The sequence below is a fragment of the Symphodus melops genome (genome assembly GCF_947650265.1).
Source record: "Symphodus melops genome assembly, chromosome: 11".
NCBI lineage: Eukaryota > Metazoa > Chordata > Actinopteri > Labriformes > Labridae > Symphodus > Symphodus melops.
The window spans coordinates 3,843,107-3,914,328 of NC_136701.1; the positions used below are offsets into that span (position 1 = coordinate 3,843,107).

The window sequence follows — 71,222 nt, forward strand, 5'->3', positions numbered from 1 at the left end:
GTTGTGAGATGTGAATACAGTGTTTTGTTTTTGATATTGAGTTATGAAGATGTACTTTAATCACTTGAGAGGAAATTCTATTTGACGCCGAGTTGTTGAACATGCTACACTCACATGCACTAACAGGATCCTGTGGACATGCACTGATGGAGAGATGGGAGCTCCACACAGCTAGCGCTGCTGAGCTGGTGGGGGTTTCAGGCCCTGCTCAAGGGCACCTCAGCAATGCTCAGGACCTCTCCAGCTACCTGACCAACTTCCAGACTTGAACCAGCGACCCTCCGGTTCCCAACTGAAGTCCCGACTGAGCTGCTGCCGCCTCAGTTTATGGAGTAAATGTATTATATATTAAAATAGACAAAAGGGATTTTCCTTTTAACATGATGATGATTTTTTAAAAATAAAATAAAAGACAGAACAAATATTTACAAGAAAAGTAAGAAATTTAATACTCAAGTGCTTGTTCTTGGAGGAAAAAGTTCAGACATAACTGGCTCTCAGATCACACAGCTGAGAGATTTCTCCCCCTCTCTTCTTCTTCCTTTCCAGTTGTTGAACATCGTCTTCTCTGCGCCTCTCTTCTTTCAGTGTGAATGGACAGCTGAGCCCGAGGAGCCAATAACCTTCAGCTGTCAGAGTCTGCATTAATGCTCAGCTCTGCATACGTTACTGTGTCATTAAGGAGGCAGACACATGTTCCAGAGGAAGCATGAGATGTCCTCCTCTTTACTGTCTGCCCATGTGGAATGAATAAGAGATGTGCTTTCATGGTGGGCTGAGCAATGTCAATGAAGGAGCCAACACGAACGACGCAACGAGACATGAATGGCGAGAAATGGTCGAGGCCGCTGTCAGTGGAGCCACATTAGCAGAAGACGTCATTACCCTGTAGCCCGTGCTAATGATCACTCCTCGTTTCCCATCAGGCCTTGAGGCGATGGCTTCGTTTCAAACTGCACCAGCGTGCTCCCCAATGCGGTGAGAGATTAATCTGATTTGCATGCTCGCTAACGAGGATGTAATGTAAATTGACAGTGGAATAGTTTAACCAGGCCTGCGCTTGTTGTGTGCCGCAGAGGGCTCAGCGTGCAGAAATTGTGAGTTATGAATAGCCAAGTTTTCTGAATTAAACATGAGATTATGCTCGACTAAGCAAACACTGAACGATGTTCGTTAGCTTTGGTTGCTGTTTTTAGCTCTTGTGTTTCCATATTTAGAACTCCAATTTCCACTGCAGCATAAACTGATTCAGAAAAACTTCCAGAGGCTATTTGTGGATGTCCCCGTCTGTGTGCACAGCAGCATCTGCATTCACGGGCCTGGCACGTGAAGCCGAAGCACTGAGGCGTCTTTGTGAATGACTGAAGCCATGAATGGAAACACCTCTATGTGAATGGAGACAGAGGAGCATACATACAGTATGCACACGCACATTGACAATTATCAGCCTCTTTCAGGTTACACAGATGCCTTCAGCCTACAGGCCTTAAAAAAATCACAAACGAGAACTGATTTTTAGATGCACGCCACTTTTCTAGAGAGGAAAATGAGTTGAGGCCTTGTGAGTTAGTTTCAGTGTTTTTCCTTATAAAAGAAGCAATATGTAAATGTGACACCTTGCATTTAAAATGGGTACTGCAGTCCAAATTTAAAACCTTGTAGAGAGCTGTCTCCCCCGACCCCCTCCTCTCTAGAGTGGATGCTCATGCAGGTCACCATGTGGTGGACGCTGAAGCTTCAGTGTTTAGCCAGCTCTGCATCGGTCTGTAAACCTTTCTGTGTTCTAACCTCTCTCCATTTTTCAAAAGCATCTCCAATATTGATCCTAGTTTGAGCAGCTTTCTGCTGGTGGAGCTTATTAGAAACATGCAGAGGCTTTTTAAGTCGGGCACAATCACTTCTATCTGAACCAGTTCTCTTGCCTTGGTAATAGCTTCTCTCCGACTGTAACAGTTCTGCTCTGTTACCTTCCTGAACAGGAGATCTTGGTCATTACGATGCACAAGTTCCCGTACCTCAAAGCTGTGAATCATTGAACTATAACTTCACAGTGACTAATCAGGACACGTCGGAAAAGGTTGTACAGAAACAGCCTCAATATGTTCAGATTAAAGCAACCACACATCGGTTTTTCACCTTAAAATAGAAGTTTTAAAGCTCCATCTAATAGCACGATCACTTTCATCAGCTAGAATGGCGCCTCTCTCGTGTCCACAGCACGACCCCGTCGCCTGTTGTTTATGCAGTATGTAACTTTGACAGCAGGAACAGGAAAGCAGATAGATAGAGTCAGTTACCTTTGACCTCGTGCTCTAGTTTCACCAGGCGAGTCACACTGTCCAGTCTTCTAAATGTCACTGTCAGAGAACCAGGGTTGAGATTTATTTGTCTTTGGGAACTGAAAAGAGAAAAGTATCATCCATTCATGAACGATGAACACTAAAATCCTCTTTAAGGACCCTGACATCAAAGAGAAAGTGTGTGACGAGAGGAGCAGTAATAAAACAAAGGCATTGGCATAATGGCAATATGTGGAAGGGGTTTCTTCCAGGTGAACACATACAGCTCCAAGAAATAATATACTGTATTTTATTGTGTGCATCGCTCTTTTTGCACTGAGAGCTAACTTGAGCTTTACATAACAGACACTGTAGACACTGCTTTTAGAAGTCCAGGTAGATCATAAAATAAGGAAAGACAAAGTGACTCAGCATGAGTTGGAGTGGTTTTCTAAAAAGACACAGATTGAAACATGTGCTCGAGCATCCTGGTTATAAACATGTTTTTTAAGTATCCTGATGTGTGCATGTAAACAAATCCAAACCTGGATATAAGGGGCCTGTATCAAGATGTGTTTTTGGATTATTGGTTGGCCTAAATAATTGGACTGCTGATGAGAAACAGGAAAATGGAAGGGCGGGGTGGAGGTGACATGCATCAAATGGACAAGGTTCAGGACTCCAGCTTTCAGCCAAAGCATGAAGGACTGCTGCGTCTGTATGTGCGACACCTGCTCTCCTGACTGAGCTAAACCCCAGAAGGTTATAATGTTCAGTTTACGTCCCTCAGCCCGTCGTCTCAGGACACCTGCGAGGACCACTCGTAGACTCTCCGTCTTATTGTCTTCATCACAGTAGGGTTGCTCTTCTTGCACATTGCATCGCTTGAGAAAATATATTTCACTCAAAGGTGTCACTCCGCAGGTCACACCTACACATTCCCACACTGATGGTAGAGGCTGCTGTGTAAAGAGTCCATCAGAAGTAACTCATCCATTCACACACATTCATACGCTGCTGACAAAGCAGAGGGAGCAAGTTGGGGTTCAGTGTCTTTTCCAAGGACACATCGGACATGTGGCTGCAGCAGCTGGGGATCGAACCCCCGACATTCCGGTTTAGAGTAAAGGTCAACTGACTCTACAACCCAAGACATTTTGGGGAAAGACTGATTATTGATTGTTGTTCTAAATGTTGTTATCTCTACATGTCGGACTTCACAGCCAGAATTTCCCCTTGTCGGAGGATAAATAGAATCTGAAGATGACTCCAGGCTGACAGGTGAAAGTATGTGTTCATCTCCGCTTCAGCTGACAGGTTGTCAAATCAATGACATTGATCCATGTGTTGATAGATTTCATGAGTGATGTCATTGATTTTGATATGGTTACATTAAGCTAATGACATTCAAACTGAAAGCCTCATTAGACTGTAAGAATGTCAGACGACCTCTGACACAATCAATAGATCTTTGCTGCCTGTCACTGTGACCCAGCTGAAAACCATGAAAGAACATCCGTCCTGACTCTGTTTAAAAGCACACTGGTTATAAAAAGTCTATAAATATTAGGAGGAAGGAGAGTGCGGTGTGATGGGGGACATTTTCAGAAGGCTGCTGTGACCTGACCGTGGTGCAGAAAGGGCACCCAAATGTGTGCAGCAGGCAAAATGCCACAACATGTTAGCATGCCGAGCAGCCTCGTAGCCTGCGGACGGTGACGTGGAGACAAAGGGCAGGAACCAGTCCAAGAAATCTGCTCTCACACAGAGAGACCCGAGCGGAGTGTGAGCTGAGATTTGTACTCAGAGAGACACTGCAGCAAAAAAAAAGACTCCAGGATAGACAAACAAAAGATCTGTTTGTCCAATACGAAAACACATTTTCAAACTCTGAACACACAACAAGCACAAACTCCTCCCGTTGTGGACGATCCAGGTCTCACAATTCATCCATCTAATGTGTTTAAAATGCTGAAATGGTCATAACACAAGCCAACCCAAAACCAAAACGACAATCTCTTTTGTCTAATTTCCAAAACTGTGCACACAGAAATGAAAATATATTGGAAATATTAAACATGAATATGTAAACAAGCCTTTTCTGAAACAGCTGGCAGATTTGAATGAACAGATAATTGAAAAATAGTGACGTCATTTTATAATTTCATTCACAACATGTATCACATATTGCTGATTGAGATTCTGAGCCCTCGCTGATCCCGGGTACACTTCCACCCTGTTTAGCTTTCAAACAGCTGAACCTTCGTGAAGTTTATCCCAGCTTTAATCCGACCAGTGAATCCATCAGATGTGCTGGTAGGCAGCATCCTCCTGGGACAGACTGATGGTGGGTGGAGGAGGATGGATGTGGGGGATGGAGGGGTTACGGGCTGCAGGCAGCAGCAGGGTAATCCACGCAGGACTCTCTCCCAGCGGCACCCAACATTAAATATTCATCTCCACGTATGCAGGAGACAGTCTGAGCTGCTCTCTCGCCGTGCTCAGGTAACGTTGATCAATCTGCTGATTGCTTATGAATGGAATGGAGCTTCTTGATGGAGGATTGTGGGTAATATCTGCAGACTGGGAGTAAGGCTGAGGTTTTTTAGGGAATGATTGAATCTAATTTAAATTAATGAAATGTCAACTATGTCTGCACAATAAATCGCAGTATGAGTCTTAGTCGGCAACACAGATTTATTAGAATGTGAAATGTCACTGTGATGGCTTGATGTCCTACTTCACCCAAACGCCTCCTTTAAAGCAATAAACACATCACAGAGGTTTCACGAGCACTTCTTTCCCCCTCAGCTTGTGAACGTTTTACTCGTGCTCTTACACCATTTTAATGACGTAAGATGAAACTCAATTTTATATCTTTGAAGGTTTATTTTTGGGCTTGCTCTGCCTTCACCGTTAAAACAGGACAGTTGACAGAGTCAGAAAGGAACCAGAGGGGAGTTTGAACCCCAGGCCGTCCACTTCCAGGAGGGGCACGCACACTGACCACTAGGCGCACCTGTTTGGTGGCATTCAAAAATGAAAGTTATGACAACATTTGGAGTCGTTTTTATGTTGGAAGAAGATGAATTCAAAGTGAACTGATGAACAAATAATGCCAAAGAAAATGTTGGCTTGAAGATTTTTCACTTCTTGGTGATTAATTATCTCAACACAATGTGTGTGTGTGTGTGTGTGTGTGTGTGTGTGTGTGTGTGTGTGTGTGTGTGTGTGTGTGTGTGTGTGAAAGAGTAAGCGTGAACTGTAAATGACTGCAGCTTGTCCACACCCCAATCTCACACCCAGATATACAGTAAAGGTGTTACCCTGCTCTATCTCTCACACACACACACACACACAATGCAGGCAGAGGGAGATATTTTTAGGGTGTTAGTATCATTTGACTTGAAACAGGTTCGCACAGAAAAGAACAAGCTTACAGCTCCACCTGGTGGTGGCACTTATACAGCATGAGACTCTGTTTTTCATCTTTTGTTATTTGACTTGTTTTAGATTTGTTTAAAAACTGAGTCATTGGGCGACATAATGCAGAAAATAATGATTAGACGATCTCTGATCGACCAGTATCTACACTGCTTAACTCATTATGCATATTAATAAATGTTTTCTTTAAGTCGCCGTGCTTCGTACATTATTTTAGTCCTACCTGACAATTATTGCTTATTTTATCTCTATTCTATTTTATTTGTACATTATTAAATTACCTATATTTCTTACTGCTGTATCGTGTTAGAGTAACGGTGGGATCAGATGAAAGCAGTTTGAGAATGAACCCGTCATTAAGGGAGAAGTTAGAAATAACTCAAGCGGTCATTTGAGCTGTGAAGCAATGATCGTAAAAGGTTTAAACCATCGACTGGAGAAACAAGAATACAAGAAGAATAACATCACATTTATGATCATTTAATTTTAGATTCCAAATCAAATCTGTTTTGTTCATTCAATAAACCAACAGACACAGTGTGCTTAGAAAAGCTTGTTCATTTATTTATTTTTTAAAAATAAACCATGAAAAAAAAAAAGAAAAGAAAACAAGATCAATCAACGATGAACTGTATACGGGGAAGTTTCTAATCCAAAAGGAAGAATCTCAATTCAATCATGTAGAACTGATGTCAACGGGGGGGAATTCAAAATAGTCTCCGATCCAGCCGTGAACTGTCTCGTGCCTCAGACAGAGCTCAACACAGGAACTTTCAACAGTATCAAAACAGAGCAGTCGTCTTCATTACGAGGTGTCCATCTGAGCTGAAATGTAAGAACCGAAACATCCTCATTAATCACCACGGAGATAGAACAATCTTACATCCTTTGTTTTTACCTGACAGGGCAGCTGATCTCACGCCTCCCTGCGTGCTGCTACGTTGTATTTGTTTCTCTTTTTATTTCAAGATTAACGAGCATCTCCACCCTGAAAACTTCAGGGGCTGATAAGAGCAGTCGGCGAGTGTATTGCTCGACTTTCAGGCAGCATTAAAGTTAACCGTAGCTGTGTGTGATTCCAAGCTGTGAGTGAATCTAAGTCGACCAGAGAGAGAGAGAGAGAGGAGGAGCAGAGACTCACGTGTTTCATTGAAGAGGAAAGAGTCCTGATATTCCTTCATGTACTGAGAGGATCTGCTCTCATCCAGGAACAGAGAGTAGACTCTCTTTATGTCCTCCACCTGCACCTCTGTTCCCTGAACAAGACAAAAACAAAGATCCCATGAATACAGAGGCTTAAAGGCTAACGCTGAGAACTAGTGTTTAAAACGGGTACTGCAGTCAAGTCTAAACCTTGGGAGAGAGAGCGGTCATCGAGCTCGTCAGTGACAGCGCGTGGAGACGTGGTATGATACGATAATAACTAATCACGATGAAATCTTTTGTTGTGGTTTCATTCTGAACTGATCACTTATATTTAATCAGTCTTCACTAACCTTGCGTTTGCGACACACCAGTCCTGCGGTGCTGATCAGCTGGATGGCGTAGCGGAGCGATGTCTCCATGCCGATGCGAGTCAGGACGGCGTGGGCCTCCTCGCTCAGCTCCACATCCTCCTCCTCACATCTGAAACCAAACCACGCCGGTTTAATATCTGCTGATAGCACGAGGAGGACGCAGAAAATTCATGTTCTGAGAGATGATGAAAGTGGCTCACCTGATCTTGAGGATCTGCCTCGTCTCTTTCTCCGTGTACGGCGAGGTGGCGATGATGAGCAGGCGGTCCAGCAGGTCAATGGGGATGCCGTGAGGGCTCTTATAGTTTGTGCCGCGAATACTGTGAGAGGAGAGCGATCAGTATTCAGTGTTGGTTGTGACAGGTCAAGCTCATTATCACGGTGGTGGGAGACTGAAGGTGTTCATTTTACCGAGTGATGCCTCTGTTGGTGGCGATGATGAGGACGGGTGACAAGTCGCTCTCCAGGGCGCGGTTCAGGAAGGAAAAGCACTCCATGTCCAGCATGTGGACCTCGTCGATGAATAACACCTGTGACCACAAACAGAGAAAATCAGTTATCCCAACGAAGAGATGCCCTTAAACACACAGAGACAGATGAACGCACCCCAGGGATGATCTCTGCCTTGCCCTCTTCTCTCCACTCGCACACTTTGGCGTTGATCTGCTCTCGGACCTCAGACTTGATCTCTCCCGTGTCTCCGGAGAAGAGGGCCAGGAAGCCTTGTGTGCGACTGTTGATGACGTCGATCTCGTGCAGGGACACAGTGTGGACCACCTCCTTCCTCTTCTGCAGCTCTCCCTCTGGACACTGGACAAACTGGGTCTACAGAGACCACGCACACACACAACAACAATCATTTGCAAAATGCTACAAGATTACAGAATGGTTATCGGACTCAAATATTTTTAAGCAACCTCAGTTTTTTGGGGGGGATGTGATGAGTCAAAGCACAAGAACACAAGTGACATGAATAATTAAGAGGGCTCAGAGTGTAAGAAGCGGGAGGCGTTCTTTGAATTACAGAAAGGTTTGTCTCACATATAACATTAAATGGAAATGGATTCAGTATTAGTTAGGTCAACTTAATAGATGGCAGCAGCAATAACAGGAAAACTTACAGTCTCTTTATTTGCTGGTGCAGGAATTCATATAATTATTTTCTTAATCTTTTTTTTGAACAATCGAAATAGAGTGTTTCTTTCTATAACATGTATACTCTGTATACTGGAGGAGAAGACTGGGTGAAGAGAGAAACATTCAGCTATTTGTGTTCATACATGCATCCACCAAACATGATGGCTTTTATTGATTGATGTGACGGAGACTCGATACCTGAGCTCCCATGGCGTCATAGTCTCTGGCTCTGGTGAAGGAACGGCCCAGCTTGCTGATCTTTCCGGTGGCTTTGTCAATCGTGATGACATCCCTGAGAGGAGAGTCGAGATTGTTCGTATTCTAAAAACCAAACAATCCAAACCCACCGGAGGTTTAATGTACAGAGAGAACACGAGATGAACTCACCCTGCTTGAACCTTCTCTTTACTGAGGCAGTCAATCATCTTGTTACCCAGGTCATATATCGTCTCCATCTCAGTGGTTTTGAGAGTCAGTTTCCCCACTTTGGCACCCTGAGAGACAAATTAAATACAATCATAAAACTCCCTTTTACCCTGTATTATCAGCATTATTGCATTCTAACAAATACTGCTCTGTGTGGTCAAAGCAGGCATAAAGAAAAACAGTAATAAACAGTATGTTACATGTGCCCTCCTAGCTAATGCTGCAGCAGCTTACCGTTCCAGTGGCTGGTCTGTCAATCTGGATTTCCACCACCTCTCCTTCAATAATCTCTGTCTCTTCTCTGGAAAACAAAGCCACAGTCTGATCAGTTCTTTTCAAACAACGACGATGTGAACTGTGTTTGCCTTAAATCACATCACAAATGGTGATGGTGTCAGCTCCCTTACTTGATCCTCACTCCGATGGCCTTTCTAAAAGCTTGACTGAGAGCCTCCGTCTTGCTCATCTCCAGAGAGAAGATCTCACTGCCCGCCAGCGCTGTGAAGGGTGTATCAGGGCCGAGCGACTGAGCGATGCCTGAGTGGGGAAAAAAAAGGAACAACTTCAGTTGAACCTGGGAGCAGGAACTCTAACTTTAACATACATATAACTTAAGTCAGTTACATTAACGCAGGGCAACATTTCAACTGCCAAGTGAGGATGAAGAGAAGCTATTGTATTCTGGAAAGGCTCCAGCGAGCCTCTTACCCATAGCGATGGCAGTCTTTCCTGTGCCAGGTTGGCCGGCGATCAGCACTGCTCTGCCAGCGATGTGGCCATCTTTGATCATCTCCAGGATGACCCCCGCTGCCCGACGAGAGGCCAGCTGGCCGACCATCCCCTGAGACACCTGCAGGGGAACAGGTATCATTGAGGTCATATTCATAAACATACATCATTTTAGATGCTGGGTGTAAACTATAAAGGGTCCACCCCTTCATTGTTTTTATTTAAATAGGAAAAGTCCAATTAAGCAGTGATGAACATAAATTAAAAAAATCACTAAATCTCAGAAACATTCATCAAAAAGTGTCATAAAACATTACCTGTCTTGGCTCCAAAGCATCGTCCAAACCGAGGCCACGAATGTGAGAATGTGCTCCTACAAACAAAGAAACACGAGAACAGAACATTAAAAAGAATTAAATGCAGCATTCACATCCAGATACAATCAGGCTGACCGATCCTGAAACATATTTCGCGAGTCCCAAAGAAAAAGGGCTGCTTACCGATTCTCTCAATGCGTGTAATGTCACGAACCTCTGGGACCTTTGTAGTCGCCATCTGTAAGACAAGAACAGACAACAGAACCATCTTTAATGTTAATATAAAAACAAGAGCAAAGAGATTACAACCATTCATTCATGTCACCACAACCTATTGTAAAGACATGGCTGTCAAAATCCTAGCGACATTCAAGCTGTATGTGTAATTAATTAGTAAGCTTTCAGATGGTAAACAGACCAACACAAACACCCTGAAAGCCATGATGTTAGTGCAGCTACTATGTGACCAGATTAGTGATGCTGCTGTACAGGGATTGTTGTTTAGCAGTTTTCTTCTTTCATACAGTGATGATGAAGTGACTGTCCTGTCCTCTATTGGAGGAGTCTCAGTTCAGAGAAATGGTTGTTTGAAACATGCTGAGTGCCTTTCATCTAGAACCAACACATTGTAAAAACAGGGCCTAGATGTGACTATACAGTAACTTCTGTTTAAGAGACTACATTCACATGCACACCATGTTCATATTAAGGTCCATATTCTGGTGAAATATCCTGAAAAAGTTATTTACATGCTCAACAGACTGCTGAGCTCATGGAATATTCCCGTTAACATGTTGATCAGCATGTTTCTAATAAACTCGAGTAGTAGCGTGAAGACAAGACGTTATCGAGAAGCGTAAACAAATCATATTCAGACCCAACTCATCTGATACAGTCACATTCCAGGGGTCTGAATCGGGTTTTTAATAATCGGAAAATGAGTTTAATCGGGTTATGACAATTGGAATAAGGTGTTTACATGACTGCTGCAGAATCAGAATATTGTCATTAATAATACAGGAATGTGGTGTGCATGTAAACGTAGTCATTGTTAGAGAGTGTGTCAGAAGGAGACGTTTATTTTATTACATTAACTACACTAAGTACACTAAATACACTAAGTGCCTGACTCTCTCAGTGAATGTGTACTCTTAACACTTAACCCTTAAAAGTTAAGATAAAAGTAAGAACACAGTTTGTTTTACCTGAATGGTTGTCATAGCGACAGTTTAACGGATGTCACAACACAAGCTGAGGTGACCGTTTGTCGTATTTAGATTAGCATAGTTGATGTTTTCATAGTTAGAAGCTTCTAATTCAACTGTTAATGCATTTTAGATTAAAAAATCCCCACATGGTTCATTTTCTGCCAGCTTCTCGACAGCTCTGCGAACACAGCAGAGAACATGTCACGCCAGCGTTAGCTTATGTTATGTTAGCCTCTTAGCTAGCTCCATTCATCGGTCCCTAACTACAGTTACACACCTCACACACTCTGTAGTTACACATACGGTCAATATAATGTGGAATCGGGACATGTAGACATGTGTCTAATGGATTGCTTGTACAGATTCTGTGTAAATCTACACTCACCTGTGCAGCCACACTGAAGAAACGTGAGAATGCGGCGCCTCTTTCTCGTGGTGTGTAGGAAAACTGTGTCCGGAAGGAAACAAGAACTCAACTTTCAGATAGGCCGCCCCCATAGATATATATAATATAACTTATGTTTATGTATATCCCTTCCTCTTTTTTTCCTTATTCGTCGTCTTCTTTTGTGTATTTTGTCCAGAGACTGTAAATGTTGGATTTGGCGGATTACTATCCCATCATTGAAGGTGGACACCTACTGTACCGCAGTATTAAAGGGGGTCTAGTTTTAAAAAATGACTTGACAAAAAAAAAAAAAAATACAATAACTTAAAAAAAAACAACAAGAAAAGTAAATTACTTTATTAACTCATTAGTTAAATTAATCTGCATATTTTCACATCACTCAATCTTCATTTTGTAGCGCCTATCATTAATGGTATCTTAATGTGGACCTATTTAATAAAAATAGCAGCCTTACTCCTTGTTAGGTTATATTATGTTTCAAAAGAGCAGGTAAAGACCTGAGTAGGAGCTGAGTGTGCTAAATGTGTATATTCTAGAATTCAGTTCTATTGTTGATTGATCCGAAAGCACGTAAATCAGAGAGTTAGTATAACATACGGAAGTATCTAGAAAGAAAGAAACAACGTCAGTAAGTGAAAACAAAAAACTTAAAGTGAAATTGGACACATGTTATCATATCATATAGAATCACAATTCTCCACCCAACCTTCTTCATCATACCTGACCATGCCACACAGTCAAACTAAGCCTGAATCTGTCACACGGAACAAAGAAAACCTAAATGTGAGTGCAGTCGGCATGCACCTTCCTTTATCTTGTTTTATTGACATTATATGAATGATTTTTGATACAACACTTTCTTAGTTTCCTGTCCTATTTACATTTTAAGAGAGTCAATAAGGCTATACGTCTGGAGTGGATGCATACATAATGTAAGTTTAGACCCCTAACATAGACACTTATTTCACATCATTTTTATTTGTTTAACATTATTATCACACAGATCAAATCAACCACACAATTTAAATAAAAATTAAAAAAAACCCTGTAAAACTCTACATTGGATCCTGCGTGAAATGTGGACTCAACATATGAACTGGCAGTAATTACACCGTAGTACTTTCATATAAGCTTGAACAGTTTAGTGTAGGGAACAATGTTTTCTACTAAGACAGGAGGAGCATCCCCAGAGAGTTAGGTGAAGGCGCTTGATGACAGTTTGTGTCAGTGCATCGCCTACATTTGTCCACTAGAGGTAGCTACAACGTTACATTCAGTTTTAAGAAACGCATATCGTCAACAGCGATGTGTTAGTGTACAGCCTATAATGAAGGTGCATTCTGATATAAATTCTTTAAAGCAACAACTTCAGTAACAAACCTTTCCATTAATCATCAAAGGACTGTAAAGCCTGCCTTTGAGCTGGTCGCTTGTTTAGACAAAATCACATTTCCACATATTACTAGGGAGTTACTACATCACAGAGCATGACCATATCCTGAAGGATTTTTGAGGAGGTCTTCATGTGATTCTCCTTGAGGGTGCAGTTTAAGGATCTTCACTCATTGCTGTAACCATCTTAAAGACTGATACTGTCAGAGAGGACAGAAACAAAACCTTTTGTTTCTGAAAGTCACAATGTGTCACTGTGACAAATCTTCTGTCTCTTTAATCATTTGAAGTGTGAAGGCAAGCACATGAGAATGTGCTGCAACAGAACAGCAGCAACAACAAAACACATCAGTGAATGTCGTATTGCACCATTTGTATTAATTTACATGTGAATGATGGAGATGGGAGAGTACTTGTGTGAGAGTTGAGTGGTAATCCAGACTTAAATATGTAACTAAAAGTAAAAAATGTAAAGAGTGAAACAAACGTCATGTCCAACATTGCTGCTGTTTGGCGAGAGAGAGTCCTCCACCTGTAAACTGAGGAGCCTCTCAGTCAACGGCCACCTGCTCACATGGAACTCCTCCAAACCCTCTCAGACCACCACAAAACCAACACTGTTCAATCACCACACATCAGTCCTACCAACTCATGCATTTCACTTTTCTCTTTTTTGCTGTTTACTTTGCAAATCGAGGGGCGTCCAAAACGGCCTTGTGGGGGTGGGCCATCAAACCGCCTACCTTCTCTGTTCCAAACAAATCCAGACCATTCAGGACCAGAAACTAAAGTTAGAAGGAGGACATACTGGCTGCTGCATTGTTGTCAAAGAAGTCAGCACTTCAACACAGCGTCTTTCCATAATGTTTGATTGTATAGTAAGGTTATCATTTCACTCACTACACATAGTCTCACTGATTGGACCTTTAACTTGGAAGTTTCCGGTGACTACAGTATCTTTCTTGTTTTACAACTCATGTCATTAAGATGATGCTACGCTAAAAGAATTAACAGTTCCCTATAATCTTCACGGTTCTTTATATTCTTATGCTCAGCATCCAGACTGAGGCTGCTGAGTGAAACTTATATAGAAGCATGAATTAACACATGTACAAAGTATTACACATTATATTTAAGTTATAAAATGTTTATTGGAAAACAAATAAGTGTATCCTAACCTTTACAAATGATCACATCACGTTACAATCAGTTATAGCCGTCATTTTTAAATATGTAAATGCTCTTTAATCACCCGACAGGTTACATGTTTATTAACAGATTCTTCACAGTCACAAAGAAAAGCTCCCTGATACTCAACACATCTTTTATGAAGTTTAAAATAACAACATAAGAATTGTAAAATATATCATCATAGCAGATGAAAGAGATTTACGTTCTTTAAACTGAAACCAAAAACAGAATCACAGTTGTACATAATATCATTATAAGTGTATAATTTTTATCACAGCTGCTGGAGAGTGACGGCAGACTCATACCAGACCCAGAAGCCTGCATACACGGGCTCAGTAAAAGAGGTTTTAAAGCGTTGGATCAGAGACATGCTCTCCCCTACGGCGTAGAAAGAGAGGGTGCCCCCAGCGTGGTCCAGGAACACGCCGATTCGAGACGAGTAGGGGGCAGTGACCTCCAGCTGGTCTTTGTTGTGACGGGCGGAGTAGCTGGAGTCAGAGCAGAACAGGCTCCAGGACTTGCGGTTGTATCCGATGCGGCAGCTGTCAGAGTATCCCGTCCTCTTGATGCCTTTGTAGGTGACTCCGATGGCGGCCCCCTCCCCGCTCCAGTCCACCTCCCAGTAGTAAGCGCCTCCAGAGAGAGGCTCCAAGCACAGGACCTGAGGCAGGGAGTCGAACCTGGCAGGGTGGTCACCGTAGGACTGGGGGTCTCTCTTAAGGGCAGCTTTCCTGTTTCCTCGAGATAAGTAGAGCTGTCTGTAGGCTGTGTTTGGGTCCAGAGTGAGCTCGCAGGCGTCTGAGAAAATATAATTGAGCGTTTAATTGACAAGAGAAGGAACACAACTTAAATTGGTTTGGTTAGATGTGATTTAGGAAGCACAGGTCTGAGCAGCTCAAAGCACCCCTCACCTCTGCACACCACATGTTTATCTAACTAAAGACTGGGTGAAAGGAGAAGCATTAGACCGTTTGGCTGGCCACAGAAATCAGAAAAAATCCCCGGGGGTTAGATGTCACCTGCCTGCTGTGTGCCTCCACCTCTGAAGGTCACAGTTGGTGGGACACTCGGTGGCCTCGGTTAGATCGGCCCGGTCTATGATCTGGAATGCCAGAGGTATAATCACTGTTTGTGGAACTTATCACAAACAAAAGGTTTCTCTATCAAGGAGTACGTTTAGCTGGAAATATAAGGTGAGACCTTTGGCATATACGACTTTTGGGATCCCCACTTGAAATCTTGGGTTGACTATTTGGCCATCACCTTCCTTTTTTTTTTATCTACCCATGAAGGATGCCCAACCTTTCTTTATTTTTTATTTGTCTGTGAGGGACACGTGACATCGACATGCATGGCGCTGTTTCTAAAGTTAGAATGTTTGTAACCAAGAGCTCTGTGAGCACAGCATTACGCACAAGGCAAAGTATGCAAAGAGATAAGATGTCCCACTTTGTCCACAGGGGGGCACCAAAACTCACACGCAAAAAAGTTCCTCACAGGAGCTTTAAGTTTTGAAACAAGAGGCCACTTTTAGGATTCTATCCTTGTATCAGACTCATGACCTTTCAACCCCTCTTATGAAGATGATTAAAATGTATTAATACTATTATATTTATTCCAAGACCGATTGAATAATCATATTTAACCTCCTCCTCAGAGTGGTCATTAAAATGTATCTCCTTCATGCATGTGTAAGTAAGGTGAGAGAAAAAAATTACTGCACCATGAAATTAAACCACAAAGCTTTGCCAACTATTTTAGTTTTAGTTTTGCAACCCCAGTCTCTGTCAGCGCCGTAGGACATATAGTATAGTCACTATGATCAGATTTTGTGGTCACCCACAGTGTCTGACAGAGAACCTCATCAGCATCTAATTTGCACTGAAACCAGCAAAGAGCGGTGATTTGTGTCAGTCAGGAAAACACAATTAGAGAAAATAACAGCTCACTCACATTTCAGGAAATCATCTCTGCGTTTAGGCTCATGGACTGGGACAGACTTGTGCAGGACCGGTGCTGCCTGTTCATCATCTGAGACAAATAAACAGAAAGCAGTCAGATAGTAACTCCTTAAATTCAAGGGATGGTTAGAAGGAATGTAGAAGTCCCATTGATGGTGGTCTCCATGCTGGAAATGGCTGAGAGATGGAGCTGAGGTGGGTTTTAATCCTCTTGATAAACTGCTGCACCACGCCCACTTGTTCACTCTTATCCTTCTTAACCCTTTTGCACTGAGTGTTTCGTCAGTGACACGTTTGCACGTGCAATCCGAAAAATTTCAACCGTTTCTCAGAGCTTTTGACACTCCGCTTTACAGCCAACCAGGTACCATATTGACATTTTTCGGATTGCACAAACAAAAAAAACAGCTTTTTTGAACGGGTGTGTATGTGACTTTATGTGCTTCTGCAATCAGCCTCTAGTGGACACCTGATGAACTGCATGATTTTGCACTTCAGCATTGGTTTCCTACTTTAACTTTTTGCTGCTTGATCTCAAGCCCCAAGCAACTCAAAGTAAATTATAAATCTGCAAAAAACCTAATCATATCATGTTTGACTTTTAATCAGCTCATGACACAGTTTTATTGAGTTTCCCAAAAACAATACTCACTTTTTATTGACCGTCTCTTCTTGGTATCATCCAGCTGACAGAACGTCATTTTGTTAACTGCAAAAACAACATTAATGAGTAAAGGTAATGGCGGTAAGATTTTGTTTTTTCACAGTAAACAAGGACTTGTTTCTAGCATCACACTCACCCGTCTTGGCCACTTTAACCTGCTCATCATTGCTGAATTCATTCAGGTGCTGTTTCATCTCAGATACAGCTTTGGTGACCGGGCCGAAGGTGAAGTAGGGGTTGACACTCACAGTTGGCAGCTCCTCTGCCTCGGTCTGGGCAATCAGCATTTGGAAGCTCTGAGAAAAAACAAACGGCAACAAAAGTATGTTGTTACGCCTCCACTACAACGTCAATGCAGCCTCAGCTATATCGACGTAAAAACCAAAAACCAAAATGGCTTATACTTCTCCAAAACACAAGTCTTAAAGAACAATCATTTTATATGGCTGTAAGCTGAAACTGCAAAAAAGTGAAGCTTAGAAACAATGACAGTGAGATGCTATCAGAACGCTTCAGAAGCCAATATTCAAGTCTTGGTTTCAGTAACACATTTGAACTTGCTCTGGTGGGAGGTGGTCTGTTACCTGGATGAAGTAGATGTGGTCCTCAGTGCGAGACAGCTGGGTGATCTCGTTGTCTCTCCTCTTCAAATCGGCGATTTCATGGCTCAAGCGCTCCATGTGGCCCTCGGCATTGTTTAGTGCTGCTCTCTTGTTGGACGTGATCAGCTTGGCCATCTCTTGCTGCATCCTCTCAATGGAGTGCATCATGTCGCTAAACATCTTCTCACATTCCTGCAGCGCTCTGTGGGCCGAGTTCTGCGCAGGAAACACAAGTTTACACCATTAATCAATACAACTGGGCATCACGTTGGCTTCACGAGCACAATGAGAGATGCTGTCATCACTCTGACATGGAGGAATGCCGTCTGAGCTGGTTGTAAAATTCAATTTGCTGTCAGTTTGAAGTGGTTTGTCTGGTGTTCTCAGTCTGATGGATGATGGGGCACTTACCTTGAGGGAGTCTACAGCTTGTTTCAGTTCCTCCATCTGCTTGAGTCGGTCATGAATCTTCTCCTGGATCTCTGCCTGGGTTGCGCCCAACCGTTGCTATGAGGGAAAACAATAGAAACATTGTCAATACAGAGGATCGTAACACAACACACAATGTATCATTCTACCCTTCCGTCTATTATTCCTGGCATGCTTGGGTCTGTGTTGCACTCGCAGTAGGTGAGCAAAGATATTCTACACACAACTCTGCATCCTTTTTTAGCTAACACTGGAGAATTCAAGGTGTGTCCAGGCCAGAGTGCATTTATAATCCAGCCGTGAGTTTTGGGTCCACCTTCAGATCCAGTTGGACAATACCTGCGAAAGTATAAAAGGCTGGCACCTAAGAGGCATCAGAATCAGATGCCAGGACCACCTTAGCTAGCTCCTAATGATGCACAGAAGCAGCAGCTCTACTCTGACCTGTCTAAGATCTTAACTCTTTCTCTCTGAGGCTGAGCTCTACTCAACTTGCAGAGGAAACTCATTTCCACCTCTTGAATCCGCCATCTCGCTCTCTATTCACAATCACTGGCAATATCTTTGCGAAAAGAGTGTGAGTAGTTAAAGATTGACCCTGGAAGCTGTATGTGCAGGAAGCCGCCTTGTTATCATGAGGGCGTGTCTCAAGGAATGCTTCAGGGCTTTGGTTTGTGGGCTTGTTACGTCTATTGTTAACTACTCTTTCATGCATTACCTGCCACTGTGTCTCTACGAGTGCAGTGAACCAGTGGCAAAAAAATGGACACTTAAGAGAATTGAAGGAGTGGCATATGCTCAGTTATTAAAGCTGTCCAGTTTAGTTAATATTGTAGCTGGGGATTTAGCTGATAAAACATCTTGTTTGCGAAAGAAAGAGAGGCGATAGCAGACCAGATATTTAAGACTTAGGAAGCTAAAGCATAACCAAAAGGGAACAAGCTGAAGTGGCACCTTTCAGAAATCTAGCATCTCCCACCTTTCACCTTAAAGCTGATTTTTTTCAGCTTAATTACTTTTGGTCCATAGTGCCCATTAAGTATTTTTCTCAGTACCATTATTTTAAAACAGTTTGAAAACCAGTGTTGTTCCTGTAAAAAAAAATAGTTTCCTACCTGCTCGTCCGCCCGCTCCTGCTCAGCAGACACCATGTCGTGACCTTTGTGTTCCTTCACTGTACACAGCACACAGATACACATCTGGTCAGTGCGACAGAACAGCTCCAGACCTTTCTGATGCTGTGGACAGATGTGTCGGTCCAGAAGTTCCACCACGTCCACCAGCTTGTGCCTTTTAAAAGTGGGCGCCTCAAAGTGAGCCTTGAGATGCCTCTCACAGTAGGAGGCCAGACACATCAGACACGTCTTGACTGCTTTTTGCTTCTTGCCGATGCAGATGTCACAGGCTACATCCTGTGGTCCTGCAGCGTTGTAGTCAGGGGATGGAGGCGGAGGTGGGTAGGGTTCAGAATTGCGTTGCAGGCTGGAGTGCCGGGAGCTTGCAATACGTCTCGGGGTGGGTCTCTTGCTGTAGCTGACCTTGCACTGCGGGCAGAGGTAGGAACCTGTATGATCAGCGTGGTCCCAGTAAGTCTTCAGACAGACGGAGCAGAAGATGTGTCCACACGGGATGGACACAGGGTCTCTGAGGGACTCCTTACACAGGTAGCAGTCGTCATGGTCATACGACATGGTGAAAAAGTAGCCGTGCTCCCTGTCTTACTGTGATGATGCTATGAAGGCTGTCTGTGACTTGAGTCAGCACAGTGGCAAAGTGATCTCACAGGTACTACAGGTGCAGTTTATATAGAGTAAACAGAAGGGGAGGCAGAACTGGTTAAGCCGAAACCAGTCAAACAAGGGCGGGGCATGTAAAGGACACAGTGAACGTCTCCATGAGTTACAGGGCAGGATGAATACATTGTTTGGTCATAAGACTTAAGGTTTGGCCTCCAGTGATGACAGCTGCACCATTGTTTCTCAGTGTATTTTTTTATTATTTCATTTTGACACCATAAAAAAACAAGAGATGATGAAAGCCTTGAGGACATGATACAATATGATGAAGCAACGTTTTAAAGGGGCTGGTTAGAAAGATTTTAGTAGAGTTTACATCCTCTAAAAACAACAGTTCTTAAATTGTTCACCCTCCGGACTGACAGTCATCTCCTCAATTACAAACTGTGACCTTTAATTCTGATCTCCAACCAATGAGATTTATTTAAAAAAAACACATGTGCAGTGTGGACATGGATACCATGGGCTTCCCAAGTTCAAATCCTACATGTGGCTCCTTTACTGCCACTCTCTCTTCCTCCTAAATTTCCAAGTTTGTCCCCCGTCTTGTCCCCGTCATTAAGGGACAAAAATACACTGTTTTTTTTCTCTCCAAATGCACACATTTGGACCCACTTAAAACAGCTCCTTGGACCACTTTTGGGTCCCGACCCACCAGTTGAGAACTACTTCTTTAAATAGATGAGTAAAGTTCACTCTGAAGGTGTGTCAAACTGTTCTCTAACTGATGAGTGTGCAAGACAAAGTGTTCACAGTACAAACTGATCTCGGGCTAAATAGATTCTTTTTTTGCACGTCTGCTTAGAATAACTGACAACATCAGACGAGGAGCATCATGAGCAGAGACTCCTCTCATCACGATAATTAGTCATTAGATAACGTGAAGTGATCCAAACACTCAAAGTCAGAATCTCCTCCTCCTTCATCAGCAGTCGTATAACTCGTTTATTATTATTATTCATTTCGTTCCCCTCAAAAAGTAAACACATCCAAAAACAAACTCCGTCTGAATACATGACATTATATGGCATCAAAAGTGAAGGCTGAACATTAACCTCATTGTACCCATAAAACAGGACTTAGAGGTGGTCGAACTGTCGTGTCCTGACGTATTTCAAACTGAAACTGGACAGAACCAATCACAAGATAGAATGTGGGACATAAGGTAAAGCTTGGTTTTAAAATTATGTATTTTAAAGGCAGACGTGGATAGCGGAGGATCGACTTGCTTGTTTAAGAAATGGCATTTTCCTACTCGTGACAGTAGTGATGTGGAAAAGTAGTGACACAAAGTCAGTGGTGTTCTGAACAGTCTTGATTTAAAATCCGCCCAGTAAGAGACCAAGAAAAGACAGAGTAAAAATGCTTTTGATTCCAAGACGAGACCGAGTCGTTCAAAAAGTGGTCTCCAGAACCAGTCTTGAAAAAAAGCCCAAACTCGAATGCTACACAATAGTTGATCTGGTAGCTGGAGAAGTACCAGGTCACTTCTGCCAGAACCCAACACAGGTGCCGGATCCCGTTGAGCAAGGCACCGAACCCCTACAGCTTTGGCGTGCTCCCTGTGTAGCACCCCTACTCTGACATGTCTCCATGAACGTATGTCCACAGGTCGTGTTTAGGGGGCAGGAAGACTTTTGGAAGCAGGGCGATTTAAGAAAACATTATAATAAGATTTTAAAGGTACAAAAAGAGTTCAATGTTCTTCGGTGATCAGCTCTTCTCTGCAGGTTGAAATCAGAGTGTTGGTTTGTGTAAGCTCACTGTGACCTTCAGCTGACCTGTGACCTGCTACCTGTTAATTATAAACCGACTTTTACTCTGCATCTCGTTAAAAGTGATTGCTAATCTTCAAACAGGGTTTCTGTTATTGTTTCTGCACCTCAACTGAATCTCTTCAGCCTAAGATCAACTTAAAAAAAAATGTTTTGAAAACTGTGTAAGCAAATAATCACGAGAACGCTTCCTCTCCTGAGCCAAATACGTTCCATCGCGCAGTCAACACACCTCCCGGCCGAGATTGGAGTTTCGGGGCTGTAGAAATGGAGATAGGAATGCAACTACACTTGATAGTCCAGATAACAGAGGGGCCGAGAAAGCCTGACTAAAAGATTCCTTTGTTTGGAGCCAGCAGGGCCCGAGCTGAGTGCCAGGCATTAAAGGGTCTGTTGTCCGTCAAAAACACACACAATCACATGCCGACATGCAAGACTCAAAGTAGCATCAAGATGTAGCAGGTGCAGGGGTCAGAATCTGTTGGGTGCAAGTGAACCGAGACGTAATGAAACAAGGTTAAAATGACTTTTTAATGAGGCAAAAATGTATGTTTCACTTGTTTCTTTCAAACCATAACACCTACCTATACAGTTTGCATTCATTTTCAACAAAGAATGCATGTGGTTTGATGTAAATGAATGACTTCTAATCCTGTTACACTGATATCAACAGTAAACACAGCAACGGGTTTCGGTTACTTGTTTAAGCTGTTTTCACACATGCACTCCTAAAGATATCTAGATCCTTTCAGGAGGACTGCTGCAGATAATCTCCTGTCCTTACTGTTCACATATGCCTGTTACATATAAGGAAACTATCCTAGTCAGACAGGAGGGGGTGATGGGCTGTCGGGCCCGGAAGTAATAGACGAAGCAACAGAGTCCATTACACAGCACTATAATGAGAATATTTGCCTTTCTATAAATGCTACGTGTAGTTCAACAGAGTGGAGAAGAACATACTGGAGAACAAGAAACAGAATGCAGCAGGTTCATCAGAGCACAGAGATCGTAACGGTTTTCTCCAAGTGTGAAAGCCCTATTGAAACCGACACTTATCTCATCCCATTCACTTCTGCATGCATACTAATGATATCTCGATATAATGAAAACAATCATTTAGATTAATAGACATCATATAGGTGTCCTTTAGATCCTGTATAGACTAATCACGCTCATGTTTACATGAAAACAGAGTCTTTTATGACCTGCTGGAGTTCATGCAGGATTGCATCAGAGTTTGTTTTTGGTATTTTGCATATTCACAAAGAGAGCGCCTTTGGAGTTTTCTTGTCGTTAGGTGTCGATGTGTTTCCACATTAAACGAGTGCTTGTGTGTTGTTTTTAAAATTGTTTTATGGATGTGATGCATCGTGGTCTGATGCCAATGACACTTTTACCCTGCTTCAAGCCAAGACACGGACTTTGATTCCATCAAACCAAATGTAAAAAATGCAGAAGAAGAACTTGTTTGCCTACCCTTACACTTTGTTTTATTCTCTGAGCTACCAGATAAACATCAGTTCAGGTCAATGCGTGGGCAACATCAAGAATCATCTTTTAAAGAATCAGAGCAGACGGGCAAATAAGGGCGAACGATGAGAACCATGTTTGTGTAGCGTGCATTACCTCCATGTGACCTTCTCTGTATGTGTGAGTTAGTGCTGTGTCACTCCTGTTTTAACATCTCTGCACCGGCTCCCAGTGTGTTGTAGAACTTATTTTAAGACTTCACTGATTACTTTTAAAGCTGTCCATCGCCCAAGCCACAAATCACATCTTCCAGTAATGGATGAGCCGACTCGTACTGAGCTCCTCACACAGACTCCTTCTGGTCGTTCCAGATTTGAAACCAAAAGGGGACTAAAGAGCGTTTGTTGAGAGAACTCCTGAACTGTGAAATGACCTGCACGAGGAGATCAGTGACCTCTTTTAAATCCCTTCTTCAGAAACACTTTTATCCACGACCATTCTAGATTTGAGTGGATTTTTTACTTGAATTTGACTTTTCGTTTGTTCCAACATCTCTGGGAAGTATGTCAGTCTGTTTTTGCTCTTCTGAAATGTAAACACAATGCATACACTGAAGGTGTGCAGCCTTTTCATTCACAGTCCATCCCTCTGTTTCAGAACTCTTGATGTTTGTGTTTCTACCGGCATCAACAGATGTGCTCAGTGTTTTCTCAGAACTCGTTCTTATATCACGTCTTCCTGTTTTTAATACACACTCCGAGAGGTGACGTCCTACTTCCTTTGATCCTGTTGGCGTGCAGAAAGCTCGCTCTCTGCACCGCAAGAAGGCTGACCTTTCTCCCATACTGCACAGTTTCTGTGAGCTTCATCAAAGAACGCAGAGACTCTCACACGGCTTAAATCTCATGAAATGGTTTGAAATCATCAACATTATCTTACTTCATAACAACTTTGCCTTTTAGAAATTCACTTTCCTTTTTCTTATGTTTTCTTTGAATGCACATGTTGATGCCGATAAATAATCTGAACATAAAAAGAAACAATGCCCTATGTTTCACATTGTGTCTCTGCAGTCAATCAGGGGTTTGATATTTCTGAAAAAGACTAGATCTGGGTTTAGATTGGTATTGGATCTCAGATACAGTTTCAAATATCTTCGTCTCGTTACTAAAAATTTGTTTCAAAACACGAGCCGTTTGCAGCTGCTGTCCTTAACAGGTAGTTAATCTGTAAGCACAGAGCGCTCCCTTTACTCTGCAGGAAGGAAGGAAAACTGGCTTATCAGAAACTCGACCTAATATGGAGAGGTGAAACTACCAAGTGCATGAAGTAATGCAAGATATGAATCCAGGGCCGAGCCTACAAACTCAGATTAACCTGCATTTCAGTGCATGATTACTCATACGGCAGGACATGCTAAACACATTTCAAAACTTTTAATTCAAGGCATAATTCTTGAACAAAAAGTTGAGCTGTCATGAACACAAAGTGGTGCAGTGGTATTGGTTGAAACCTCTGGAATGGCCTCATTTAAATGCTAATTAGCTGCTGTGATGTCACTGTGTGTTGCAGAATGAGTCAGGGTCACAGGTGATCTTTCCAGGAATGAAAACATGCAACATAACTTGTGATGAGGCAAGGCACAAAAAGTATCTGAAACATGCATTGTAGCAGCACACCTGGAGCTGGCAGGAATTCTTTGTGCAGGTGCGCGCGCATACACACACACACACACGCACGCATGTTTGTTTCTCAACCATGAATATTTCCTTCCTGCTGTACAAACATCTACAGTTACACACGAGTGACCCAACTGGTCTGACTGGACTCAGTGCAAACACGGCAGATCTGAACTCTATGCTGCTCTTGGACAAACAACCTGCAGCAAGTGAAACTTTTTTCCACGTCTTTTCTGTGATGAAAGATGTTTGAAATGACTTGAAACTGCGCTTCATCTAACAGACTGTGTGTGTTTGTTTATTGGGTGGTCCCGTAAATTCCTACAGTACCTCAGGCAGCATTTATGTTTGTCCGACTATAACCGGTTTGAGACAATGGCGATTCTGTGGGACAACAATAGGTGGAAATCCAGCTGCCGAGAAGTGTGTGCGCAATCCGTCCACATGATGAGCCACAGGAGAAATGTGAAAATAAAGGAAACTGAGAGGAAGCCTTTTTCGTTTCCACATTAGCTGACACTTCTTGTGCTTTTTACATTTCATTCATTCTCTCTTCACCCTCCTGCCTGCCTTCCCTCCCTCTCTCTCCACCTCTCTCTCCCTCCTTGCTCAACCTGCTTATCTGAACTGGGCAGGGCTCGATACACTCACAGCACAGGGGGAGGGCCTTGTCTGCTTTCAATCAATAACCTCTGGAATTCAGAAATACAAGTAGGTCCTGTCTCTGGCAGGCTGTACCACACTGTGGAGGGCGGGCTCCCAGGCACACTCGACGAAGGCTCTTTCTTCTCCTGGCTTTCTCTGTGAGTGTTTCCTCAGGTCTTGACTGTCTTGTGAGACCATCACAATGGCTGACCACACTTCTCAAGACTACTTCAGCTGCACCCTGTGTCAGAACCTCCTGAGGGACCCTGTGGCAATCCCCTGCGGCCACAGCTTCTGTATGGACTGCATCAGCGGCTATTGGAATGAAGCTGACTACACAGGGATTTACATCTGCCCCCAGTGTAAGATCACCTTTACCCAGAGGCCTGTCCTGAGGCCCAATGCTACTCTGAGCATGGTGGCAGAGAAGATCAAAAAGAGTGGTCTGACCCTTAACCTCAACACATCCCAGGGGAACATCTATGCCGGGCCCGGCGACGTCTCCTGTGATTTCTGCTCTGGGAAGAAACTGAAAGCCGTGAAATCCTGTCTCAACTGTCTGGCGTCCTACTGTGAGAAACATTCAAAGCCTCACTACGAGTCAGCCACATTCAAGAGGCACAAGCTGGTGGATGTTCTGGCGAACCTGGACAGGAAGATCTGCCCGCAGCACCAGAAGTCCCTGGAGCTGTTCTGTCGGACAGACCAGATGTGTATCTGTGCTATCTGCACCGTCAGTGAACACAAGGGCCATGATATCGTGTCTGCCGAGGCTGAGAGGGGAGAGAAACAGGTAAGAAGGGCTCCTGGTGCTAGAAATGTTCCTGTTTAACAGCCAACAAAGAAATCACACCTTAGGTCCACTTTAAACAGAATGTAAGTGGGATTAAAGGTCAGAAAGGTAAGCAGAGATCCTGTGTGTAAAGACTGACTAAGTATGGGTGCATACAAAATAAGGTTCAGGGTGGTTTGAGGAATTTATTCCAGTCCTCTTTTTAGAGAATGAACGTGAGATTTCAGCTCAGAGAATCACCGATGACGCTGTTTGTAGAGACAGATCCTTAGAATAGACGACACAAAGGTTCAGGTGTGTCTGCTTTTTAGAGATTAAAAGTGTGATTCATGGTCAAAGAGATTTTGTTTCTGGAGATTTATCCTGTAAAACGAGATTACATAAGATCAAACAGAGTTGTTTCCGGCTGGATCTGCAGAGAATGTTTTATATCTGGTCAGAAAGATATGCAATGCTCCTCTTTGTAGAGAGTGATCCTTTGATTTATAGACCTCGTTCCATGAAAGTATGGAGTGAAAGTGTAACTTTAGAAAGAAAAGTTATGCTATGACCCAGTTTCTAGAAATCTGTCTTTGAAACACGTCACGAAACAATGAAAGCATCGTTCATGTAAGCATGCTTTCAGAAGGTTTAGTGACTACAGAGTGTGATACACGGTCAGCACTTCATATGCTGCTTCTGAGAGATAGGTGCATTATTTCTGTTCCTATGTATAAGGATGGATCTAAATGTGGGTGACACCAGTGTGATTACTGGTCAGAAATTGCACCAGTGTCCTGTTTTTGAGGGCGTTTCCTCGTAGCAGTCTGAACACTGAAAGGTAAAGGAAACGTGTCATTCAGGAGGGGTCGTAAAAATCTGTCATGATCTCAGAGAATGAAAGTGTAATTTCAGGTCAGAAAGATAAGCAGTGATCCAGCAACATGAGAGAAAAGCTGAAGTTTCTCTGCCCACCTCTCAGAAGTTTACAGATGAAGTCACTTTAAAAAAAAGGGGATCCTTTATTAGAAATAGTCATAGCAGCGTTTGGGGCTGAAAGCAAACACACAGTTTCCCCCCCCTAACTCCCAACTCTGTGCTCAAGCGGGCAGCTGTACTTTGACCCATTTCGCCAGCACTATCAGCTACGCTTGCAGGATTTCACCGCCTAAACAAATCCAGCTCTCTGATTAGCTGCATGGACGCCGGGGGAGTGTCTACAAGCAGTTATCGCCTCTGAAAGCAGCTTTTTTCTTCTCCATTACCCAGAGAATTTTGTGTTTTCCAGCTGTGGGATAAACACACAGAAACTTTGCACACACACTTCCTCTCTGCTGCTTCTTTTGGTTCCCACCTGTGGGAGTGGATCAGTAATGATGCAGGAATGTCAGGGAGGGGAGTCGAGGTCCAATCCCATTCTGGTTACCACGGTGATGAATGTCCAAATGACTCACCTGACTCCTCGGTTGTAAAGCAACAGATAAGAGTGTCAACAGATACTGCAGAATAAATCTCAATGATGGTTTCTCTGGGTGAATAATTTATTTAGTTTTTTTATGGCAGCCAGAAGGTTTTTTGAGGTCATGAAAAGATGTGATTTAGTTTTCTGTTTTTTTCTCCAGACGTCTGTTTTCTCTCATCCTAAACTTTACAACCTGAATCACACATCTCACTTCATCTCCTGCTTTCTCTCTCTCTCCCTCCCATCCCCCTCCTCATGTTCTGCCTCCCTCCCTGCCTCCCTAGATTCCCCACATTCCTCAAGCTTATCTTGAAGAATGGGTCGGTGGGCTTGAGTAAAAGCTGAATTAGAAGCCCCTCTATTCCGCATGTCAGCGCTGCGTGCACCTTGAAACATCTCTTTAAAAAGTCAAGCAGCGGTAGATTCACATTCCTGACGTGAACTGAATTCCATAACAGATTTTTCTCCCCCACCAACTCTCCCTGCAAGATGAAAGCCGTCGGCATTAAGAAGATATTCTTTGAGCGGGGTTTGTTAGACGAGACGAAGGGCCTCCCTAGATGTTCCTCCATGAGAAAGAATGTTTTTACTGGAGCTACAAATGTGAAGCTTAAAATCTCGTACAATAAAACAGCATGCCTTTCAACGTCTACTTCTGCAGAAATTAATTAAGAGAGAGGAAGGGTGGGTGTGCATGACACAAAAGTGTAATATGATTTTTTTTTGTTTGTTTGCAGAAACTCCTGGGGATCTCCCAGGCTGAGATCAGACAGAAATGCCAGGAGAGGGTGAAGGAGCTGGATGAGCTGAAGACGGCCGTGGATTCACTCAAGGTCAGTCAAGTCATCTGATGTGGAAATCCTCCTTTTGAGTTTTTTTTTAAATTCCAAAATACAAAAAGGGAAACATGAGGAGAGTGGTGAAGGGAGAGCTGGTGTGTGTTCAGGAACTTCAGCTACCAGACTGACTTCCAGACTTTGTCCGCACCGGGACTTGAACCAGTGACCCTCTGAGCTGAGCTGCCTCAAGGAGGAGCTTCACAACCAAGAAAAGAAAAAGAAAAGACTCAGGAGGAGAAGACTTTAAAAAACATCATGTGTACATGCAGCACGAAAATACACAAATTAATCCCTCCCACTTCAACTCAACCTTCTCTTATTGATTGTCCCTTTAAATTAAACCAAAAGGCTAATTTTATTTTTCTGACTTTATACATCACTGCTGAACAGTGCAAGCAGGTGGGTTCAAACTCTCTATCCAGGTAAATACAAAAATTATACAGGAGGCAATAATGCATTATATGATATGTAGAACTCAGATGATCCAAGCCATCAGCAATAAAACCAAAGATTATGAAGCTGCTGTTAGACTGGACTGTAACAACATAAAGGGCTTACACATACTGTAGAGGACAGACTGGTCTTATTGTAGTCCCTGAAGGGTATAGGTCCAGTATACATTTCTGACATGTTTGTTGTCTTTTGACTCGGCTCACCTGGTGCAGTCCAGAGTCCTGACTAAAAACTGAAACTGTGAAAAAAGCTAACATCAGAGATGAGACGTTGTTTAAGTCTAAGTTTAAAACATTTCTTTTTGGTTCTCCAGTGTCCTTCTGCTTATGAAGCGTCTCATGTACAAAAGTCTCTTCCAGACATTTTCTGTCGCTCTTTGGCTGTCAGATCTAAAAAAAAAAAAAAAAAGGGCAAAAAAATAGCCAAATATCTTTTAAAAAAAGTCATCTTTTTTTTCATGTGAACGAAGCTGCCTTGCCTAAGATGTCGACTGTTGCCGTGTTTTGTAAAACTGATCTGTCGTTCTTCCCTCTGTGCAGAACTCGGCTCAGAGAGCCATGGTGGAGAGCCAAAAGATGTTCGAGGACATGATCCGCTCCATTGAGAGGATGAGGTCAGAGGTCACCAAGCTGATCGGAATCAACGAGAAGGCAGCTTTCAACCAGGCAGAGGCTTTGATCGAGAGGCTGGAACAGGAGATCGACGAACTGAAGAAGAAGGAGACCGGCCTCAAGCAGCTGTACAGCACCGAGGACCACATTCACTTTCTGCAGGTAACAGAACAGCTTGTAATGCAATGTAAATACTTCATGGCCAAATAGTTATGGACTAAATAACAAAGTACATGGTCTAATTAATACGAGGAAGTATATTATAAGGAAGGAGCTCATCTAGCAGTCACGATCCAAGCAGAAAAGATCCTCAAACTTCACAGACTGACCTTCGATGACAGACCGGTCTGAGACCAAAGACAGATTTCGAGTAATACTACTCTAGTTTGGGTTTATTCTTTTGATTTTAAAGACAATTTTTGAGATATTTTCACTTTTATTGAACATCGAAGATACAGAGAGTAAGTGAAAGATGATAAATGGAGGCGTAAGATAAAACGGTCACTGACCTGGACCAAACCCTTAAGATTTTATAAACTGTTCTGTAACCACCCTGCTAACAGGACGCTCCCTTTTTTGGGTTTCTGAATGAGACGCATTTTTTATTATAATTATAAACATTATGATCATACAAGATAATTCACCTCTTTGTAAAGATCAGACATAGTCATTTTGAAACAAGTAAAACAGGAGGTGTGAGTGGCAGCGGTTAGATTACTCACAACTGTCTGAATGAAAAATCAGATTGAGAAATAATCTCTGTGTGTGAGTCTAGCTCTTTAGGGAGGTCTTTTATTAAGTTTAAAGGTCCAATATTCTGTGAAATCCTATTCACAATGTTTCTCTAACTCTGATATGTGTCCCTAGTCTGTCTACAAACCCTCCAATAATGAGAAAACTCCATTTGTCTTTTGCCTTTTCCACTTTTAAGAAAATGTGTTCAAACAGGCCGTTTAGAGATTTTCCCTTCATGACATCACAAAGGGCAGTAGCCCCTCCCCCAGGTGGGTGATACTTCCACAGCTAGGCGTTTGCTCTGTCCTCTGAGTCTGCCTTCTCACCGTGAACTATAGGACATGGAGCGAGAAAGCCCGAGCCACCCGAGCCCTTTCAGAGAGGGGGCGTGGTCAGACACAGCTCATTTACATATTTAAAGCTACAGACACAGAAACAGCCTGGTCTGATCAGGGCTGAAATAGCGGGGTTTATAGGCATGATCAAATACAGGATCAGAGTGGATTTAAAACTAGACACTTCACACACATGTTTTGAGGAGATCTGAGACTTATTTACACTGGATGAAGTGGAGGAGAATATTTGACCTTTAAAAAAAGTTATTTGTGAAAACTTGAACATCTTTTTCTCAGGCAGTTTGTTGATGTATATTTTTCCCACTTTTCTTTTACCCATCAGAACTTCAACTACCTGTGTACGCCCACTGATGATGGCTTCATCCCTAAAGTGACTGTGAACCCAGACTTCTCCTTCGGGGCTGTGAGGAAAGCTGTGGCTGAGATCAAGGAGCGTCTGGAGGAGTTTGGCCGAGAGGAGCTGCTGAAGATTTCTAAATCAGGTTCGACTGATTCGCAGCAGAAGCACAAAACATCAAGCCTACAGTATGGACGATAAAATATGTTGTCTAATACGATTGTGTTCCATCTTATAGTGAACGAGGTCCCAGTGTACACGACAGAGAGCAGGACATTGGACAGAAGGAGCAGAGGTGAGCACTGTCACTATTTAAGGCTTTAAGTGGGAGATTAATGATTGTTTAGATTGATAATGTAGAGCAACGCACAGCACAGAGCAATTGCATCATAGAGTATTATAGGTTGAAACATATCATCAAAAGTTACAGGCATGTGTGGGGGTGTGTGTAGTTGGCTGCGACCTAACCGTTCTTTATCTGCAGGCAAGGAGGTCATGACAGTGGACAACACTCCTCCTCCCGAGCCGAAGACCAGAGCAGATTTTGTGAAATGTAAGTGCGTCATTGGCTGGAGTTTAAACCTTTTAGAAACTGCTGTTAGCTAAGGGAAACATTTAATTAACAAAAAGGTTAACATAATTATATGTGTTGTATTTTCTGTATTTTCTTTATGTTAAAAAATGACAGAGAGAAAAGATAAGAGCAAACACAAGAGGAAGAGACGGTGTCACTGAAAAACACTGCCTCTTTGTGTCCGTACTACAGACAGCAACAGTGGCCTGAGAGTGAAGCCAAAATATTTAGAGCTTTCTATGCAGACTGTCTGCTATATAGCTCTTCAACCCTACCTCCGCATGGGTCAAATCTGAAGTTAAACTACATGTCAGGTGTATTTTGTCAAACCCAGAGTCACAAACAGTCAGTTATTATCACGCAGTTTTATGTCCAAGGGTTAGTTTCTCTGAGTAGTTTTGTTTTAGTGAGTTATTTAATCAGCGGCAAAGTAAAAACAGAGAGAAAAGAGGTGACGCATGTCACTCACTTAGACGTAACATCGGGATGGTTACAGCTGTAACCGGGGCTTATGAATATATTAAAGTCATGCGTTCATTTCGAGAAAGGTGTTTTTTCTCCTGATCAAAGTAATGATGAGGAAAAATAGTCTGTCAGGGGTGGTCTTGATTTGAAATCCAGGGTCAAGTCTGAGACAGAGACAAGATGATTGATGGGTGTCACCTGGGTCGGGCACCCTAAAGTAGGCTACTGGTTGCTATATGACTGTTATTAACCCTTTAGACCATTCTTATCAAACGACTATCTCTTCTCCTGCAGACTTCTGCCAGCTCAAACTGGACCCGTGCACAGCCTACAAGGAGCTGTACATCTCTGAAAGCAGCAGGAAAGTCATCCGCACCAGAGATCTACAGCCCTACGCAGAAAACACAGAGAGGTTCGACAGTTTTGCTCAGGTGCTGTGCAGGGAGGCTCTGTCCGGAGGCCGCTTCTACTGGGAGATCGAGTGGAGCGGGGAGTTCTCCATCGGCGTGGCCTACAAGAGCATCAGCAGGAAGGGCAAAGGCTCGCTGTGCCTGCTGGGATACAACGACAAATCCTGGAGCCTCCTCTGCTCCGACACGGGATACTCCGCCTGGCACAACCGCGTCGACAAATCCATCAATGCCCCCCACTCACCGAGGATAGGCGTGTACCTGGACCACGCGGCGGGCGTGCTGGCGTTTTATAGCATAGGAAACAACATGACCCTGCTGCACAGATTCGAGACCACGTTTGTTGAACCTCTTTTTCCAGGCTTCGGAGTGGGAACCTCCGTCAAGATCTGCAACATCAAGTAAACACTGAAACTTAAACTCTCTCTCTTCCCCCCACACTGTCTCATGATATACAGCTTCTGGGATATATAGAGCCGACATATATTTTTGTTTTTGTTTAAATTTTGAAACTCCACCACATACCTAAAGTTTTATTGCTTAATTTGTGTCCTTGACAGATATGTACATACTTCTTTTTTAACTTTACACATCACTTTCTTTTATTCATATGTGAAGTCACGTTATTGATAGATTTCTATGTTTCATTGAAAAGCGATTACTGCATAATTACACAAGTAGCTGCAACATAAAGACAAGTGTTATTCCCTTTATCATCTGATAATACCTGCAGGATAGAAATTGAACATGTCAGTATATATTAAACCTTGAAAGTGTTACCTGTTCCCACATAAAGCCGTCACAGTTCTTTGACAGCAACAAAGTGTACTGTAAAACTTCTAATACAAGCCCCTCCCAGTTAAGGCCCACTCCCTTTCTCTTGCCTGATGATGCTGCACGCTTTGACAGAAAAAGGCAGGTCTCGATTGGAGGCTCCTGTGCAGAGGTCTGTGCAGAGGAAGCATGCTCTCCCACCTTGAAATCTGTGCCATCCCAAATCTTATTATGTGACTGACTATTTGCCGTGTCAGAGGCGGGACTTACTGTATGTTAAAATCAACTACAAGGTCTTTTTGTAGTAGTTTTCTTTACATATCAATGCATCATATTTCTATTTTAAAAAGCAGGTTCTTGTTATGCACTCTGTCTTACTTCCAGTAAACTTACTGGCAATGTGTCAGGACAGGAACATTGTGAGTTTAACTGTGCTGGATGCACTTTTAAAAATACTTTAAATCGTGACTTTGAACATGCATATTCTTTTTGTGTCACTGAAAAACAAGCTAATGTTACAATTATATTGTGTTCTAAAGTAGAAGTGACTGGTGAGATTAGAAAGGGTAAGTAATCGTTATTTATTTATGTGTTTGTGCACATATCACACTTCAGCCCAGGTCCACCCCTGCAAAAGTCAAAATAGTCTGGACATGCCTCTGCTCCTATGTATGTATTCAAAGTTGAGATATAGTTTATGGATCAACAATCATGTGTGCAGGCCATGAAGCAGGTTTACATCCTGCTTTACAAAACAAGATCAAATTAGTGATTCATTTAATCTTGACACCCTACTTATGTGCACAGAGTCATTTCATAGATTGAGCCTGGGCTTTTATTAGAAGTTTTATGGTAACTTCTCCATAACATGAGTCACTTCTTTCACTGATAACATGTCTGTTTGTGTTTGATGTGCATTACATTACATATACATTTATCTGAACGCTGTTGTGATCAGTAAGACTTCCTGTTGTCCATGTCGGTGCATAAATGTGTTGTGTTCAAGTCGACACATTCAGAAGAACATTTCACTCTGTCCTGTTTTCACACATTATCTAATGGTTGTCATACCAGCTGTTTGTTTACTTTTTAACTTTTATTTAATTGTATCTGCATGTTCTTATGTAACGTACATCCAGAGAATAATTGGTATCAACAAAATAGACTTGTTTTATAACAAAATTGTTCATTAAAAGTTTGAAATAAAGAGCTCAATGAATGGAGAGATGCCCGGATTGTGTCTGTCTGAAACGGGGGGGGGGGGAATGTGACCCTAGGATTTGACACATTTTGACAGATTTTTTGCATAAAATAAATACAGAGCCCTGAGGCACACCCTTGTGGATAGATATACTGTAATACCTGAGCGTACATCCTACCTGAGTTCAGAAGTCTAAGTTTTAAAACCTTATGGTTAAAACCTTATGATCAAGTGCAGCGCAATGTTGTTTCTTCTTATTACTACAGAAAAAGCAATTATACGCTCAGTGCAGATGTGACAGTGCTATGCCTTTTTCTGAAACCTAATTGATAAGGTGATAAAATATCATTGGTGAATAAAAACTCCTTTAGTTAATCACTCACAAGAAATTGAAGGATTTGAACCACAGTTGATATAGTGGTACAATAGTTATTCAAAACACTCGGGTCACCACTTTTAATAAAGGGAAGACAAAAGCAGACTTTCATATCCTTGGAATTTCCTTAGACATCACTGTAAGGATAACAAAAGATATGCAAGAGGCTCCGCTATAAAATCAGCTGCTAGTTTTCAGAAATAATGATCCAACAAGTCTGGTCCTGAAGGTTTTCCAGGATCAAGCTTTTTTAGGACCTTATGAACATTGGCCAAGAGGCAGGGTTACACACTGGAGCGTTCTACTGTCAACCACAGGGCTGACTTTAGAGACAGACAGCCATACTCACAATCACACCTACAGGCAATTTAGAGTCACTAATGAGCACCTAATGAACATGTTTTTGGACTCTTTGGACCCATGGATGCACAAGGAGAACATGTGAACTCCACATAGAGAGGCTCCTGTCAGACAAACCAAGAACCTCCTCACTGTAAGGCAACAATGCTAACCACTGCTCCACCATGCAGCCTGACAAAAATGTCCTGTTCTGTAGGCGACTCTTTGACAGCACTGTCGACATCCAGGCTCCTTCTGGTGGTCGGTCAGAGAAACTGCACTGAAATACAAGATGTTTCTGAAGGTATGACATTTATCGTCAGCTAAATCCACAGCACAGCTCTGTTCTGATTCTTTCTCTGAGGATGCATTTGAAATTAGACACTCATTTACCTTCTGCTATTTTAAAACAGAAAAGTGGTATCAAAATATACAAATATTTATTTTGTCACATGTAAAAGATTATAAGTTACATTTATTTTCCAGAAGGTTTACAGAGCATGGTTAACAGTCATTTATATAAAGAACACAATATACCATATATTCACAGGATAAAACATATTTACTTGCTAGTGTCTTTTGATTTGTGGGTTTTATTTAATATTTATGTTTTAATCCCAAAAAAAAGTCACATTTCTTAGCTGACAAAAAGTCATCTTCTCCAGTATAGCTTCCTGTGTCACCAAACAATCACAAACATCGAATATTTTAAACATTTTGGGTTAAAAAACAGGAGATATAGAAATTTTAAAATGTCTTTTCTCAACAAATTACCATATAAAAACTGGTTTTAAATCATATATTTACTTATAAAGTGCATAGATAATTAATAGTATGAAATCCTATATTGTCGTATTAGTTATTTTGTATGTAGTTGAGGGTGAGGTAATTCATTAGCACTGTGAAAGCTGTTATATACATATTGTATACAAGTCCTATTTGCACGCCCACTTTCCCAAAGTGGAGATGGGAGTGTGCTTCTGCTGAAATCACGACAGTGAGCAGGTGACGCCAGCATCCTCGTTGTGGTCACAGTTGTGCACTTCCCAGGATATATGGGAGCACTCCATCAGCGAGGCCTCCTCACCGCTGCACTTAAGATTGTCCAGCAGGATTGTTCCTGTACCAGCCCCGAAGAATGCCTCCCCTCGAGCCGCAGAGGCGTCTCCGCAGCCCATTTGGCGACACACCACCTTAGAGTCAGGGAGGTCCCAAGCATCATCACATACTGTACCCCATTCAGAATTGGAGTACATCTCCACCCGACCCTCGCAGCGGTGCTGGCCGTCCACCAGTCGTACCGTTCCTACAAAGACAAAAGATTCACTTAAATACTGATTCTACGTCCTCACTGAGACACAGAGGTGGTTTGTGCTGGGTCTATTTAAGCTACCTTCAGAGGGTGGTGCAATGGTTGTGGTGGTGGGTATCGTTTCCGTTACTCTGAAGTCGCGTCCGTATCCGATGTAGTACTCAAAAGCTAAGAAAAGCAGAGCAGAGCAATGGAGTGATGCTTCTGTTGGTTCCTGGACATATTTAGTAAATATCAGGACACAAGAGAAGGCAAGGTTTTCATTGAAGGCTTTATGTTCAGCTTCTTTATGGCCACAAAACACTGCATTTTTTTAAGAGCAACTTTTTGGGAAAAGTTTTCACACCGCTTTTGGTCACCACTCATATTATTTTAATCGAGAAAAAATAAATGGGTAAAATACATGGATACTCCAGCGGCAGGCTCAAGGGGTTCCCGAATCTGTGTCGAGAGCTGGAGTTAAATGAAACCTCAGAACAGCTCATAATTACAGCTGTTATGTGAATGTCGGCTGTCGGATATAAATCCATTTTAACTATTTTTCTTGGCCATGGCTCCCATGTAAAACAGATTTTGTGTCTCTGAAGAATTCAAATAAATGAACAATTCCATTTCCAACGTGGACTTAAAGAATGTGCTATCTAAGTGAAGGGTATTTCAAAATATAACAAGGTATAAAACAAGGTTTTTGGGAGGTGTCTCGAGATAAAGTTTGTTATGAATTGGCGCCATACAAATACAGATTTATTTATTGATTTATAATATGGGCTTTAGGCATACTGTGACACTGATGTGCCTCAACACGTGTAATGTTGGCTTCCTAGTCCTCTCAGAGTATTTCAGTCGCAAGGGACCAGATAACTGGATGAGAGGAACTGAAAGTGATGACTATAGATGATTTGTAATACAGGCCTTCCAGAAGCTCAGTGTAGCATTTCTGCTAAATAAGAGTGTGTGACTAATTAAGCCTGCTTTGGCTCCCTGTGCAGTAAGAGCTATCCTGTTAGGACTCACGTAGACATATCACTCCGGCATCCTCGTGATGGCCACAGTTGTGTTGACCCCAGCCCAGGTTTGAGCACAGAGACAGATCCCATTCGTTGCCGTTGCACTGCACATTGTCAAGCAGGATCGGGCCTTTACCATAGCCAAAGTAGGCCTTGTCTGTGGCCGCTATAGCCCGGCCACAACCAAGAATCCTGCACACCACGTTGGCGTTGGCCATGTCCCAGCCGTCATCACACACCGTCCCCCACCGACCTCGGAATAAGACCTCCACACGACCTTGACAGCTGCTGTTACCGTTAACCACACGGATGGATGGTTTGCCTGCACAGGGGAAAATAAACTCCATTGCTTAAAAGTCAGATATTGAAGTAAATGAATTAGTTTTTAAGCAGCAGTTGAACAGTTGTACCTTTTGTCTGAGCAGTTGTTGTCACAGTCGTTGTAGTTGGTGAATCAGTGACTGGAATTTCCTCGGTTGCTGTTGGGGAAATTATCACGACAAAGTTACTTGATGCTTCAGACTACCTTGTATGGATGATCTTCTGAGAATGCACACCAGAATGTTGTTTACATATACTTGTTTTAATTAGTGGTAAATGTCTCCCCCTGGTGGTCATTTGGCAAAATAACACAACTTTTCACAATGGGGAAATATTTCCCAAAAAGGTAAAAGTCAGTGTGTGCTTTCTTACAGATGATACGTTATGCGTTTGTTTACCTTCAGTGTTGTATGTTGCACGGATTGTTCTCTGGAGTTCTGTTACTGGAGGAGGTACAGTGGAGATTCCTAAAGAGGGAGAAGTTCAAGAAGCACAAACATGTAATTCAATATTGAGGACGACATCCTCTATTACTCTTTTGATTTGAAGTAAGATTACTTGTGACTAACAAACACCATACTTTCATAACTATCTCTTTAATCGTCGTTTTTTTTTGTTTCCACCAAAGTAAATAATATATATTTTGCATAACTTATCGTTATGCCCTAAAATTTACTCCTAACTCTCTGCTTGGAGTGCATGCCAATGTGTTTGGCTGCCGCTGCTCTCGCAAAGATTTGTATTTTCTGTGTTGGTCTGATGCTGTGATGCTGTTGTAAGGCCGCCTCTTTTAAAGCTCACACTACAACTCACCCCGTTAACAATTCGGTATACATGAGAACCAGTAAAACCCAGTCTCATCAGCCAGACAAGTTACCTGTTTAGTATATAGTTTACTGACTCCCTGGTCTCCCCCAGGCTGACCTCTTCCACCCTGGTGCCTCGGTTATTTAACTATAACACCGGGTCACCCACATGGATCCTCATATCCTCATTATTCCAACCAGTGACCCCGATACTCCAGTACACAGCGACGGAACTTTTCCAAATGCGTCTCCGCCTTGCTGAACCTCCACCTGTGTTTCACCATATCTCTTGTCAACCTCATTGTAAATACATCCACCGTGGGTCCTGACACAACTTCAACTGTGATGACACAAAACCCATTGGTTCTTCTTGTCTTCCAATCCTTGTTCTACAAGGAAATTTGCACAGACCGCTGACCACAACCCACTAGCATACCCTGCTAGGTTGGCCACCGTCAAACATGCTAACACACTCAGCTTCGGGCTATTGAACACCCGCTTGCTCAAAAACAAAGGTCCGCTTCTTCATAATCCTATTAACGATTGTAAGTACGATTTCTTTCTTTTAAGAACATTTACTTACCTGCTCTTACAAATATTCGATAACCTCCACCCCAGCAAAGAAAAAGTAACCACTACTGATGAACTGGTTTCCCACTATAATGACGGACTACAGAGCATCCTTAATGATCTCACTCCCCTAAAGACTCAGACTGTTTCCTTTTCCTACGGCGTCCCCTCATTCACTCCTGAATTACAACTCCTGAAAACCAACGGTCGTCTGGAACGCCAACATTCCAAAACTGGACCTGCTATTAATAAAAATATGTCCACATTCGGTTGTACAAAAATGCTCACCTGAATTCTTGCACCTCACTCGTACTCCCTCACCCTCATGACATTTTTCAATTCGAAAATTCAAAATATTCACCAGCAACTGATCTCAATTCAGCAGCCAGTCCACTCTATCCGGCCTCATACCATAATGTCTCTCCTCTTTTCAGTTGTCAACTCCCAACCGTTGCTGATATTTCTAGCATGATCCGAAAAAATCGACTCATTAATTTTCATTCTAACATTAACCACAAATTCCTCTCTCAAAATGTACCATGCTTTGCTAGCAGTAAAAGAGGTTTGCATTGGGAATAACTGAAATAGGCTATCTTAATTTTGATTTTGATTGACATTGGTAGAAGTAAAAGTTACATTTCGAAGCAAAGAAGATTGACTGAAGTAAATGGTTTGCATGACTTTTCTTTGGATGGTAATGTTACTCTCTCAGCTAACCCAGTGGTTCCCAAAGTCGGGATCAGGACCCCTGGTGGGTCACGAAACACTGTTAGAGAAGTCACGAGATTCCTTTCAGAACTTTTTAACAATGGTTTAAAATTGCATATTATCCACATTAATAGAAAATATATACAAAAAAAATGTAATGGTGTTTAGGCTATTGTATGGTGTGCTAATGACTAATAGTGTGTGTGTGTGTGTGTGTGTGTGTGTGTGTGTGTGTGTGTGTGTGTGTGTGTGTGTGGCTGTGCACAATGCCAAATGTTTTAAGCACCTCCAAAGACTGTGGGGTTCCACAGTCTCTTGCATCATTATATTGGGGGTCACAGGCTGAAAAGTTTGGGAACCTCACCACTTTGGTTCTGAATGAAAAAGCGAGCTACTCTGGTTCAGCATGAAAGTTTGTACAGTTTTGGGATCTTCACCTGTTGAAACAAAGGAGCTCAATGCTTTGAAATCTACTGACATTCCCTTTGGTCTCAGCCATACAAAATGTTTTGACATAAAGTTGATCACCTATTCAGCTGATCCTCTTTTGAATCTCACATATAGAGTTACAATGCTTAATGTCCATGTTGCATAAATGCTTTAATATTTTGCTGCTTTTTGATGAGTAAACCTGAGAAGATAAGAATTTATGAATACCAAAGAGACATCCAGCGAATTTAAAGAACTTGCTAACCTCTTAAGACAAGATGTATAATGTTTAAATTAGACAACTGCTGAGCAAGCACAAGCAATTAGACATGGCTCACGGTATATGAGAGCACGTACATGGTCAGCTTCGATGAAAACAACTAACTTTCACCTTCAACCACAACATGAACTTTACCAGTTGATAGTTAGAAATGGCTATTGTTGATGTTGGTTCGGCTGATTGAATGCTAACACTCCCTGCGGTGACTGCAGACGATGGGTTGTCAGATATGATATAATAACACATTGCCTCACACCATTTTACATGCAGTCGTATGTGATGGCTATGTTGGATGGACCTTAGCTTCAAGGTTGGAGGGAAAATGGCCACTGTATGAATATGGTGACATAGTTGTGTTAATGTACATATGACTGAGGTAAGCATACCTGTGCAGGTGACCCCAGCATCCTCATGGTGGCCACAGTTGTGTTTGCCCCAGCCGAGATTGTTGCATGAGTACAGGTCCACCTCATTTCCTCTGCATCTCACATTGTCCAAAAGAATCCGGCCGGAACCGTAGCCAAAGTAGGAATTTGTGTGTGCATGGATGGCATTGCCGCAGCCTATCTGTTGGCACACAACCATGGCGTTCTCAAAGTGCCAGTCATCGTCACACACCGTCCCCCAGTTTCCCTGGAAGAAGATCTCGACAAGGCCCTGGCAGGAGTTCTGTCCATTCACCAGACGGATGGTGCCATCTCCTAAACCAGGAGGTAGAGTGAGAGTAAGTTACAGCGAGTGATGTTGAATACAGCTCTCCAAACTTTTTGTTTTTAGACTGAAAGTTTTGTTCTTATTGATGTTACAATACCAATGATTAAAATATGATGGTTTGGTGTATTCAGGTAGTTTTAAAAAGTGCTAGTTACAGAGAATGGAAATGGGAGTGGGCCTTGACCAGGGTTATGGTAAGTCCCGTATTTCCCAAGCGGTCTAGTTATGTTAACTATGTAAGTATGTTTGGTTCAGTTAAGTAACGTAAAACTTGAACTTGCTTGTGTTTCCACAGTCAACTGTACCCTTATTTGATAAGAGTGAGTGTAATCCAGATGGAGATAGCTGCCCCAGCGACAAAATAGTGTGACATTATAGCAGTCCAACCCAGTGTAGCCTTCCATTAATTAAGTTCAATAAGCAGAGTGATACTGTAAACAAGGGACCCTTTAAGGTTGGATTGGTACCCTGGGTAACCCAACAGCAAGGGAGAAAAAAGTAGGAAGCTACGTATCGGTGGAAACACCAATAAATGGAGCTCAGCATAAGTTCAGACAGGAAAACTGTTGTTCTTTCTTTCTTTCATTCATCTCCTCCTTCGTTCTCAAACCACAACCCCTATTACTATCTCTATCTCTTGTTCTGGTGATCAGCTGACCATGGACGTCTATCATCCCGGACCAACCAGACTCTGCCACGATCTTTCTCAACCAATCAACCTCCTGCTGTTTTTTGTGTGTTTGTGCCAAAGTCGAACACTCATGAGATTTTTTCTTTCGTAAACACACAATACAGATTCTGTTCATTTTTGTTTGCTGTAAAGTTTTTATTGTAGTTTCAGTAAACATGTTTTTGAAATCAAAAACCTTGGCCTAGACAACACAAATAGTGATTCAAGTTAAAGCAGGAGAGTTAAGCTTTGTGTTTGATGTTGATGTTGTCATGGTATGCCTTTGTCCAGACAAAAACACACCCTTCACATACACAAAAGACGTTCCATGAGTTAAAAATACTCCTCCCCTGAAAGGGAGACATAAATATGGATGGCTCCAAGCCTCAGGAGGCCTTGGGTGGACTAGCTTCACACGTCACAGGTTAAATAAATGTGATTGTGTTGAAGTATCTCATGAACCTCTCGGGAATTAATAACAAAAAAAAGACACTAGGGAGGCCACGACAAAGGCAAACCCAGCAGACAATAAAGGAGCGGCTTTGAGTCCTATTGAATCTGAGGATGTCCACAGATACTATCCTCGGTCTTACAAAACAAACCTTTGATGTTATGTCACATTTGGGGAAGGTTTAGGATATCCCTGAATACCTGAATAAGATCTCCAGCGAGGCGTAACTTTGTCTCTGTATTGTATATGATGGGTTAGTTGGGGATTTTGAACTCTAAATGTAGAAAGACGGATGACACCCCAGTGCTAAAAGATGCCATAAAATGCAAAATGGATCCCACTGGCGTGTGTGTTTGTCTGCCATCTGGTCTCATAGATAAAAGCAGGGAACACTTACGTAAGGCAGAATTCGCTCCGGGCGGTGTGGTGCGATCCTCAAAACCGTTCGCTCCTGGCACGGCTGGTTCTGCCAAAAGTAAACAGGAATATTACCCACTGCATTCTTTTTTGTGTGCAGGGTGTGACACAAGGAATGATGTGTCTTTATCTCATGCAGCTTAAAGTTGCATAAGTGCTTTACCTCTGCAGGTAACGCCCACGTCCTCATAGTGGTAACAGTTGTGGATTCCCCATCCCAGGCTTCGGCACTGGCTGAGGTCAGTTTCATACCCTGAGCAATCCACATTATCCAGCAGGATGGGTCCTGAGCCTTGTCCAAACCTTGAGCTGCTGCCCACTGCCACAGCCACGCCACAGCCCAGCTGCTGACACACCACATTGGCATCCACCATGTCCCACTCATCATCACACACCGTACCCCAAGAGTCGTTGTAGCGCACCTCCACTCGGCCCTCACACCTGTTGCGTCCATTCATCAGTTGTACTTTGGAGAGATAAGCAGAAAGCATCAGTCAGATTCTGCTCACAGTCAGTTCAACCACAGCGTCGTTCAGTCTTTTAAAGTGGAATGAGGATGAGGATAAATGATGACTGCTACCTCAGTAATGCAACATTTTTGCTTCAGTTTTTGCATTGAATTTGATTGACCACTCCAGGTGCCACCACAAAAATCCTAAACAGTGCTTGGCTGTCAGAATCAGGACTTGACAACCAACAGTTAGTGTGTTGTTGTTTTTTTTGAAGGGTATTAGTATTTTTCTTTACATATCAATGTCTATTTCATACTTCTGGCACGGGGGAAATGTATGCACTCTCTCTTACTTAAACTTGTAAGACAGAGTGAAAAATGTACTAACTGGCAATGTTTTGTTGACATTTTTGCAAGTCAGACTATGCAGGAGTGTTTTAGGGTATAAATTGATGTTAATTTGTGTGTGTTGTGAGCACATCCCACTCAGAATAAGTCAGGGCCCTCAATGGGCCACCGCAAACAAAAATAGTCTGGACACAACCCGAAGAAGATGAGGTTACCTTTGAGGAAGGCAAAAAAAAACAAAAACAATAAAGGGTTCATCTTAAAAAGCAATCCTTTGCACAATGTTTTAAAGTGATTCACTACTCGTAATGCCTAAGAGAATCATGTTAACTCGTTGATTCATGGCTGTAAATTATGTCTCAAATGGTTTTTACCAGTGTTTGTTGTTTACATACTTTTTGTGTATTCTGATTGTACTGTCCATATTGTTTATTTTGTGAATTAGCAGGGTGGTAAATGAGTGTCCCTATAGGGATTAATTCAGCCCTAATTTCTTCCCCCATCCCCCTAAGAAACATGTTTGAATGTGGCCTTTCTTCAGGTTGATTTGTTAAAGATGTTAACACAGTTTTTATGATATTGCTAAGGATGTATTCCTACCAACAAAGTCCTTTAGGTCTCTTTCTATGATCCGGACCAAATACAATGTTTCTTTTTTGGTTTAGTGCCGTTTGTTTTCACATTGCACTTTTCACAAGAGGCCCACAATTCCTAAACAAAACACGTGTGCACGTTGTTCAGTCATTTCTAAAAAGATCTGGGGCGGGGTATAGAGATGTTGCATGCTGCACTCGCTGTCCTATTAAACATTTTGACCGACAATTACAATAAAATGTAGGCCCATGTGTGGGCAATCAACTGGCGTTATGATGAATATGGCCGAGGTTATAAATGCAGTACGTGGCGCAGGGGGAAGGAGGAGGATCAGACTGCTGCAGGGGAAAATAACAAGAAGTGAAGTGCCAGGAAAACACTGCTGCAGCTGCTGTTATGTTCGTAGTCTGTGTGAATTAAAAGTATTGGATAATAAAAGAACAGAGCGATGAAACAACTGTGAAATTTTGTCTGAAAGATAGACCAAAGATTAATTCTGTGTCTTATATTGAAGAAGTAGCAAACAACAACACTGTGCTGCTAACCAAACTATGATTTCCCTTAATGCACGTGACAACAGGAGCCTGCTATGTCCAAAAAGGCGTATGATTTTAAGAACTGGGTCTGCTCGCTTTCAAACCTCAAATTGTATCAGGTTTCATTTGGAAGCAGCCGAGACCTTTGGCTGGGTGTCGGTCCGGCTGTTTGGTGCGCATCAGAGTTCGATGGTTTGTTTTCACACCTACCCAAAAGGTCCGCACCAGGGTTTTAGTTTGTTTCAAGCAAACTAAACAAGGTAGGTGTGAAACACCCTAAGCTAGCATGTCCTGAATGTCTTATTAACTTGTGTTTGGTTAACTCATACATTTATAATGTGAATAGACTTGGTCAGAGAATCGAGCCTTATGGGACGCAAACAAGACCAACAAACTACGGAGAACTAATGCTATAGTTCTATGTATTTCAGGGTTTTTTTTAAGACATTGCCAATATACAGTAGAAAGTCTGAAGCTCATTTAAGTTCCATGTGCCCAAGGTATAAATCACAGCATTATTCTATGAGGAAAGTAGGAGAAAGATTGATATAATGACAGTTAATAGCAAGCAGAAAAGAATCCCTCTGGACACAATAAGCCACATGACTCTCTGGAAGTGAGTGAGAAGGATGCAGGAGAGTGGGAGGTTACATAGCAAATAATTGGGGATTAGGAAAAAGGAGAGCTGGGAAAGTGACCTTGTTTTAAAACACTCCAGGCAATGATCTACCTTCTGTACTCTCTTTAAGTAACACATAGCCAGAAACTGATAGGTTTTCTTGCCATGGCCTGAATACAGACATGTTTTTCTTAGCATGAGTGTCTGGGTCGGCGTGGGGGGGTGGGGGGGGGGGGGGGGGGGTGGGGGGGGTGGGGGGGTGGGGGGGGGGGGGGGGTGGAGGTGTGTCTAGCTCATGCTTACCTTCGTATTGTGTCTTTACAGGGGCTTGTACACCAGTGGCTGTAACAGCACAGAAAGGAGACAGAGAGAGAGAGAGAGATAAAGCTTTATGATAACAATTATTCAAAGGAGATTTAACCTTCAATAGTTACTGAATATCTACTATATCTATGTTCCTGAAACACAAGACACAGACTGAAACCACAACAGAAGGAATGTTTAGACCATTTAGTACAGGTACAGCAAGAAATGTTTTGTTTTTTCAATTAAATTTGATTTGGAATCACACATATTTACACACATTTGTAAAGTCATTTGTCATATTTCCCAGAGTGATGCTTCTTTTCACATCATTTATACAGAACAAAATATATAAAATAAAATGACAATAACACAACAACAAACAAATCAAAAATATTCCCCATTATCATTTTCCTCCTTTAGCATTACATCTATTTTTTTTAGAAGTTTTTTTCCCCCAAGTAATAAGGTTTAGATGTATCCAGACTGAGGTGAAGCCAAACATTAAGCCCCAAATTAAGGTCCCACAGGTTTCTGATATAAGTATATGAACTATTTGTTTAAAGAATTTTCTTTCAGATCATGGAGGGGCATAGACATTCAGAAAAGTAACTAAAGCTCCCTGCAGGAATCCCCTAATCAGTGCAACATTTATGTCTTAGTCACTGGAACCTGGTTCCTTCCTCTCATTACAGCCTTTCGCCAAGTCATCTGGTTGATCTTCTCCAACAGAGGAGTTGATTTCTTTAAAACAGAGAATGGTAAATCTCTCTCTTCATAAAACACTGGAAACAGGTTTTGGAATCTGATGTTTTTCTGTTTAAGTGCAGCCTTTGCCTCTGATAAGTACCTCCTCTTTTCTGGTGCGTAGTCATGGTCCATGTTTACTCTGTCTACTTGGAATCAACCGTCTTCTTCTCTGTCCTGCTCTTAACCTAGAACAGCAGTCTTTTTTTCCCATTTTAGGCATTTACTGTTACTATTACATTTTAATGGCTCTTCTTTGGGATAATTCCATTATTTGCTTGCAGAATTAAAAGATTCTCTGACTTTTGAGCACCACCATAAGACATGACATGTGATACTTGGTTTCCCACAAGATCATTTTTTTTATCTCATTGATCATCTGAATTTTTGTGTAGTCCCGTCATAAGTTAAAAATCTCCCAAAAATTGTCAGTTTTTTTAATTAGTGACAAAATATATAGACATCCTCTTCTTATAATGAGAAGTGTTTTACTATCCAGCTAATTTGGGAGCCCATCATCTTTAGGTTTAGTAGGAGCACCAGCTAACTTCTTGGGGGGCTTTGGGTTAGCCCACTGTTTAGACAACATTACTTCTCGCAATGACTTACATTTTCCTTATGTTGCCTTTGTTTACAGTTCAACCAGAAACCTGAGGCAAGAATGGAGTTGGTGTTTCTCACTTGCCAGCAGGGGGAAACTTTAATGTTTGCTCAAATTTAGTTTAAGCCAAATTTAGAGTCCAAGACAGTGCAACCTGTGATTGACAGGGTGCTTTGACAATGTCATCAATTCATATCCAGTCTCCAGGCCAAATGTGTTCACTTCTGACTCACAAAAAACAAAGTGGTGATGGATTTGCAAAACACAGAACGTCACCATACATATATCTGAGCATTCATCTTTGTTTGCCACATTTCTCGAATATTTTGACACACATAGTATTCCCATTCTGGAAGATTCTGGACTGTATGGAGGTCAGTCTAACACCTGAAGAATTATGTCTCAGGTTTCAACAACACAGAAACTGTTCTTAACATTACACCCAATATGGGTCAATTCACAGGCTTCTCCTGTTTGTTTGAGACAATGAAACATGTACATTACACATACAACTTCCTGTTTTAGCTTAAGGGGGTATGTAACACATTTGTTTATGATTTCATGTGTAGGTTACATCTTGGGTTCAGGTCATGCGTTTTGGCGGATTACTTACCAGATACAGCTCGTCGGCTTATTTTCACGTCTCCTGTAAGGTTTATGCAAAAAGAAAAAGTTAGTAAGAAACACAGTCGTTGGCTTCATCAAGGGAACCTATACATTGATGTCATCACATTTGAATGAACATGCTTCCTCTTTTTTTGTGGCTCATTAATGTCCAGTGAGGCCCATTGATTGCTGCTGTCTACATCATACCTGCAGGGCTTGTTGGCGAGCTATCAGCACTAAACAGACCAGACTGTAACTCTGGACACAAAAGCTCTGATCTACAGGGAGCTCAGTTGCAGGTACACCTGGTTCCTGAGCACTATTATGGACAGAATATGTGGCTAAGCACTGACACATAAGCTGTAATATCATGTGTGCAATTAAATATGGCCAACAAATGTGGATGGTTAAAGGCTAGAACATGTGAGCGTGTTGAATGCTCCTGAAAGCTGGGAACCTATTTTCAGTCTTTATGAAAACCAGCCTCTGGTCCTGAGCCAGGAAATGACTCATTAAGGGATGGGTTTAGTTTGATTTGTCTAATGTGTTTTATGTGATAGGATATGTTAACTCTGACACTGGCCTTAAAGAATTTCTACGAAGCAACCCAAACTTTTAAAGCAACATATGTAGAAAAAAAATGTGAATGAAAGCTGGCGTGGTAACTGTGTGTCGGGTAATGTTGGATAAGATGCGCTGTAGCACTGTTGTTTTTCGTACCAATTATCACTAGGGAACAACAGCTCTCTGCCTAACTTACTCAGACTCCTTTTCCATCAACTATAGAACCTGGTGCTGGGCTAGAGCTAGAGCCGTTTAAATTTTGTTCAATGACAGAACATTCAAAGAACTGGTTTGCTTTACCAAGGACTGGAGCTGAAAAGGGGCCGGCATAAGTCAGTGTCTCAATTTTCCCAGCTACACAAACCAGCCCTGGAACTGGCTTGGGGGGGGGGCAAAAAGTGCTGTAAACAAGCAACCATGGTTATATGTGGACATGAGAGATTAGATTGACTTTGAAATGTTTTTTTTGTAAGACGAAATGTTCCATATTGTTGTTGTTGCTTATTTTTCATTTTTAACATGCTACAAAATATTTTTTTTATTTAAAAGAGCAAAGAGAAAATCTTTAGCTGACTTTTCTGCAACAACTTTGGATCAAGCTTTCATTACCATTACCATGATCTGGATGACTGAGAACCTACACAAAAGTCAAAGTTGTTTCAATTATAGTATTGGACATGCCTCAGGTACACATTATAATCCGAAGCGTTGCTTGTCAATAGGCAAAGCAGGCAACTGCTTGGGGTCCCTGAGCAGTAGGGGCCCCCCAAGGGCTGACAAACTTTAAACCACAGCAGTGGCACAAAATGTGCTCATTTTGCAATGACAAGAAGGAAGCCTCCCTATAGGGGGTCCCATCATACAGCACTCAGTCCTTTGAAACGAACATTTGTTAAAAAAAAAGTCACCGTATAGGAAAATGAAGAAGGATTATCTGTCAAGGAGTAAAAAAAAAAAAAGAAAGAAAGAAAGAGGGGAAGCGCCGGAACACTGGCAGAGATAATGTTGATGAACGTTGGTTGGTTGTTGCAGCCCCCAATGAATCTCTGACTCAGGCCCCAACATTTTGTGAATGTTTAGATTTATTTATGTTTCTCTTCAGGTCTGACTGACGTTCAAACTAAATAGATGCCTTTTCTGTGTGTGCACTCATTGTTGTTGTTTTGCAGGGGTTCAACCTGAGCCTGGCCTCACAGCACTAATGACAGTTACATTACATTTATACGTGGTCAAAAATACTGATGATAATATGCATACTCTAAGAACAACGAGCATCTCCATGCAGGAGGAAAAATGCAGCCCCATTTGAAAAAAAGGTACTTAACATTTTCCTAATCACATAGTTTGAGGGATTGGCTTCAATCTGCAATTGTTTTTGAACAAATCAAGTTAAGCCCCCCCCCCCACCTTACTAACACACTTACCGAGTCGCAGCAGCAAACTGAGGGCCACGAAGACAAGGGATCCCAGTAGGGACACCAGGAGCCAGACGGCTGGATTCCAACACCGGCACTCGCTCTCCACCGCACGCTGTCCTCGCATGGTTGCCTGACTGACCATCCGCCTACAAACACACACATTCACATACGGTCAGGCCTGAGTGTCGCAGACAGCTTTCTACTACTATACAAAAAAAAACAATCACTGTTTTCTGCCCTGGTTCAGGGTAGCCTAATTATAGTATTGGATTGTTTTCTCTATCAGAGCCTGCAGCTGTTGTTAATGTGTTGTAGTAGGTATTGATGGTAGTCTGGGGGGTGAGACAGGCTAGTGTGTGGCTCAAAAAGAAATCATTGCATCGAATCATGTGATGCATATTGCTCCCTGTGAACATTGGAGAGCTGTAAGGAAGTTTGAGGCAGAAAACACCAGTCACAGATTCTCTTCAATAGTCCCACTAGACGTTCCAGATAAGGAAGTTCGCCATCAAAACTAATCCCCACCAGGAATAGAGAGTCCAGTTACACTGCTGTTTTATAAGCACAAAATGACCGCTGCTCATCGCTCAGGCTGCAGCAAATAAGTTGAAGTCTGTTTGCAGTATTATCGGACCTTCCCTTTCCAGCATCCCCAACAGCTGGGGATTTCTTGTGTTACAGAGGAGGGGGCAGCCACCTGTGGCATGGCGTTTGATAATCAAGGGGATTTTCCTTCAGTCAAAGATTATTTGGGGATCCACCAACAATCACTCAATGCGCTGAGTAAGATTGTGAGGTCAGACGGTGGATTCCCTACATTCTTTTCAAATCAGAAACTGAATGACATGTATCTCACACTGCAACGGGATTTAAATACTTGTGTAGCATTTAAACGACAGTAAAGTCCAACAAAGTGTGGCGTGCCCTGAGCGCTGATCAATGGGGATGTTACTGTTACCACTGCCTCTCTTGAGATCTATCTGGAGTTTCATCACCTAACGTTGTGTTCAATTAACATCAATGCAACAGTTTCAACAAGACAGCTCCTCCAAATCAGGCAGCAACTGTCCTCACACTGTGCTTTTACTGGTGGCATGATGAGAACACTTTACAAGACTGCTGGGACAAAAGGTTTTCTTTCATACAGTCCAGAGAGTTTACAAAAGTAGCTGTATAGGCCAAATCAATAAATTATCCCTGAACACTATCTGTCCTTATTGCACCAATGGTTATCAATGTTTTCTCACAGGGAGGAGGTCCCTGGTTTAAATCCCCATCTGAGAGGAGCCTCTCTGTGTGGAGTTTGCATGTTCTCCCTGTGCATGCGTGGCTTCTCTCCGGGTACTCCGGCTTCCTCCCACAGTTCAAAGACAGTACTGTATACTGTACACAAGAAATATCACGCTAGGTTATGCAGTTGTACAGAATATCAACACTTTTGTGATTATCACACAGATAGAGAGAGAGAGTGAGTGCTGATATTCTGTATCATCTATCTTTATCTGTTTAGCACTGATTGATAACAAATGTTAGCTGCCAACACTTTACGGGAAGAAAAGTTCAACATCAGACTCTTTATATTATCTACAAGGACCCACCATGAGCAACATTTTGTGTTATAGAGGAACTACTTCCTTTAAGAGACAGAAACCTCGGGGCGTCGGTTGTCTGGTGGTTTGAGCATGTGTCCCATGCCCGCGTTCAAATCCTACCTTATGTGGCACACTATCTCTCTCTCTCTCTCTCTCTCTCTCTCTCTCTATCTCTCTCTGGTTTCACTCTACCCACTGTCATAACTCTGAAATAAAGGGGCCAAAAATACAGCTTAAAAATAGAGGCAGAAACCTCGAGAAGAACCAGACATCTGCTGAGACTGTGTGGGGCAGAGGGAGATGCTAAGAGAGAGAGAGAGAGAGAGAGAGAGAGAGAGACAGACAGACAGACAGACAGACAGACAGACATACAGATACAACAGCACTCTCTTTTTATTGATGTTGTTTAGACATCTTCAACACTCAAATTTAAATGTCAGATATCTGCAAACCTCCAAGAAATAATCTAAATTAAATAGTGTGATTAAAGTCAAACAGTGTGTCTTGGCCTCGGGTTGTTTGTCTCTTAGCGGATGCAGAATTCCCCCTGACCTTACCCAGGAATGTGTATTGGGGATGATGAGGGGAGAATTTGATATTGGCCCCTCGAGATAGTGGACATTCCGAGCCCAGGGGGCACAAAAAGGCATTTCTGCTTTCTGTGGTCCCCATCGTCAGGCATAAACGCTGCTTCCTGCAATCTGTCACTAGAACCCTCCAAAACGTTTAGGCACCTGATGACACTGCAGGGGCGCCTCTCGTCTCCTTGGAGCGAGCGCGGGGGGACTGGGGTGAAGGGTGGCTGTTCAAATCTGGAGTTGCAGCACCGCTCACATACAGTTATTTACAACTTTTAAGGAGTCATTATGTGATACAAAAGACTATAAAAAAACAGCTGCCTAAAAACTCGAATTTGAGGTCGTCCGTGTCCAGCCTTTTTCCTTCGTGGCCGTATTGTGTCAAAATGTGCAGCCCAGAAGGCCAGCAGCCCACAGAGAGGTCATTGTGCTTCCAATTGGGAGGTGGGGATTTTAACACCTGCACAGCTGCTCAAGAACCATGGACGTCTCATTTGTACACTGTACCAACAAACCACTCGAAACTCCGGGACAAATGGCTCAGTTATGAGGGATGAAAAATAATCTAGTCCCCAATGTTATGTTTTTCAATGCTCCATTCATACGAGGATGTAGCGCAGATCCGCTGGGGAATAATGTTGCCTTTTGTGTGTCGGCTCTGCTTCCCCTCCCTTCTTACTGCCCTGCGCTGAGAAATAGCTGAAAGATCTCGGCCTCGCAAAAATACCCCTCGATGTCTGAGATACACCGAAGAAAAACGTGGTCACTGTTTTTAACTGAGAGAATGTGAAGCAGTTTAAACAGATAATCATTGTCACAAAGCCTTTAGTCAGAATTAAACTTGTTTCCATTCTATTATAGTCTATTTTGTGTTTTTGTGTAATCGTACAAAAATCACAGAATAAAAAAACACCTTTATGAAGATGTGATAATGTCATTGTTTAGTAGTAATAATAATGAAACAGTTGTGAAATGTCACAATTTAAAATATAGTATGAGCTTAGATTAAATGTCTGGCATGTACAAGAAATTATTCAACGTAAATGTATTCGTTGATTCCTGTTTCTGTGCTTTATTTTCAAAGGTTTAGTTGAAGCCAAAGCAAATTAAAAGACAGAAAAAAATAGATTTAAAGACAATCACTGAAATGTCACAGAAGCATATTAGAAATGAATATGATAGTCTATGAAAACTATGAACTATGAAGACTGAGTAAGAAAAATGAATGAAATAAAGGATACTTACCCGTTATGAAAGTATTTATTGTCACTCATTACAATAAAAATGGAATAAAAATTAATTTGGCTTCTTCACCCCAGAAAAAGTACAAAACATGTCCGAAGAGCTCAAACAGGGAGAGAAATTATTCCACAGGTAATAAAGGAAAACTCAGAAAGTAGATGCAGAAGATGAGGCAGGAAAGTCTCTATCACTCTCCTCGTTTAAGGTCTGTCATCTGCTTAACCCTGGACTATAAATACCCGGGTCCAGTGACAGAGAACACGTAAAACAATAAATACCACAGCATTATATGTTAATATTCTAACGCCCTGTACCTGTCTGCGCTGTCTAAAAGAAGCAGGAGGGGTCAAACAACAACAAAGACAAAACAAAAGAGCATGGAAGCTAACCCTTCACTGGTACCCCTGCATCTCCAGTTTCAGGTAGCGCTCACAGAAGGTGCGGTCTTGCTCATCTCTGCACAAACTCGCAGAGGGACGCAGGGCTGGGGCTCAGCTCAGTCCTGTGTCTGTCTGTCAGTCTATGTGTGTGTGTGTGTGTGTGTGTGTGTGTGTGTGTGTGTGTTTGTGTGTGCATAGGTCTCTCTCACACAGCCTAAACTGAAATGCAAAAGACATTACAATGATGATTGGGTTAATCAGACGATGAAGTAGTTTGTGGAAAGCTTTAAAAGTATTAAAACCGGACAGTTCAAGTAAAGTGCAAGACTGGAAACTGACAAATGATACCAGATCCACCAGTGACGGACACATGAACTGGTTTTCTGCACATTGTCTAAGTCTTGTAAATGCTCTCAGTGTGGATTTAATTTCACAAAAGTCAAAGTAGTATTTGTTATAATATTTAACTTCTAGATCCTAACTTTGCATCCCTAAAGAGAAGTACTCCATGTTCCTTTGTTCCTCCTTGTCACAGTTGTTAAGTTGTTTCCAAACGAGTCTTCAGTGTATCATGTGTTGGTAATATTTCAGACATACAAGATTTCCCTCTGTTCTTTCAATTGCATGGGTCCTCAGATGGAAAAGCCCGGGGCCTCTCTGAAGTGTTCAGCAATTGCTTCTGAATGCTAATCCTTCCTGGGACCGTGGCGAAACGTGCAGGCTGACTGTGGCTCTTGACAGGCTTTTTTCAAGGACCAATTCAGGAGTCATTCCTTCGGGTCAGGTGAATTAGGGGTTGAGCAAAAAATACAAAGATTAGATTAGATTACACTAATCTGAACCCCCAGGTTACTGAGAAAATACAACACGACACAGCATCAATAATAGATTTAGCAGATCTTTGTCTTGTCCTGAATACTTGTGGTGGTGTTTACATTTTTTTGGAAAAAACTATTAAAACCTCCAGGATACCATGAGTAGTTCTGATGTCAAGATCACATCAATGGAGACCAAGACAAGACCAAGACATTTAGGAATTACATTATATTATAATATGATTTATTATAGGGATCGAGACCAATACACGCAATTCCTTACCGATGGACTGGGATGTGTCGTAGCTTAAAGCTAACTCGCTTTTTTATGTCTCAGTGCTTGGGACATATCTTTCTGCTGCCTTCTTTGGGGTGCTGGTGTGTAATCTGTGTGTAATGCCTTCATATGCACAGTGAAGCTCCTATCACTTGTATTGAAGAGGAGCTAATGTGCCACTTATTATGAGATTCAATGGAAGTCCAGCACTTACTTTCAATCTTCTTTTTAAATAATTTTGCTGGGCTTTTAAAGGAAACAGGACTATGATTGTGAAGTTTTGGCAGGTTCATGTCCAATGCGCTCACAACAAGTATTCCCAGCAGCCCTAAGGCAAACAATAATGTGGCAAGTGGGCAGGAGCGCTTAGACTGACCTTGTTGCTTTGAATCTAAAAGTCTTCAAAGTCTTTTTAAAGTGTTTCTTCCCTATTTTCCTGATAACTTGGAGAAATCATATTACTCATTTTTCATCATTTTATTTATTAAATATTGGCAAATAAGGATTTCTTGATAACAATTTTTTTTAGCTTGACTTCATTCGTCGGCACTCTCTGTATCAGCTATTCCTGCATGAGTTTAATATTTCATAGGTAACAAGAAAGGAAATAAAATGTAATGTTTAAACTGATCTTCGCTGCTGTTCAGTAGGCGAAATAAAATGAGAAAACTAAACGTCTGCACTCACAAAAGGCCTGCAGGAAGAATGACTTCAGGTAGAAAAGTAACCTCATCTCCCTGGTGCCGCTGTTCCAAGCATAGACATTGACAATGTCTGCCGGTCTCGCGGGAAATTATGAAGTCACCATGAAAATGTTTTGTCAGCCTGTTAATGATTTGTTGAAGACAACCTTCACCTGTGTTCCTTGTAGTCTGTTTTACATAACTCAAAAGTGACGTGGCAGCAAGTATTCTCATAAGCCTGCAATATGATGTTGTTTTGTAATGGTCTACCTGAATGCTGTTATCTTTGGTTACGGGGGTCTTGAGATTTAACCTGACCCAGATAGCACAGAGTGACATCCTTCCACCTTTGTCTTATTCAGTTTTTTTTCAATAGGTCATGAAGGCTGGAAGTATTGTGTATCACAAGTGTTGAACTCTCTGACACAATTCTGCCAATATACAGTACATGTCAACACTTAAAGAGCATATTGCAGGTTAAAAAAAAGTTGAGATTAACACTTCATGTTGTCAGATAAGGGCTGTAGAATAAGTACATCAATTTTCTGTATATTCTTCAACACATAAGTGCTCTAATTTAGAGGAGAAAGTGGCTGTTTTTAGCGTAGCTGTTTAGAACTCGCTTTTTTTCAACAACGCCTTCTAATAAATGTTCATTGAGACCAGATCGATCTTGGGGTTCTTTTTTAAATAGATCTTCTCACTCTTTATTTTCACTCTTTGGTAATGGGAAAAATTACACAACAGTGTGTATATGTGCCTTTCTGTGCTTCTGCAGCCAGGCTCTAGTTGACACTCAAAGAACTGCATGATTTTAAAATTCAACATTGTGGTTATGTTAGAGGCTGCTGCTTGGTCTAAAGGGATGGGTGATGTGTTTCCTGTCTTTGGCCCATATTTTACTTTCTGGTCCTCCATTGGCTCACGTTATAAGTTGCACTTTGCTGCGCTTGCTTGAATCAATAATTTGATAATTGAAAAGGCAACATGAATGACTTTCAAAATAAAGCTCAGCTTGAGCCAACATTTTTACTGATGTTTTCAGTTACAAAATGCTGCTTGCATCACATATTTTAGTATACCTGCACTGACGTTCATTTACTGCTCTGTGTGTCAAATAAAGTTTTTGGAATTGAATATGCTTCCTGTGTATTATGTCTGGTGTAAGTTAGTTTTACAACCTTTCATTTGCAGCTCCATGTCCCATGCTGACAGAGCAGGGTGTTGCCATCGCATGATAGGAAGTCCACTGAGTCGTGATGATAAAGACGAGGTTCAAAAGAGTCTGACATAAAAGATTGTAAGCGAGCACCAGACCGCCTGTGGTTGTTGGGCGTGGGGGAATGAAATATGGGAATTTTTAAAAAAAATAATGTAACACTACAAATTACTGATGGTAATCCATCATGCAGAGTCTAAGTTGAGGACAAAACGTTACTGGCCTCAAAAGACACCTGACTCTGGTTAACTCAGACGACACCACGGAGAGTTGAAAATTAAATAAAAGATAAAGATATCAATATCAATTTCACACACAAAAGAAAAAGATGATTTGCACAAATTGGGTATAAGTTTGTGTGGTAGGGCTTACACATGACACTATACTGAGTTAGTCCAAGAAATGCAAAGGCCATATGTTCCAGAGCATAGAAACATGTTGTCATAGCCCCTTCTCAACCGGAGGAACTATTTGGAGGACAGGGCATGCTGAATATCTCTGATTAGTCTGGCACAGCAGAGTTTTAGATCATCCACTGTGTTTAAAATACTTGTTCCCCTACCTTTACTTTCAAGATTGGTACATGTCAAAATGATGTTTAAAATCTGTCGCCAGTGGTAAAACCAAAGAGTGTAGCGCTGTACTTAGACTGAACTTTATTGATCCTTTTGGGATGACTCCCTTAGGGAAGTTTAGGTTTCCAGCAGCATATAAGGCAAACATAAAATGTAGCAGATAACAGAAAAGTAACAATATAAAGAATAAGATAGAATAAATAATAAAACTCAGTTGAAAAAAAGAAAAAATATACAAAATATGCATAGAAAAAAGCAAGAAATATACAAAATAAGGCTAAACAATGATTATTGGGATTATTGCACTTTGGGTGAGATTATTGCACTGTAGGCTTCAAGACAGGAGCAGTCATTTTATTCAGTGTAAAGCAATACTGTAGCCTGGACAATCATTTATCTGTTTGGCACCCTTAGACAGGATTTGTTCCTAAAAAGTTATTAGTTAAACATAAAATGTGTGAGCTATAAGACAGATCCTGACCATTCCATATATCTTAGTATTAGTATATAGTATAGTATATTATCTACAATGAGTGAACAATGCAGCATTAAAGGGTTCAATGTTCTTTCATGGGAAAATCTTTTATACAGTATTGAGTCATTTGGGGGTTTACCATCAGTTTAAGTTAAACTAAGAAGGAATATTATTTCTGCAGATGTAAAACTTTCTGTTGGAGGTAAACAGTGTTGAATGATCAAGGCGCTGTAGCAGAGAGGCTCTCTCTCTCCTTCTGTTTCACCCAACAATCTACCACATGTGACGAGCAGACAGAGATGGAAATGAGACAGGGAGCAGCCCAAGGACACCCTAAAAACACGCAGCTGAGTCTCTCTCCATTTTTTTTGTCTATTTCTGTTTCCCAAACAAACAATTAAAGGTTCTTCCACTGTAGAAAAACAAACACTGATTTCTGATTTGGTTGTTTGTTTTTATGGCTACCAACCAGCGGTCAAACATGGAGTAGTATGCCTTTTTTGTTGGATTATGGCAACCTGATATTGAAAAGGTATGTACATACCTCCGAGGATTTATACATTTCAATAACACTGCGTTTGCCAAACAAGAAAATCTCAGGAAGCATGACCCAGGCTCATCTGACACAGAACATTCCTGTTGATAATATCATCATGCGGATGGAACATTTGGGATTGTAAGGGAAAATACAACATGAGACATAAAATTGTCAGTTGTTTTTGTAAAATAGCAGATAATCCACTTCTTAGTAACTAAACAAGTGTGCGAGTGTGACCCCCTAATCTGTCACTCCCAGGACAGGTTTAGAATAACAGCTGAGGTCAGAGAATGTACTTTTATCAACCTTACAAACCTCAGCTATACATTTTAAGCAGGCATATATATACCACCTGATGAATGGACAAACTCTACATCTAAACAATATACTATTTTCATACTATTTTCATTTAAATTGACATTGTCAGCAACTACATTAGTATCAGGGCCATCTTTTTTCTGTGCATACAATGTGGGGGGCTGGACTTGAAAATATGCTTGCACGTAGGCTTGACAGCTGTCAAGCTTAACGTGCAGCAGTTGGTAATGCTGGTATTACAGCCTTGTGATTTAATTTATGTTTATAATTTAATCACAGATATCATTTATAGTCTGGGGGCTAGATAGGAACCAAACAAAACCAATTTACGAGTGTCAGTGTGCTTCTCTGTCAACTACTGTTTTTTTGTTTGTTTTTTTTGTCATTGACATATACTTCATCTGTTGTTTGTTTATATGCATGGTCTGGGTGGACAATGAAATGGAATGGGGAAAAAGTTTTCTGAGTCTAAAATAAACACTTAAAAAAGATTAAGAAGATTAAATTCGTAGTTGCCCCTAATCAGGGCGTCAATTTTAAAAGGTTACCACTTCTGCAGTACTAGCCTTTCGCCACTAGTGGTCATCAGTGATCCTTAAAGTCTTGTTAGATTTGTGATGCCTTCAAGGTATGTCCTCAATATTTGGTTAGGTTTAGGAATGCTGTATGGCACAAGTGAAGGATAATGTACGTATCACCCTTTATTTATTTATTTTAGAGAAAGCAAGGGGAGGTTGCAGGTCTTTTGCTCTACAATTAATAGTTTGTCACCCTGTATTAGATAAGTGGATGTGCGAACTCTTTAAAAAGTAAAATTATATTAAATTATATTATAAGATTTTAAATTAAGATATTTCTACTAAAAAACAAAAAGGGGGAGGGGGTGGGTCTGAAATCGCATGCGCTGTACATTACGTTACAGTATTACAACAAGTCTTTATAAGTTAACTGCCGACTCGGAGCGGCTGTAAACGCATCACAGTGACGCGTCGCTGGACGTGTGCTCGTGAATGTGACACCGCTGACTGACAGATAAACAAACCCCCTCCTGCGTGGACCCTTAAACGGTCAACGTTACCCCTCTCGGTGTCGGTACACAGTTTATTAAACTAAAAAAAAAGTACCTCGGTTGAAAGAGGAAGACTTGATTGATGAAACGTAAAATAAAAGCTTTGAGTGATTCCAGCTAAGAGGTGAGTTTCACGAGCTGTTGCTAGGAAACTTAACCGTTAACCGTTAGCTTAAAACTCGTTGACAGGACGTTGGTAGCAAACCGTTACACGCTGTACCACTGTTACATGAAGTTTTTAAAAACACTTTAGTACATTTATAGCTGCTACTTCACCATGTAAAGGCTGGCTAATTTAGCCTAGTTAATTAGCTAATTACCAAAGCCCCCCATCCTCTGTATCGTGACCCGTGTTCCCAGCTCCCATATGGGCAGCGCGGTGTTCGAACCATCGACTGTAAATACTTGAATGTTTAAATGGAGCAGAGAAAAGATAACAGTTCAGTAGTTCACTTGTTGCGTCCTCAGCTGGCTGCTCCTAAACTCCATTAATGTATGTACTGACTGAATAAAGACAGTCTGTTGTATTCTCTAGTTCCTCCACACATACATGTGCTTTATATGTTCATAAAGCCAGGTTTAGATGTCAGGTATACATTGAGTCTTGATTTGCTTTGCTTGTGAAAAGACCTGTAAACTACACTTTTACGTGTATTTTCTCGAACAGATATTGCAAAAATATGCCTTGGGCTGAGAGAGAGTTAGCTCATTATTTTGAGATCTGCAAACACAAGCATGTTCATTGTGTCTGCTGTCCAACATGTCAGGGGACTTCAGCAGGCTGTTACATTGTGACATTTTTAATTTCTCTCCAGAAAAAAATATCAAGATCTGATTACTGGTCTATATCGCCTAGCCCGAGTGACTTCCTTTTTCTTCTTTGGCTTCCAAATCCTCTATCCAATATATGATCAATTCATTAACCAACTGTTCTTTCAGCATGGTGAAAACTAGGGCCAGACCGATGAGACTTTTTTGAGACCATTATAGATACTGATTAATGAACAGGTGAAAAAAGATTACCAACATGGTGGCAGAAACAGCGTTTTGTTGATTTGAGCTTTTCTAATTTGTATGTGCACACATTTTACATAATAATGTCATGTAGAGGTTCTCAGACAGCATCTTTTTTTCAAATAAATAACTTTTAAAGAATATTCAACAACAGCACAAATTGTCCCAAACATTGTTCTCTTCATTATATGTTTTGTAAAAAGAAGTTGTATGAATCAGATGCAGTAATATTTTTTTTGATAAGACTCATTCTTGAAGATAAATCGGTCTGGCTCTGCTGGAAACAATGCATTCCTTTAACCACATTCATCTAATGTTTTTGCCAAAAAACTGACCATTTCTCACTTTGTCTCCCACCCGCTACTCTCCCATCTTTCCAGCGACCTGGTGTGATAATTGCATGCTGCCTGTCTTCTAATCACCCATCACACCCTTGCACATCCGTTTAGTTCTGATGCATTGCCCTTTTTTCAATATGCATATGTCCAGCCGTTCCTTGCATGTTGTGCTGTGACTGTTTGGCATCATGAGGAAAGACAGGGATAACCCTCTGGCACTGTCATCCAAGAAACCATGCCAGGGCCAGACAGACTTTGAGCGAGAGCTGGAGAGGCTGCGTGCTGACCTGGAGCTAGAGAAAATCCGAACACAGCAGGCCCATGGACTCTTCTGTGTGGAACTTAGGCACCTACGGGAGGAAGCAGAGAAGGAGCAGCAGAGGATTGTGAGGGAGCTGACAGTTCGGCGAGGGTGCCAAACGTACAGGCAATCTAACAGACTCTGGAGTCTGTTGGCTAAAGAGCTGAACGTTCAAGACATTGGACAGTACACTGAGTCCACATGGAAAGAAGCTTTTTGTTTGTATGGTGGAGGAACATACTCAAAGCTGGACCAGTTGCTGCCGTTGCCGTGTGGGAAGATAAACGATGAGCAGGCAGGACGTAAATTGCATCAAAAGCAGGAAATTGAGCTACAAAAGGCCATCTTTCTCTGCCACCTGCTAGAGGCCCATGTTAGAGTGTTACAGGGGAAAAAAAGAGCAGGACACTCCAGCACAATAACTCAGGCAGAGAGCTGTAGTTTCTGTCAGAAAAAGCCTCTCCTGACCTGGTCCAGGGCCCGACAGCAGAAATACCTGAGTGTCTCCAACTTTCCAAGGAAGAGAACAAAACAGGATCAGAGGGGGCAGCCTTTAGGGAGGGCGCCCAGCACAGCTGACCCCTGCACCACTGCTGCAGTCCTGGACACTTGTCGGAGCAGCACTCTGAAAATTTGTCACCTTCCCGACACTCCCCATGCAGGTTGGGACGGCCAGCCCCGCCACGGCTCTGAGTCCTCTCTGCACAGGTCACCGCCCTCCAAATGCATGGACAGAAACATGGAGGTAAGCTGGACTATTTTGAATTCTATAGATATCTTTTACTGATAGCAGTTCCAGTTAATTCAAAAACTGCACAGGTATGTGCTTCAGGACTTTTGTCATCTTGCTCCATAGTCATGTCTCTCCTAAATTGCCGTATTTCCCCTTTGGGATCAACAAAGTAATATCAATCAAGTAATATCTTGTCATATAGAATCCTGAACTCAGAGGGTTTTGTGTTGTGTAAATGTATTCTACGGTTACTCCAGGTGCCTTGTTTACTGAAAGAGGAAACTTTACTTCACTAAACTTCACTTTCGCCATTAATTATGTCTAGAGCACCTTTGAGTAGCTTTGTAAGATGTGTGGCTCAAAAACCTCCTTATTTATCTGATACTGGCCTCCTTGAATACCCTCAGTTCAGCTTCTGCCTGAAAAACTTTGTTTTGGCTGGAGTCTTTTTCAAGCCCCCTTTCAACGTGCCCACCTTCCTCTGATTCGCCATGACCACCTCTGTGGAGCGAGCGTGTCTGATGACTTTGCTTCATGCTTTGCTCTAATCCTTCGACAAGTTCTCGTCATGTTTCGTTCAGAGCAGCAGGACACCACATCCTGGGATAATGCCAACAATCTTTCTTTCAAACTTTGCAGAGGTTTTGTTTGGACATCCAACACAATATTTAAACAAAAATGAGTCGAACATTTTCATTAAAGGTGCTGTTTGTAACTTTTAAAGATACTGCGTTTATAGCGATACCACATGGTCGTCAGACAACCTGAACTTGTAAACTGTTGCTCGTCATACATGCTCACATGTACACAAACGAGCATTCACATCGTGCCTGAAACACTGGATATCCACCAGCATAATGTCCCCAGAGGAGGTAAGTTCAAGGTTCAAGGTTCAAGGTTCAAGGTTTTCTTTATTGTCAATTCCAAAATATGTCAGACATACAGTGAAATCAAAAATTACGTTTCCCCCCTCCCCACGGTGCAATGTAGATTTAAAAAAAAAGGTACGGTAAATAAAATAAAACAAGGTAAAATAAGATACATAATATTTACATTAATAAAACCTAAATGTGCAAAAAGTACAAAGTTAAATGGAGTATAAAACAAGATTAGAAGAAAAGTGAAACTTGTGCATGCTTGCAATGTGTAATAAGTGTCCAGGGTTCTGTTTCAATGTTCAAACAGGAGGAGGTTCCAATGGTCAGTGTTCATGGGGGCAGAGGGGAGGGAAGGGAGTTCAGCTTCCTGACAGCTTGGTGGAAGAAGCTGTTTCTCAGTCTGGTAGAGCCGGCCCGCAGGCTGCGGTACCGTCTCCCCGATGGCAGGAGGCTGAAGAGGCTGTGTGAGGGGTGGGTGGGGTCACTCACAATGCGGGTTGCTTTGCGGGTGAGGCGGGTGGTCATACACATGTGAGAGTCTGTAAAGGAGTCTGTGTGTCTCATTCTCTATCCGACAAACGACGGCCTCTGCCTGAGAGCAGGAGTGTGTGATGAGTTAGTGAGAGCTCCGAGGATGGATAGAAGTGTGTGGAAGGGGCGGCCTCTCGCTGTGCAGGTGAAGACCGGGAGTGTGTGATGAATTTGCAGTTTGTACTGTTGATTGCTGTCAGTGGAGCGGAGTGAGGAAGACGTTGAGAATGAACATGAAATGACAGGCTGGAGCTTTAGTTTTATACAGACGGCAACAAAAGTGAACAGTGATCTCAATTGACTTTTTTACATCAGTTAAAAGTTTTCTAATTAGTGAGTGATTAAAAAAACTGTTTATACATGTTAAAAGTTCCAAGTCTATATGTACAAGTCAAAATCTATATGTAACTTGTAGCTATTAATAAATGATTTGGCTGTTAGGTAGTTCGCCCGACAGCCATGCTGTATCGCAGTATTTTTAAAAGTTTCAAATAGCCTCTTTAAACTCGATTGTTTAATTTGTATAGCTATGGTGATATTTTTCCCTAAACTACTAATTAAAAAGTGTAATTTTGCATTTGGTTTTCCTGCTGAATTGACCATCAAAATATAAAATTGAGATTTGTAAATGAACTTGTCATCTTGTCAATCTTCTTCAAAGATTAGCTTTAATAATGGATCTTAGTTGGAAGTTATTGTGACTTCTGAGTTGATAATATCAACACATGATTTGATACTGGACATATTGTTAGTAGTGTAAGTGGCTTAATCAAGTGGATACAGGATATTTTACTACTATATAACTCCTCTGTTTGAGTTTGGCTTAGTACATTTAATCAAAGTGTATTTCATTGTTTCATTATTTAGACAAAGAGCATACCCTAATACAACATATTCATATCTCATGCAGCAGTTTTCTTTTAGCCGTGCATATAAAGATTTTAAGCCTGGTGAAGGCAGACGAGCAGGAGAGAGAGGACAGCTATGCAGGCTGAGTGGAGGGGGGCGGTAGCATGTGTGGGTGTGGGTGGATGTGTTTATGCCTCTTGTTGGATTGGCAGAAGTGGGTCAGTGTGGTTCGTCTTTTAAATTTTGGATCCTGTTTTTATGTAAGGAGATGAATTATTCATCAAAGTGTCAACTGTCTCAACAGGAGTGCCTACTTGCCAAACATCAGTCATTGATGCATGTTAGACATCCTTGAAAGCCCTCAGATTGTTTAGAAACCTGCAAGAAAATCCTATATTTTATAAAGGTTTTCCTTTGTAAGAGTGTGTTTACATCGACTTGAGGATCCAAATATGCTGTTGATGTGTTTATTCACGGACACATCATATCCTGACTTCATGAACCGAGAATCAAAAGAACCTGGGCTTCTTTTTAAATGCAGAGTGACACATCAACTCTTTATGAATCATCTTTGTGTCTGAATGAGGGTTTCTGTGACAACACAGTCAGATAACTGCAAGTTCCTTTGAATTTAGTCAAAAACATGTAAGCGAGATTTGAAGTCAATCCCAGTGAACTGATGGATGAGTAAAACTCTGTGTGACAGGCATGGTGCTGATGAAGCCATGCTCTCTGCTCTTGTATGCTCGGTGAGATTTTTCCTATGTGTCGTGTACGACGTGATGACAACACTTACTGGTGATGGTGGTCATTTTGTTGTTGGTTGGATGTTTAGCTGTTTTACTCTGTTCGAGGTCAGAGGCTAAATTTTACCGGTCAAATGAGCTAAAGCAGTCGTAAACAGATCGACGTGGAAGTGACAGAAGAAGCAGCAGAGTCCTCGATGTGATGCTATAATGAGAATATTTGACTTCATATGAATGTTACGCGTGGTTCAACAGAATCTGAACTACAGAGTGGAGAAGAACATACTGGAGAACAGGAAACAGAATGCAGCAGTTTAATTACATGCACTGAGATCATAGAGGTGGCGTGCAGACAGTCTATGGTCGTGCAGCGATCACAGGGCATACACGTCATTATATCCTGCTGCGTTCTCACATCAGCTCACTCTGACTCTGCAGAATAAATACGAGGAGGCTGGAGGAGAAACTCCAGATAAAGTCTGAGTTATGAAATCAGCTGTTTGCATTTACACAATGCAAGAATTCCGAAGTTGTGCAGGTATGAACATGGTGTTAGTGTTGACTCCACCTAACATCGCAGAAAAATGACCAGAAAGGAAAATTAAAGTGAAATGTCTGATTTTGCCTTGCACACAGCGTTGAGTGTTGTGACCTTTTAAGGAACAGCAGGTAGACAGCTCGGCTTTAACAAAGCATCCCCACGTTAAAGCCTCATGTTTTGTGAGTACAACAGAGCAGGCACAACATATCAGAAATACATTTGAGCTGCTCTAAATGAGTGAGGAATAAGCTGGAAACAAGATGAGTGACTGAAACACGATCACGTCATTTTTCTTGAAGCAGTGGCCACTGTTTTTGTTTGCAAGGCCAGAGTGCTGCTGCTCGCGTCAACATGACTTCCTTTTTCTTCTTGAGTTAATTATCGTTTCTCAACTTGCCATTAGAGATGCAATGATCCGACACCCCTGATCGTTGTGCAGCACTCTGACCTTATTGTAGCTGTGGGCCATCACATGACCCTTCCACTTTAATACAGTTCCCCTCTTCAATACCTTTATCAATCAATGCTCAGTGTTTAAGGTTACATTTACTCAGCTGCAGCTTCATGTTACCTTACAATGAATCCCGTGCACTGATATATGCACATTGTAAATGTTGGAAAATTACAATATTGGCTTTGTTTGATTCTTAAAATCAGCCTGAGGGCTGAAATGTTTAATTTGGTGGGAAAGTTGGCTCTAATGCATTCATTTCAAACCGTAGAATCTACATTCACAAAGCTCTACAAGAAGTCATATTTTTGCATTGATGCCAGACTTGCATGCCGTACTCCAAACAGATCGAGGCTCTTTCCTGCCGCTGCATATTGCTCGACATGACTGTATACTGTAATACAATTCAATGGCACCCAAGTCTGCTACTAAAACAAAGTTTGGATGATGTAGGCTATTGAATGAAAAATGATGCACAATTTCCTAACCAGCAGTCAATCTAACACATACATTACTAACATTACTGACATGAGCTAGTTTAACTTTCTTTATTAGTCAGTTCACACTGCTGAACATTTCCTTTGATTACACCTGTTAGGGATTTTACTTATCACAAGGTTAGAGGAGGTAAAAAGAAGACGACTATAAAATGTTTGTTTTCCTCATTCTTGAGAAATGTAATTCATGTGGAAAGTTTAGTGACTGAGTCAGTGACTCTTATTCTTATTTTCTGTGTGTCCCAAACTGTGTCTTCAAATGAGGAAAGGGAGTTTCAGGTATGCTGTTCCTGATCTGGGGGAGCTGCTCTCCTTAAATCTTCTTAAAAGTAGATTGAAGGTGTTGGTGAAAAGTACTTCAGGTTGTAGATGCTTTGATTGATGACTTTTCTGCTCTGTGACTCAGGACACGTTAATCTGTGTTTGTTTTATGTCTGGAACGTGTTAATGTGCTGCCCGACCCGGACACTGTAAATGAGGTTTTTATCAATAGAAATGTTCTAAGTAGGCTCGGCTGTAGCTGGTTCCTATAACTGTGAAGTATTGTCCTGCTGCTGCCCATTTAAAATATAGCTGACAGACGTTGCTCAGAGGCGGGCACAACACTGATCTTGATCCCTCCTCGAAGGTTTCACTTTGGAATGTATTACTTAAAGGTTGTAATTGCTCTCAGTGATATTCGTTTTATCCATAGAATTTCAATAAGGCGTACATGCCGGTTTAAACAGATTTAAAAAAGACAGTCACAGCAATAGTGGGCTCTTAAAATGGTTTACCTACATAGAAATGTAAAGCTTTGTGTTTTAGTAAGAATTAAACACCATCAAAAATCTCTTGGTCCAACTAACTCTTCTCGAGTATATGAGCAGATCACTGCTCATTTAGGGGATTTATGAAGCGACTACTGCTTCTTTCGTCATAATTAGTCAGAGTAGGTCTAAATGTCAAGTTAATAGGTTAACCAGAATTAAGTTGTGATGTGGTTTGTCTTTTATAGCAGCAGACTACAGCTTTACCTTTTGTAAGTGTTTGTTTTCTAAGGATAAATTAGGAAAACGTTCATCAACTTGTCAGACATCTGCAGTAAAACATTTAAATGAGTCTGGACTGGACACACTTGCTCCCCTGCCTGCTCCTGCAGCCTCCGCTGTGTTGCAGTGTGCACTGCCTCTTGAACGATCAATAGGCAGGCAACATCATTCCAGCGTCATCTCCATGGAAACGAGCCCTAGTCGCGGTTATGATTGGGCCCCGTCTCAAAGCCTGCCTTTTTGTGATAGGATGAGGGGAAGCAGTTCTCCCTACCCCCTCCTCCCAGCGACACTCACCGTCTTACACACACACACACACATTTTTCTCTTCGTCCTCTTTCTTCACCTTTTTGACGCTGTAACTGAGACGGGATTAAGCAGACTGTCGAGTCCTATTGAATCTGGATGAAATGCTTTTTGACACAGATACATCAATAGAGAGACCTACGGCTGAAAAGTCAACATGCCACCCACATCTGAGCCTCACTGAGAGAACGGGGTCTGGACTGGAGACCTGTTAGTGGGATCGCGGTCTTGTTTTTTCTTCCCATCGCACGTCTCTTCTTGTTTGCTATTTCACTTGGGCCTGCACGCGCCTGTTAAGCCATTCTTTGGACAAGAAGTCGACTGACTCCCGTTTCAGGAAATCTTTTTGTGACAAACATCAGATGACAGGGCATTAAGGCATGAAAAAACTGGCCATGTTCACTGTGGTTAGCAGGACTCTGAATCTGAAACACAAACCACAGGATGTTCAAGAATGCTACCAGGGCGATCACATTCACTAAATTGCCTCCATAAGCGAAAGCCGAGGATCTTTAATCTTCTTTTGGAAGTGGTTGTCCTCATTTTAGAAACAGAATGCCGCAGAGGGAGGAAAGAGGTACTTCATGACTGCTGATTTATCTCGAACTCGTTTCTCGTATATATATATGGCAAACATCTTGCTGTGACACCTTCAGTTGTGCTGGTTTTGTTTTGCCTAAACCCTCACTTTATAGGGATTTGCACATTTGAGGCTTGACGTTGGATTTTTGACAATCATGGCTACAACAGTTCTTGGCCTGGTTTCAGATACCTCACCTTAGCTGTGAGAAAACTCTCCTTTTTATGATCTGATGGAAAGAGAAAGGACAATGACTTAATCTTGATTTTGCCACAGCTGATCCCTGTTACTCTCCAACAATTGAAAAGTCTGTGATGGCTCTGTCTCAGTTGGACACATTATTCGGTCGTATTGATCCCATCCATGCTGTGTGACTTTGACCTAAAGTGATGTATGACCTGTGCACTCAGCCCAAGCAGCCCGAGCCTGCACTGGCACCCGCAGAGATGGAGGGCCATGAAGTGGCCGACTCTCAGCAGGAGTTTAGGAAGTCAGAAGAGCAAGATAACAAGCAAAATGGGCTCCCAGAAAAGGCACCAACCACGGCCAATATGACTTCTACATCACTGTTGGGAAAAAGGCACCATTCTCTTTATGCAAATCTGAATGGTTTCGAGGCAGAAGGTATACGCAAGGTAGGTGTGGAACTTTTTGAGAGTCTCCCAGTACCATTCGTAATGGTTGACATGTAAAAGTCCTTGACGTATACAGGAGCCATCCTGTAGTCTTTCTAATAACTAATCAAACCTTTATTTGTACTTTGAACAACCGTTAATGTGACCTTCATTGAAAGTTTGGCTGAAATACAAATGATTACAATAAACTAGATATTACAGTTGCGCACTGAAATGAAGTGATTTGCGATCAAATCTTTGATCTTGAGAGCGCGTTGTCAATCATTGAAGCACTAAAACTGGAAGGGGATTTTCCAAGTTCAGAGTAAACACACAGGACTTGTAGCAAGAGTGTTCGTCGAGCTTTTGTGAAAGCTTGTGAACCTCCAGAAAAGTTTACAGGCAAAAAAGATTTTTATCACGCCTCTTTGGCAAACATCAACAACGTGATGAGTGTTTTCTGTGGTAGAGCAGAGTGGTACACAGCGTTTGGCACTTCCAGAGTGGAATGTTTGTAGATTATTTTATCATAATTTAAAGAAAGACTTGTTCATTTCATTACACTCATACAATTAAGCAGGAAGTTGATCTGTTTACACACAAAACTGTTTTTCAGATACTGTTTTACAGTATGATTTATATTTTGCTGCACTAAGTGTGCATAGCTGTAGATTGTGAAAAATAATATGACTTTGCCTGGAAAAAGAAGCCTTTTGTTTTGCTCACATGATATCTGAGCGAAGGTTGATCGGGTCATTCTGAAGGCAGTAAGAGGATGTTGTGCTTTTTTGACAGTGAGCTGTACAGAGTCAGCAGATCAGAAAAGAATAGTATCCTCTGCATAAAAGTATAATTAGTCAGTTACAGAAGAGACAATGTTATTGTTGTTAATTGTCAATAAAGACAAAGATTAGTTTATAAAGTGTTGTGTAAAAAATTAATCAATAGTCTTCATCAAATCATAAAATCAAAATTTTCAAAGTTGAAAACAATATTCAGAGAAACGTAGAGTATCCGGAGTCTATAGGATATGTCTGAAAAGATGTACTGGTAGTTGTATTTTACATTTCTGCTGGATTATACACACTAAATATTATAACACTAAACTTGTGTGTGGCTTGTTCTAAACACCATCTCTGGAATATTGCTGCAGCGGATGTGTTTAGAAGAGACAGTTGGCAGGTTATTCTGCTGAGCGGTGACCTTGTTCACTATTTCACACCTCTGTGTACGCTGATAGGGTGTGCAGAACAGCCACTTACTGTTAGCCAATTGAAAATCAATGAGATTTCCATAGAACATATGGATGCCAATTTGACATAGAGTGAAGACACCATTATAAGGAGTGATCACCATCCTTCTCTGGAAATGTTATCTTAAAGTTTCAACTAAAAGTACAACAGGGCTTGTTTTTTATTTTGCAAAAACCCTACAAACACAGTCGGTTTGATGCAAGTACATAAATGATAAATAATGCAAATACAGCTTTAAAAGGTGAAACAGGGCAAATGATTTCTCCATCCACAACTAAAATAATCCATTATTTAAAGGCATTTTTTATCTTTTGTTTGCTGGTTTGAATTTATCCACTAAACAAGGCTACATTTCACGATTTAACCTCAGTGGTAATCTGCGTGCAACAAAGCCTTCTGTTCCAACCCACCCCCACAATTCATTACCCAACCACAACAATAACAGTGTAGTAAAAACCTTGAATGAAGTGTCAACAACAACATGAGAGAAAATCTGCTGCGAGAGAAGCTGGGAAAGGAAGCATTAAGTGATGCATCGGAATAAACATTTGGCTGTTTTGGACCAGTGGGGGACTGCTGTAGTGCTTTTTCACAGGGGGCTGTCACTCAGATTGTTCATAATTACTTCATTATTTATAGTGGAAGTACCATGATCTTCCTTTTGTTTTTCCTATCATCACTTCTACCCATGATTGATGATGGTGCTTGGTGTGTGTCCGTGTTTGTACTGCAGGAGGAATTTTAATGAATATAATTATTCTCAGAAATGCTTCATAAGGAGAGTGAAAGCAGCATGGAAGAAGCATGTAGTGTAGGGCAGAATGGAATAGAATAGAGGGAAAGTGGGTGAAAGTGAAGCTGAAAATGGTCACAAGCTCTACAAATTCCCTGATGAATTGGCTGGGTTATAAATGGAGTAGAAGATGGCTGGTTTTGCTGTGAAGGTTGTTTTACTTTTTCTCATTTTCTCCTTCTTTAATAAGATTTTTATTCAGCAGTATTTAGTCTCTGACTGAACAAAGAGAAAAACCAGAGTCTTCTTAGGAAGACAAGTATGCTCATTGCTGTTTGTGATATATATATATTTTTTGGTTGGGGGGTAGCGCCTGAAACGATTATTTTGCTGGCCTAGTTAACAATGCAGGAGAGTTTGGTTTTGTGTTTGGTGGTGATGGAGTTGTACCAGGTTGAAATACGATAACTGAGGATGGATTCAATAAGTGATTGGCAAACCAGAGTTACAAGAGAGACCTCTAATGTAAGACATATGTGCTTTAAAATAAGGCTTGAGGATGTTGATCTGTTGATTTGAGTATCCAGTGGACGAGGTCGTATCTGTCAATAGAGCCATCATAGATAACCTGTTCTTGCATTTACAGAGAAACTCTGTCTGTGAGTACAGATGAGTAAAGCAGTTGTCAGTGTCGGTGGAGAAGCATGGCGCCTGTGAAGGCTAATGAGCTCGTTGACTGTGTGGTCCTCTGTGATCCGTTAACACCTGTCTGGAAACCACATGGCTGCCTGTTTAATGATTATTAGTTTTACACAC

The 71,222-nt window shown here is 41.7% G+C and overlaps 5 protein-coding genes across 6 annotated transcripts in view; 2 read left to right on the forward strand and 3 right to left on the reverse strand.

Annotated features, from left to right (window-relative positions):
- Positions 1–6,763: 6,763 nt before the first annotated feature.
- Positions 6,764–11,084, reverse strand: ruvbl2 (RuvB-like AAA ATPase 2; the record flags this gene model as incomplete). Its single annotated transcript, XM_079355123.1, has 13 exons — positions 11,055–11,084; positions 10,033–10,087; positions 9,850–9,905; positions 9,512–9,653; positions 9,211–9,340; positions 9,038–9,104; positions 8,765–8,871; positions 8,576–8,669; positions 7,847–8,065; positions 7,652–7,770; positions 7,441–7,560; positions 7,220–7,349; positions 6,764–6,979 (listed from the first exon to the last, which is right to left on the reverse strand). The coding sequence occupies exons 1-13, from the start codon at positions 11,067–11,069 to the stop codon at positions 6,764–6,766; spliced, it is 1,470 nt and encodes a 489-aa protein (XP_079211249.1). The 5' UTR covers positions 11,070–11,084.
- A 2,900-nt stretch (positions 11,085–13,984) lies between these two features.
- Positions 13,985–19,465, reverse strand: ftr83 (finTRIM family, member 83). The gene is made up of 7 exons (XM_079356435.1): positions 18,821–19,465; positions 17,688–17,783; positions 17,259–17,492; positions 16,811–16,970; positions 16,663–16,719; positions 16,003–16,080; positions 13,985–14,847 (listed from the first exon to the last, which is right to left on the reverse strand). Exons 1-7 carry the CDS (start codon positions 19,394–19,396, stop codon positions 14,321–14,323), a joined length of 1,728 nt encoding a protein of 575 aa, XP_079212561.1. The 5' UTR covers positions 19,397–19,465; the 3' UTR covers positions 13,985–14,320.
- Positions 19,466–24,997: 5,532 nt separating this feature from the next.
- On the forward strand, positions 24,998–34,084 carry ftr82 (finTRIM family, member 82). The gene is made up of 7 exons (XM_079355848.1): positions 24,998–25,866; positions 28,045–28,140; positions 29,139–29,372; positions 30,624–30,783; positions 30,877–30,933; positions 31,123–31,191; positions 31,972–34,084. Exons 1-7 carry the CDS (start codon positions 25,276–25,278, stop codon positions 32,490–32,492), a joined length of 1,728 nt encoding a protein of 575 aa, XP_079211974.1. The 5' UTR covers positions 24,998–25,275; the 3' UTR covers positions 32,493–34,084.
- Positions 34,085–35,419: 1,335 nt separating this feature from the next.
- On the reverse strand, positions 35,420–52,827 carry LOC306831789 (scavenger receptor cysteine-rich domain-containing group B protein). Its single transcript, XM_079356025.1, has 12 exons — positions 52,665–52,827; positions 49,256–49,395; positions 47,275–47,307; positions 45,314–45,352; positions 42,626–42,928; positions 42,443–42,511; positions 40,597–40,911; positions 37,816–37,884; positions 37,507–37,575; positions 37,104–37,418; positions 36,171–36,257; positions 35,420–36,083 (listed from the first exon to the last, which is right to left on the reverse strand). Exons 1-12 carry the CDS (start codon positions 52,691–52,693, stop codon positions 35,767–35,769), a joined length of 1,785 nt encoding a protein of 594 aa, XP_079212151.1. The 5' UTR covers positions 52,694–52,827; the 3' UTR covers positions 35,420–35,766.
- A 6,077-nt stretch (positions 52,828–58,904) lies between these two features.
- The window catches only part of tspoap1 (TSPO associated protein 1), a 64,525-nt gene continuing 52,207 nt past the window's right edge, over positions 58,905–71,222 (forward strand). Inside the window, exons 1-2 of one of the 2 annotated variants that reach the window (XM_079355938.1) lie at positions 58,905–59,134; positions 60,405–61,408. In XM_079355938.1, coding sequence (XP_079212064.1) covers positions 60,551–61,408 — 858 coding nt within the window. In that variant the 5' untranslated portion in view covers positions 58,905–59,134; positions 60,405–60,550. The remainder of the gene's footprint in view (positions 59,135–60,404; positions 61,409–71,222) is intronic. The other variant, XM_079355939.1, reaches the window with a different exon arrangement.

What these genes read in the sequence shown, in the direction of transcription:
- ftr82 (XM_079355848.1), top strand. Translation starts at nt 25,276, where the DNA reads ATGGCTGACCACACTTCTCAAGACTACTTCAGCTGCACCCTGTGTCAG. An exon ending in ATTGGACAGAAGGAGCAGAG is followed by an intron (nt 30,934 to 31,122) that starts GTGAGCACTGTC and finishes CTTTATCTGCAG; the next exon opens with GCAAGGAGGTCATGACAGTG. An exon ending in CAGAGCAGATTTTGTGAAAT is followed by an intron (nt 31,192 to 31,971) that starts GTAAGTGCGTCA and finishes CTTCTCCTGCAG; the next exon opens with ACTTCTGCCAGCTCAAACTG.
- LOC306831789 (XM_079356025.1), bottom strand. Translation starts at nt 52,693, where the DNA reads ATGAGTGACAATAAATACTTTCATAACGG. An exon ending in TGTAAAGACACAATACGAAG is followed by an intron (nt 42,929 to 45,313) that starts GTAAGCATGAGC and finishes ATCTCTCCAAAG; the next exon opens with TACAACTGATGAATGGACGC. An exon ending in AACAACTGCTCAGACAAAAG is followed by an intron (nt 37,419 to 37,506) that starts GTACAACTGTTC and finishes TCCCCTGTGCAG; the next exon opens with GCAAACCATCCATCCGTGTG.
- ftr83 (XM_079356435.1), bottom strand. Translation starts at nt 19,396, where the DNA reads ATGTCGTATGACCATGACGACTGCTACCTGTGTAAGGAGTCCCTCAGA. An exon ending in AGGAGCGGGCGGACGAGCAG is followed by an intron (nt 17,784 to 18,820) that starts GTAGGAAACTAT and finishes TTTCCCTCATAG; the next exon opens with CAACGGTTGGGCGCAACCCA. An exon ending in AAGCTGTAGACTCCCTCAAG is followed by an intron (nt 17,493 to 17,687) that starts GTAAGTGCCCCA and finishes TTTCCTGCGCAG; the next exon opens with AACTCGGCCCACAGAGCGCT.